The 72,089-nt window shown below is 37.4% G+C and overlaps 5 protein-coding genes and 1 pseudogene across 6 annotated transcripts; 5 read left to right on the forward strand and 1 right to left on the reverse strand.

The window, feature by feature from the left end:
* Window positions 1-2,243: 2,243 nt before the first annotated feature.
* On the forward strand, window positions 2,244-3,182 carry LOC309401501 (olfactory receptor 12D1-like; the record flags this gene model as incomplete). Its single annotated transcript, XM_081970563.1, has 1 exon — window positions 2,244-3,182. One exon carries the CDS (start codon window positions 2,244-2,246, stop codon window positions 3,180-3,182), a length of 939 nt encoding a protein of 312 aa, XP_081826689.1.
* Window positions 3,183-18,945: 15,763 nt separating this feature from the next.
* LOC309401503 (olfactory receptor 12D1-like) lies at window positions 18,946-19,878 on the forward strand (the record flags this gene model as incomplete). The annotated part of the gene is made up of 1 exon (XM_081970565.1): window positions 18,946-19,878. One exon carries the CDS (start codon window positions 18,946-18,948, stop codon window positions 19,876-19,878), a length of 933 nt encoding a protein of 310 aa, XP_081826691.1.
* Window positions 19,879-44,986: 25,108 nt separating this feature from the next.
* On the forward strand, window positions 44,987-45,904 carry LOC309401504 (olfactory receptor 14A16-like; the record flags this gene model as incomplete). Its single annotated transcript, XM_081970566.1, has 1 exon — window positions 44,987-45,904. The coding sequence occupies one exon, from the start codon at window positions 44,987-44,989 to the stop codon at window positions 45,902-45,904; it is 918 nt and encodes a 305-aa protein (XP_081826692.1).
* Window positions 45,905-49,984: 4,080 nt separating this feature from the next.
* LOC309401505 (olfactory receptor 12D1-like) lies at window positions 49,985-52,030 on the forward strand (annotated as a pseudogene). The gene is made up of 3 exons: window positions 49,985-50,025; window positions 51,081-51,682; window positions 51,944-52,030. The product of its transcript is annotated as an olfactory receptor 12D1-like (transcript).
* A 208-nt stretch (window positions 52,031-52,238) lies between these two features.
* On the reverse strand, window positions 52,239-58,736 carry LOC309401506 (olfactory receptor 5V1-like; the record flags this gene model as incomplete). Its single annotated transcript, XM_081970567.1, has 2 exons — window positions 52,239-52,961; window positions 58,719-58,736. 2 exons carry the CDS (start codon window positions 58,734-58,736, stop codon window positions 52,239-52,241), a joined length of 741 nt encoding a protein of 246 aa, XP_081826693.1.
* Window positions 58,737-63,246: 4,510 nt separating this feature from the next.
* Window positions 63,247-64,557, forward strand: LOC309401508 (olfactory receptor 5J3-like; the record flags this gene model as incomplete). The annotated part of the gene is made up of 2 exons (XM_081970569.1): window positions 63,247-63,255; window positions 63,622-64,557. 2 exons carry the CDS (start codon window positions 63,247-63,249, stop codon window positions 64,555-64,557), a joined length of 945 nt encoding a protein of 314 aa, XP_081826695.1.
* Window positions 64,558-72,089: the final 7,532 nt, after the last annotated feature.

A 72,089-nucleotide genomic window follows, 5' to 3' on the forward strand; every position in this document is an offset into this window, starting at 1 on the left:
TGACACCAGCGTGACAATGCGGGTTTGACAACCCTGTTCTAGATGCTTTTGACATATTGAGTCAAATTGATGTGTGGAATAAATCCTTCCATTCCCCACCAACCAATCAGAGCTGAAGAAGGGTGAAAAGCAAAATATATTCAAGGAAAAAAAATAGAAACTCCATCTTCCTCTTGAAAAAGCACCTTTGGGACAATAAACAGTTTACATTCTTAAATTCAGTAGATTTATTCACACAGGAGCACAGTACTCTATGGATTGCACCTTCTTTTTTCCAGCGGCAGTCAAGAATATTTTATAAACATGATGAAATTTAGAAAATCACTGAAAATTGTTCTAGGACAACAATTTATTTCTTGCAACCCATCTAAATAAATTCAATTGATCTGCTTCTCAAAGTATGCATAATTAAAATCTTTATCTTCAAATTTCATTCTTGATTGGGCAAGAAATTTTTTAAAGGAATGAACTATCAGAAAAATTAAGAGAAATAATAGATTTTTGATTTGAGTGTGCTATCCTCATGATTTATTTAATGTATTCTTTCTTTACTAATAGTGATGTATCCCTCTCTGACATAGCTTAACAATGGATAAATTGATTGCATTTAATTGTAAAGATGATGACCCCATTTAAACAATTGTACATATTCTGTAATATTGCTTTTAACCTGGGATGTTCTGACTGTACTATTATTTTTTTGAGTAATAAAAATTAATATTGCTGTTGGGGAAGTAAAGAAAAAACATCTAGACCAAAGCAAAACTAGAATCTCATACTCATCTATGTATATATGTATCTATACAGTTTATATTTTACATTATTGATTCAGAATAGAATTTCAAAAGCATCCAATGGAAGAAAAATCCCACTCAGATTTTTTGCAAAGCAAGCAAACTAGAGGTTTTCCTTCTGGAAGCAAAGGTAATCTATTTATATTGTATACTACTTAAAATGAAAAGTTTAATATTATCTAAATTATCTCTTCATGCTAAACTATATACATCATACATGCTAAAGTATATGTATTGCATATATTTATTTCTGAAGTTATCAAATTGACAGCACTTTATTTAAAATGTTTTCAGAAATCTACTTTGGATGCAGTTTGCACTTTTAATTTGGATTAAATGAAGTATTCTTTCTGAAAACTTTTGTGTTAATAAAAGATTGTATATGTATTAAGCCAAAATTTAAAATGAAAATTTCTTAATCATGACCTTCATGTACAACCTATATGGTAATATTTGAACTATCAGTGTGATAAATGTGTAACAACCAGTTCTGTTGGCGTCATTCTCCACCCCAGTGCAAATCAAGTCTCTCAACAATTGATCAGCATACTAGGTGTCATAGTTAGCTATAACTAAGAAGTCATCAGGATTGGAACTCCCAATGTCCCAGTTTCTAGCCTAGTGCTCTATCTATTACACCAAACTGGCTCTTTGTTTTTATTGTTTCGGTATCTGAATTGTGCCAGATGTGCTGTAGTTGATTGAGTGCATGGATACTTTTTGTACACATACATACATACATACATACATACATACATACATACATGTATTTGTGTTACAACCCCTGGTATGCCCAGATATACCCCTTTATTTATTTATCAGCACAAATACAGCACAAATATACATATGCATGCATGCATGCATGCATGCATGCATGCATGCATACATACATACATACATACATACATACATACATACATACATACATAGATGTTATAATTCTTACTAATAAGGACTGGATAATACCTGCATATGTTTTGCCACTGTAGACCTCTACATATTACTAGAGATATAAAAAATATTACTTTAGGAGCATCCTTGATGCTCTCCGAGCATGTTTTTTTTTCCTTAAAAACAATTCATTTTGCAAAATAAGTAATTTCATTAATGTTAGAAATCTCTAGTTCAGGTAATGAAACATCTACAAGAAAACAATCACACTCAGAAAGCACCAAGGACTCCTCAGTTTCAACCCTCAGCTACAAATAATGTCCTTTATTGATATTACTTATGCTTATGCCTAAATTTCTACCATAGAGAAAAGTGAGCTTTGCTTCAGATAAATAGCTTGTTTTCTATTCTTTATTTCTCAGACATATCATATTAGTCATGTTCCATTATTATTACACTCTTTCTCTATATATACTTCTCTGTTTCTATTCATAAGAAACATTAATCGATACTTGTTGTTTCCATCCACATTTATTACTTTATGCTTCCTTTTCAGTTATGTTGAACCAGTCCAAAGTGGAACAATTCATTTTGTTGGGACTAAAGAATGATTTAGAATTCCAGTATATAGCATTTGGTATTTTTCTTTTGTTATACTTGGCCACATTAGTGGGGAATGGAGCTATTGTAATGATAGTTTTAGCTGAGCCTCGCCTTCACAGCCCCATGTATTTTTTCCTTGGAAATCTTTCCTGCCTTGATATCATTCACTCCACAGTAACTGTTCCAAAGATGCTACAAGGATTGCTAATAGAGCTACAAACCATTTGTTTCAATTGCTGCATGGTCCAGCTTTTCTTCTTCTACTTCATGGGTGGTAGTGAAGTCATACTTCTTGGAATCATGGCCTATGACCGCTATGTTGCAATATGTAACCCCTTGCGTTATACTCTCATCATGAAAAAAGATGTCTGTATTATAATGACAATAACTGCCTGGTCTATTGCCTTTTTCCATGCCTTGATGCATGCAATCATGACTGCTCGTCTTCCTTTCTATGGATCAAACATAATTGAACACTTTATCTGTGATATCAAACCTTTGTTAAAATTGGCCTGTGGAGACACACACCTCAACCTCATGCTCCTTAGTATTGTAACCAGCTGTGTTGTTATGAGTCCCTTTATTTTCATACTCTTCTCCTACTTTTATATCATTACTTATCTTATTTTTAAAGTGCAGTCCCAGAGTGGTTGGCAAAAAGCCTTCTTCACCTGTGGATCCCACCTAATTGTGGTGGCTTTAGTCTATATTCCTGTGTTGTTTAACTACATGATTCCCAGTGCGGGTACCTCTTCTCAACAAGACATGATAATAACACTCATATATAGTGCAGTTACTCCATTTTTGAACCCACTAATTTATACTCTGAGAAACCAGGAAGTTAAAATGACATTGAAAGTAATTTTGGACAGAAAGATGTTCACTTTTTGGTGAAAGAAAATGATATCTCACTCTCTCCAGTTTTAAACTCACTTATCTCTACACTGGGAAATTAGGAGGTTAAAATATTATTGAAAAAGTTATTTGGGAAAAAGACTTAAACTTTTTGATGAAAATAAATTCTCAAAGTGTATATAGATACTGAAATATATAATCGAGTTAATGTTTTACAACACTTTTTTAAATGGCAAGTATGTTAAATGTATTTTTTCTGTTGTAGGTTCTAGTTTTTGTGTTTCCATTAAAATCCATTGAGACTTGGACAACCATATCTTTGATTTAATTATAAAAATACAACAAGGGAAAAAAAATCTCTCTATAATATTTACAATTTCATATTTTCCCATTTCAAAACAGGATGTTTCATTCATTTTTAGAGTTAAGTTCTCCTATCTGCAACCATGTTGTATCTAAAACATAAACAATAAATTCCACATTTTGCATTAACATACACTTAATGAAATAAATTTAAAAATCTATAAATATTAGGATGGTTAGTAACATTCAGTCCACCAATTTTAGATTGGACTTTATGAAGTGCATATTTAGATCAGTGTGATCTATAGATTTGATGATATCCTATATCAGAATCACCCATAGATAGACAGACTAAGACAGGTGCCTGGTATACCTGGGTTTTCTATTATAAGTCCTTATCACCCAATGAAATAAAACAAATTATAAAAGTATTTAGATTTTGCTACAGCAATCAATTTAGAAGATACATCTAAAAAGAAGCAATTGAATAATGTTGATTAGGCATGTTATTAATTGCAAGTACTCTTTTAAATATAGTTATATTTTATCAAATTGTTTTTACATATACTCCTTCCCCCACAGTTCTTATTTATATTGTTTTGGCCTATTAGCATAGCAGACTGAACTTGCTTTAATTATCACTCAAGAAGAGCTTTGTGGTAACTATTCCAGTGCCTTGGGAAATTAATCTTAGACTTTAAAAATATACTTATTTGAAAGGATAAATAGCTTATATTCTCAAATTTTTTTAAAAAAATACCCACACAGGAGCACACTACTCTGGGGACTGTACCTTCTTTTCTCCAGTGGCAGCCAAGAATGTTTTATAAAGATGATGAATTCAAGAAAATTACTGGAATACATGAAATTTAGTTGGGTTTTAAGAAATAAGTGGTCATAGTTCATCCTATGCTTCTCAAAGTATACATAATTAATGTTTTTATCTTTAAATGTCATTCTTGATTGGGCAAGAGATTTTCTAAAGAAATGAATTATCTGATTATCTAGGAGAAATGGACAGTTGATTTGGGTTTGTTATCCTCAGATTTATTTGATATATTATTTCTTTCAATCATGTGCAAGTATCTTTTCTGAAGTATTAGAAATATTAACAAGACAAATATCTGATTTTGAGTGCAGTTTCTACTAGTTTAAATGAAGTACTAAGGTATTCTTTTTGACAAATTTTTCATGAATATGTAACATTTTTAAAACTGGAAATTTCTTAACCATGAACTTCCTGTACAATACATACCAATATTTTGACTGAGTGGCAACCAGCCAGTGGTGTGCTGATAAATGTATAGCAAGCATCCTAGGATAGGATAGGGATCACAAGAACAACACAGGAAGAGGAGGAGGAGGAGGAGGAGGAGGAGGAGGAGGAGGAGGAGGAGGAAGAAGAAGAAGAAGAAGAAGAAGAAGAAGAAGAAGAAGAAGAAGAAGAAGAAGAAGAAGAAGAAGAAGAAGAAGAAGAAGAAGAAGAACAACAACAACAACAACAACAACAACAATCCACAAAAGCCTGATAGGACAATATACAAAAAACAAGCACACTCACTTCTCCATGTCAAAATACTGCTGAAATTAGTGTCCTCTTGGTGGTTTCTGTGTTAATGTAGATTGAAATTTGGTACCTTCTAGTCAGTTTTTTTTTAAATTCTGGTGACTATCTGGACAAACTCATACTGTTTTCTTGGCAAAAATAGTTTGGCATTGCTAGGGCTGAGAGAGAGAGTAACTTACCCAAGATCACCCAACTGGCTTTATGTCTAAAGGGGAGGGGGGTGTAGAAACCATGGTTTCTCAGTTTCTAACCTGGCATTTTAACTATCTCACCAAAGTGGCTCTCTCTTGTTGTTACTATGTATGAATTGTGCCATTTGTGCTATAGTTGGGTAAGTGGATAGCTATCCTTTTGAAAAAGTATGTGGGTATTCCCTGCATTGAGGTAAGCAGGACCTAGATTCTAATCACCACAAATAATCATCAAATAGTATAACAATTAAAGAAGAAACCAACACATCCTACCCAAATCCATAAAAGGATATTTGGAGAAGTAGCTTCATATAAATAGGCAACCACCCTCACTGCCCATGCCAAGTCACTGATAATAATACCTAGATTGTTAATAAAATGTTGGCAAGAAGAATGGACTTAGAAGAAGGTCAATCCAAAGCTATATTCATTCTACATTAGTGCTACCTATTTGCATGAACTCAATCTGTATGAACGAATATTATTTCACACTTGGTAAATAATGTTACATCTGTGATTACAACTACATGGACCAGCATTGAAGAAATAGGGAGCAATAATAATTTTACTTGTGCTATTATTGAATGATTCTGAAATTGTCTCCATGTGTAATTGTTGGAAGTACTTCCTAGGAATCAAGAAATCATTAAGAATAAGCTCTAAAACACACTAAATAAACATAGATTATCAATGACCACCCTGCTTTAATAAAGCAAGATGGATGCTAAATAAGATTAGCTAATTATCTTCTATTGTTGATTAATTTCTCTTATAGTATGTATGTATATATGTATGTATGTATGTATGTATATATGTATGTATGTATCATGTTCATATGTCTGCCAATCTCAAACAATAAAAACATTAAAACTTCACTTAAAAATTTAATTAAACATGAGTAAAACAATATTATGAATGGGTAAAAATTAGAATATTACACTTGTGCAGGCTCCTTGCTGTTTTGGGATCCTTGGGTCTGAAGAAATCTTTTTTTTTTTAGTTATGTATGAGCAACTGCATTTCTTTGAAATTGACAATAGTGATTTCTAAGATCATTTGAATCCATAATTTCTAGCAAATGAAAATAATAAAAGTTACATCATACCCAATGTGCAAGCAGAAAATGTTTATGAAATATTTATGTGATATTTCTATAATGAGCAGATTGAAACATGTTTTAGATTAAATAAAATTCCACAAACTTGATCTGAAGAATTATGGAAAGGTTTTCCATAAGATATATTATATACTTTATCTTTCAGATGAGGGAACCTAATTTAAACTAGCATTCTTCTTTCTCAGATATAACAAACAACATTCTGTGACCAATTTATAGTAGACTGATAGGTTATGTCTTACTAATAAGGTTTAATAATGCTTGCATAGTTTTTGCCATTGTAGAGCTTTGAGTATTTCTATTACACCATTGATCTAAATACTTAATGCCTTATCTCTTAATTTCTACCATTTCTACCCAGAGAAAAGTGGGTTTTGCTTCAGATAAGTAGCTTGTTCTATATTTATTTATTTTTCTTAGTCATATCATATTATTAATTTTTCATTATTATTCTGTTGCCAAAAATGTATATGTCCCTCTGTAGCCATAAGAAACTGGCAAAATATTATTCAACACTTTATTATTTCTATTCACATTTACAAATTTCTGGTTCCTTTTTAGTTATGGATTCCTCAGTGGAACTGGATCTACATAAAGGGAAGTATACAGTGAGGTTGGCTCTGTTTTAAGCCCAGTATTCTTCAAAATCTTCATCAATGATTTGGACAAGGGAATAGATGGGGAACTCATGAAATTTGCAGGTGACACCAAACTGGTAGGAATAGCCAACACTCCAGAAGATAGGCTTGAGATACAGAATTAACTTAACAGACTTGAACATTGGGCACTATCTAACAAAATGAAATTCAATGGTGAAAAAAGTAAGGTTCTAATTTAATCAAGAAAAACAAAATCCACAAATACAGTATAAGTGATACCTCACTCAATAGGAGTAACTGTGAGAGGGATCTTGGAGTCCTAGTAGACAATCATTTTAATAGTAGCCAGCTGTGGACTGCAGTTGCAAAAAACCAAACAGTTCTAGGCTGCATTAACAGAGGGATATAATCAACATCACATGAAGTGTTAATACCACTTTATAATGCCATGGTAGGGCCACACTTAGAATACTGCAGCCAGTTTTGGTCAACATGATGTAAAAAAAGATGTAGAGACTCTAGAACAGAGGTTCTCAACCTTCCCAATGCTGTGACCCTTTAATACAGTTCCTCATGTTGTGGTGACCACCAGCCATAAAATTGGTGTCTTGGTTCCTAAGACCATTGAAAATATGTGTTTTCCGATGGTCTTAGGTGACCCCTGTGAAAGGGTCATTTCACCCCCAAAGGGGTCCTGACCCACAGGTTGAGAACCACTGCTCTAAAAAGAGTACAGAAAAGAGCAACCATGATGATGGAGGCTAAAATATCTAAAGAATGGTTGTACAATTGTGTATATCCAGTTTAATGAAAAGAAAGACTATGGGAGACATGATAGCAATGTTTTGATATCTCAGGGATTGCCACAAAGAGGAGACAGTCAAGTATTATCCAAAGCATTTGAAGGCAAGGGAAGAAGCAATGGATCGATACTTATCAAGGAGAGAAGCAACCTACAACTAAGAATAAATTTCCTGATAGAATAATTAATCAATTGCCTCAGAAATTGTGAATGCTCCAACAATGGAATTCTCTAAGAAGAAATTGGAGAATCATTTGTCTGAAATAATATAGTATTTCCTGCCTAAGCAGGGGTTAGATTCATGGTTCCATCCAACGATATTCTGTACTATTCTAATTAAGGTGGAATAATTCATCTTGCAAGGACTAAAAAGTAATTTGGAACTTCAGTATGTAATTTTTGGATTTTTTCTTCTGTTGTACTTGACTAAATTAGTAGGCAGTGGTACTATTATGATTGTAATTTTAGCTGAACCTCGCCTTCACAGACTCATGCATTTTTTCCTTGGAAATCTTTCCTGCCTAGACATCATCTATTCCACAGTAACTGTTCCAAAGTTGCTACGAGGATTTCTGATAGAGCTACAAACCATCTTCTTCAATGGCTGCATGGTCCAACTCTTCTTTTTTTACTTTATGGGTGGTACGGAAGGCACACTTCTTGGAATCATGGCCTATAACTGCTATGTTGCAAAATGCAACTCCTTGCACTATGCTTTCATCATGAGAAAAGATGTTCATACTTTAATGGCAATAGCTTCTTGGTCTATGGCCTTTTTTTTCAGGCTTTGATGCATGCAATCATGACTGCTACCCTTCCCTTCTGTTGACCAAATATAATTGAGCACTTTATCTGTGACATCAAGCCATTGTTAAAACTGTTGCCATATTACCTTTTATCTTCATATGCCCATCTTTATATTACTACTTACCTTCTCTTTAAAATGAAGCCCAAGTATGGTTTGCAAAAAATATTTTCTTCTTGTGGATCCCACCTAACTGTAGTAGCTTTACTCTATATTACACTATTTATTTAACTACATGCTTCTACTGTGGATATCTCCTCTCAACAAGACATGATAATAACACTGATTTATAGTATAATTATCCCAGTTTTGGACCCATTTATTTATACTCTGAGAAACAAGGAAGTTAAAATGACAAAATGTTCACTTTCTGTTGAAAGGAATGATGATTTCTGTGTGTCTATGTCTATGTATAATGTATGTCTGGAAATGAATTTTTGAATTCTCCTATTTCATATATATGAACAAAATTGTAAGATATTTAATAGAAGATAATTATGTTTTATAGTATTTTTAATTTAATAATGCCTTATTGGTCATTTAGGCAAATATTTTAATATTTTTGTTTCTGCTGAAATTCATGAGAATCACACAGAAAAGGGTTACCTAGTATATAGCAGAGAAATATCTTATATTTACTCCAATTTTAATATGTGATATTTAATTCTTATTTCAAAGTAAAATCTTTCCTACTTCAACCATGCTAAATCTAAATTCAGAAACACTATCATTCTTCCCCTTCATTAAATTTAAAGAGTGTAAATGGGTGTTAGTCCTTATCTGATACGCTCATTTTCTGGTAGAGTAGAGACAGCAGCCAGACTGGGTATGCTCCATCCATTAACCAATCAGATTGAGTCTACACTTATGATGTCATCGGGCCCTTGTGGCTCCTCCCCAGTTTAAGATGAAGGAAAACTGTAAACTCAAGTGAGAATTGTGAGCAAAAAGTGAAAGTCCATAGTCACTGTATCTCTCTCTCTCTCCTCTGCACAAGGAATCCCCTTGTATGACTCATGCTAGTGCGGGGCTGGCTGCTGTCTCTACTCTACCAGAAAATGAGCGTATCAGGTAAGGACCAATGCCCATTTCTTGTTATTGTACAGACAGCAGCAAGACTGGGATGTACCAAAGATTGGGCTGTCCACTAGGGTGAGAAATTGTAAAAAAGGTCCGTTAGGGCACAAGCACTTGTTGCAGCACCCTGCACCCAAAGGCCGTGTCAGCTGACACATATTTGTCCAACTTGTAATGACGCATGAAGATTGTGGGAAATGCCCAGGGGGCTGCCTGGCAGACTTCTTCCAAGGTGGCTTGAGTGGACCAAGCCGCAGATGTCACAGCACTGCATGTAGTGCTGTAATGTTTGCAGGGACCTGTATGGATTGAGGTTCATAAGACAGTTTAATGCAGGCTTTTATCTAGCGCCCCAGACTAGACGATGAAGCCTTAGTACCCAAGGAGGCCTGGCAAAAGGAGATGAAGAGATCTTCCGAGTGGCGGAACGAGGCAGTGTGGTCGATGTAGATCTTGAAGGCACGACGTACGTCAAGAGTACGCCACTTGCACTCCCTCTAGTGACAGGGAGACAGACAGAAATCAGGTAAGGTCAACTCCTGACCTTGGTGGAAACAGCTATTGACCTTCGGGTCCAGTCTTAAGACAACTCGGTCTGGATGGAACACGCACAAATCATATCTGACTGAAAGAGCAGCCAAATCAGAAATATGTCTGGCTGAGGTTACAGCCACCAAAAACAGTGTTTTAAAGGACAACAGTTTCAAAGAAGTGGATCTCATAGGTTCAAAGGGCACAGAAGTCAAAGCCTCTAGGACACGAGGTAAGTGCCAAGTCGGATATCTATGTATGGCAGGGGGACGCGGGTTGGACGCTCCATGGAGAAATCTCCAGATCAAGAGGTGAGAAGGTAGACGTTTGGATGCCAGGCCGTCTAGAACAGAGGCCAGAGTGGCCACCTGTCAGCGTAGCATGTTAGGGGTAAGTCCCTGATCAAGGCCCCTGTGCAGGAAGTCCAATATCTGAGGAATGGATGCCCTAAGTGGGTCAACAGTCTGGTTGGAACACCACAGAGCAAAAGTATGCCACGTGGCATCATAAATGCAGTTAGTAGAGCTTATGCGTGATGCCTGAATGGTAGCAATGACGTTGAGCGAGATGTTATCGGCTGTTAAGGCTTGCCGCTCAAACCCCATGTGGTTAATTGCAGCCACTGGGGGTCGGCATGACAAACTGGCTCTTGGTGTAGAGACAGGAGAGACAGTGGGATGTGCCATGGGGTGGAGATTGACAGAGTCACTAGGTCGGCATTCCAAGGCCGGCGTGGCCAATTCGGCGCTAGCAGCAACAGTTCTGCCTCCAGCATTTTTTGAATTACCCTCTGAATGAGGGAAAGGGGAAGAAATGCGTACAGGAGACCCCTGGGCCACTGGCATCTGAGAGTGTCTATTCCTTCTGCCATGGGGTCCATGAACCTCGAGTAATACCTGGGTGCCTGGTTGTTGTCTGCCATCATGAACAGGTCTAGGACTGGGAGGCCGAACCATAGTGTCAGTTGATGGAAGAGGTTCGGATGGATGCTCCACTCTGCCTGATCTATCGCTGTCTGGCTCAGCCAGTCTGCTTGGACATTGGAGACCCCTGAGATGTGTTCTGCCCTGAGAGATGACAGGTGAGATTCCACCCACTGGCACAACAGTTTGGACTCCTGCATCAAGGACCAGGAATGAGTTCTCCTCTGTCTGTTTATGTGTGCCTTGGTCGTGTAATTGTCTGTGAAGACTAATATGTGTCGGGTCTGAACTCTGTGGTGAAAGTATCTGAGGATGAGGCAAACCACCGCAATTCTAGCCAATTTTTGCTGTTTCAGACCTGCATCCATTGTAGGTGTGAGACGGCACGACTCCCTAAACAAGGTCCCTTGCAAAATCGCTGGAAACTGCCACCATTTGAGAGAGTGTAATACCTATCTGGGAATGGGGACCCTGAGAGGAGAGCTGCTCATATCGGCCTTTTGATGTGGAAGCATGAACCATTGAAGGCTCCTGCTGTGAAAACTGGCTCATGGAACAATCCCGAAGCAGGATACCATGTTGCCCAAGACTTGGGAGAGAAGAAGGGATGCCTTGCGTAGACATAGCACATTCCTGACAAGTTCCCTCAGACTGAGAATGCGGTCATTGGATAGGAGCACCCTCTCCGCCATGGTGTCTATCAACACCCCCGAGGTGGAGAAGGCGAGAGCTGGGAATGAGGTGACTCTTTTTGAGATTCACCCCGAACCCGTGATTTTGCAAGGTGTGAATGGTGAGGGCGAGATCTCTTTCTGCCTGAACCGGAGACCTGGACAACAAGAGGATGTCATCCAGGTAACAGTACTTTTGTGAATACCCTGGGGGCAGAGGATAGACCGAACAGAAGAGTTTGGTACTGGAAATGCCTCCCCCATAGGAGAAGCAGAGATATTTTTGGTGGTCTATGAAGATGGGGATATGAAGGTAAGCTTCGGTCAAATCTACCGACATGAGGAAGTCACCTTTCCTGACCACCTGGAGGATGGTGTGCAGAGAATGCATTTTGAACCACCGATAGACAATGTAGCGGTTCAATGTTTTTAGATCTAAAATTGCTCTCTATACCCCGGAATTCTTGGGTACCACAACAATAATAATAATCATCATCATCATCATCATCATCATCATCATCATCATCATCAAACGGATAAAATACTGGCGCATAATACACCAGACATCACAGTGGTTGAGAAAAAGAAGGTTACAATCATAGACATCGCAATACCAGGTGATAGCAGAGTCGCCGAGAAGGAATATGAAAAAATCGCGAAATACCAGGACTTAAAAATCGAAATCCAACGATTATGGCACAAACCAGCAGTGGTAATTCCAGTGGTAATTGGCACACTGGGTGCTATTCCAAAAGCACTGGAATTACATTTAAAACAGTTAAAAATTGACAAAATCACCATCAGTCAAATGCAAAAGGCTGCACTGCTTGGATCTGCACACATATTACGAAAATACGTTACGACGTCCTAGGCCCCTGGGTGGGGCCCGACTAGTAATTAATGCCAAATCCGGCGAAACAACTGGCAGCTGTGATACACTTCTGTTGATGCAATAATAATAATAATAATAATAATAATAATAATAATAATAATAATAATAATAATAATTTTATTTGATTAGCCGCAACCCTCTCCCGAAGGACTCGGGGCGGCGTACAATCAAAACGGATAAAAATACACATAGGATAAACATATATACAAAAAGAACAGAGACATATACATATGTGCATGGAGGAGAGTTGACTTATAAGTGAAAGACAATTAAAACACAATTTAAAATCCCCTTAAATAAAATTACTAAATTAAAAAACCCATCAGGAGCGTTACGAAGTTATGGTTGAGCCAGGCCAGCTATTTGGAAAAGTTGGGTCTTGAGCTTGACACGGAAGGAGCAGAGGTCAGTAGTGGTCCTAATATCCGGGGGGAGGTCATTCCACAGGGCTGGGCCCGCCACAGAGAAGGCTCTGCTCCTAGGCGCCGCCCCATGACACTGTCTGGTGGACGGCACCTGGAGAAGTCCCTCTCTGTGCGAGCGGATGGGTCATAGGGATGTATGGGGCAGAATACGATCCCGCAGGTAACTAGGTCCTGAGCCATGGAGTGCTTTAAAGATCGTAATCAAGACCTTGAAACGCACTCGATAGACCACAGGAAGCCAGTGCAGCTCGCGCAGGAGAGGTGTCACATGGGAGTACTTAGTACTCCCCATAATCACCCGCGCGGCCGCATTCTGGACCAACTGCAGTCTCCGAGTGCATTTCAAGGGAAGCCCCATGTAGAGAGCGTTACAGTAGTCCAGGCGAGACGTCACCAGCGCATGGGTGACTGTGCGTAGGGCGTCCCGGTCCAATAGGGGGCGCAATTGGCGCACCAGGCAAACCTGGTGGAACGTCCCCCTGGCCACGGCTGTCACATGTTCATCCATGGACAGCCTGGCATCCAGGAGGACGCCCAAATTGCGCGCTCGCTCCACGGGGGCGAGTTGAATGCCCCCAATGGCCAGAGATGGAATTATCTGGTTGAACCGGGGAGCCGGAACCCACAGCCACTCCGTCTTGGAAGGGTTGAGCCTGAGTCGGTTGTCATCCATCCAGACCCGTACGGCTTCCACACACCGGGACATCACTTCGACGGCCTCGTTGGGGTGGTTCGGGGTGGAAATGTACAGCTGAGTATCATCAGCGTACAGATGATATCCCACCCCGAAACCACAGATGATCTCACCCAGTGGCTTCATGTATCTGTTGAACAGGAGTGGCGAGAGGACCGACCCCTGTGGCACCCCACAAGTAAGGGGGCTTAGGGTCGACCTCTGCTCCCCTGCCAACACACGTTGCGTCCGGCCGGAGAGGTAGGAGCCGAACCACCGCAAACGGTGCCCCGGACCCCCAACCCCTCCAGTCGGTGCAACAGGATACCATGGTCGATGGTATCAAAAGCCGCCGAGAGGTCTAATAGGACCAGGATAGAGGAACAACCCCTATCTCTGGCCCTCCAGAGATCATCTACCAACGCGACCAAGGCCGTCTCTGTGCTGTGCCCAGGGCGAAAGCCGGACTGGCGCGGGTCTAGATAATCATTCTCCTCCAGATGTCGTGGAAACTGAGAAGCCACCACACTCTCTACAACCTTCGCCAAAAAGGGAAGGTTGGAGACAGGACGATAATTGGCCAGCTCCGTAGGGTCCAGGGAAGGCTTCTTGAGCAAGGGTCTCACCACGGCCTCTTTCAAGGCGGCCGGGAGAGACCCCTCACCCAACGAAGTGTTCACTAGGCCCAGGAGCCAGTGGCGTGTAACCTCCCAGGATGCCAGTACAAGCCAGGAGGGACACGGGTCCAGCAAACATGTGGTAGGTCGCAATCGTCCACGCAATCTGTCCAAATCCTCGATGACAACCAAGTCAAACTCCTCCCAAAAAGGTTTCTCAAGACTCGCCACTGGCGTCTCGACTGGGCCACTGAAGGGGACCCAATCCTTCCGGATTTGAGCGACTTTATCCTGCAGATATTTCCCAAACAGGTGGGAATAAAAACCCCGCCCTTCCTGATGGGGAGGAACCAGTTGGATGGCCTGGTTCTCCAATAATATCCATGCATTTGTTTTCCAGAAGATATGAGGCATCTACCTTATTTATTTATTTCCCCCTTAACTTTAAACAGTATTGAAGGTTCAACCCTAATCAGATTCCATAACATAATTTCTAAGTTTAATGATCAATAGGAAAGTGATTCCCCCCCAAATCACTTAGAAAAATGGAGTTGCCCCTTATGTTTTAGTAGTATTAATTGATTGAACTAGTTCTTTATGTTCTTAAATTCTGTAGATGTATCCCCATATGAGCATACTGCTGTGTGTGTGTGTGTGTGTGTGTGTGTGTTTTCTTCCCATGTGCAGTAAATACTATACTTAAATCAAATACAGAAGCAAAGTTAAAAATTGTTGAAGGTATATTCTGCTGAGGGTTTAGATAGATAGATAGATAGATAGATAGATAGATAGATAGATAGATAGATAGATAGATAGATAGATAGATAGATAGATAGATGATAGATGATAGATAGATAGATAGATAGATAGATAGATAGATAGATAGATAGATAGATATTTTATAAATATCCATTCATTTCCTCTCAAACCATTCTCATCTTTATTTATCAACCTTACATAATTGAGCAAGAAGTTTCATTAAGGTATGACTTAATATTTAGTAAAAACATATATGTGTGTGTTTTATTCCAGAGATGTTTATTTTAAATATTTTTCCTTTAATCACATTTATAGTTTAAAAGTAAACTGTACAATTTACAGGTATGTGAGCATCAGATCAATCTAGATAAAATAGTGAAGGAAGGGCTGGAGGGAGAATCAAAGTTGCACACTGTGTATCTATGGAGTATACTAGTTCCTTGATTCAAACTAATGCTATCAATAAATCTAGTTGGACTGTCTTTTGGATGCTTTATTCTAGGCAGAATAAACTCTCTCCCTCTCCCTCTCCCTCTCCCTCTCTCTCCATATATGTCCTTTCAAATGTGACTCTATATGGCTAACATCAAGTTAAAAACAACAAACAACAATATCAAAACAGAACTATAAAATCATGTAACATTTGTGGCTACTCGCATATCTATCTATATATTTGTATTCATATATGTCATATAATATTTTTGTCCAATTCTGATAAGGTTTGTTATTGCCTTTATGTATTTAAATAGGTTAATATTATCAAGGTCTGCCTTTATGGGTTTATTTTTTTAAATTTATTAATGCCCAACTCTTTATGTGCTTCATGATTTTCTGTAATATTATCAACAGTTTAGCCGTTGTCAAAATTGTAGGACATTGCTTGATAGTCTGTGAAGTATTCTAATACAATATAATTGCAATCTGTTTTTATTGTGTTTCCAAATCTTAATTATACTAAATTTGATGCTTTTTCTGAAGGGTTTTGTATTATTAAATGAAGGTAATAATAACATGTGCATAATAACACATGCGTTGCAAGCAACACTTGGTTCAAAAATGTCATGATAAATCTTGGGCTAATTGGAGATTATAAATATAAGAATATATTTAATTGCTGTTTAGTTGCTGACCTAATGAAAATTTTCTGGAATACAATTAAATCTAAACCTAAATATAATTAGTTAGTAGTAACCCATTATTCCTTGGAGTTCATCGTAGTCTACATAGATTTATCATCTAGGCATTTGATATGACCAAATCTCTTTTAGAGTCAGTAATGGTGTTCTAAAAATGAAAACTTTTAAACTTTCCATTTATATTTTCTGTGCACTTTTTAAAAATATGCTGAGACATTTTCTTTATTCTCTCTGGGTTCATATTAGTATTGTCTGAAGATTATGGGGAGTATCAGTCTGACTAAGGTATCCCAGAGCCATGTTGACATAAAATATGTTCCTTGGTTCATGATATTTCACACACATACAAAACACCCAGCACTTTTGGCATGATGGGCAACACTGCTGTCATCATTTAATGAAAGCAGTAGTATCTTGGGATATCCGTGGTACAAAATTAAAGTGTATATGATTTGCTTTCAATATTGTATTCCAATTTGTTTGCTCAAACATAAAACTACAGCAAAATCAAGATAGATAGGATGGAGTGGAACTAGTAATAGCAGGAAACAATGCTCAAAAAAGCAGTCACATGCACTAAAATTTATTTGGTAAGCATATTTAGTTCAAAAATGGAGCCCAGTTTGAAAAAAAAAACTTGGTGTCATCAATCCTTTAGTATATGGTGTTTCTAGTAGCAACAGAAATAAAACAATATTAAAAATGATTCAACAATATTTTTCCAGATTAAGATTGTTCAAACATTCCCTTTAACCCTTCATATTTGCCAAATTGATTGCTGAGTCTTGGAAAAACAATGCGGGATGATGACAATAATTATATAGAAATAAATATTGCCAGAGTCTATGAACTCATCTTAATCCATTATCTTTATTATCAGGCCAATAGGCAAGATCTTTTCAATGAAATTTCTTATAAAATAAGAAGGAAAACTCTGCATTTCTCTCTTGCTCTGATGTTAGCTCTCATCTTTCCTTCAGCTAGAATTGAAACCATTCAGAAGAAATACCAAGAGCAGCTATTTTATTTATTTTTTTATTATTATTTTGACTTGGAAAAGGCAGTTGTCTTCATCTGATTAGTTAAATCAAAGATCAGACAAAGAACCAATATAATAATATTTATATTTTAAATTTGTCTGAGTCCCCAATTCCATAGTTTCAGGAAACCAAGGAACAAAATGGGCAAACCTGTCCAAAGAAAATTGGAATGCTATTGTTTAAAGACCTTCTCCTAATTTCACCATCTCAATTAACATTGACTTTTGAGGACCAGAACTGTGTACAAAAATTTAAAATTTCCAAAGTTCATTTTTCTTTGTTGTGGCAAGAAGTCTTCAAAAGTTCTGCAGTGTATCACATTTTCTGTTATAAATTCCATTGTAGCTGAACATTGTATCAGTTTCCACAATTTCTTCATTTTCAAACTTTTCGCAGTTGAAGCAAATGTAATGTTTCCTGAACTGTTTGCCTGCCAGTTTTCTGAATTAAATAATGTGCTAAATTTTTACATATTAATAAAGTTCCTTATTTTACTGTTTTCTATATTAGTTTTAAATATTGTCTATTTAATAAAAATCCTCATAAAAATAGTTTTATGAAAGAGTCACTAATAATACAAACCCCAAAAGAAAGAAGAAGACAAATGGTCAACTTCACACAAGATAATCATTTTATACCAGAACACCCAGCATAGATCAATTCTAAAATTATGCAATCCCATTTTACCTTACTCCAATATGTTTTATGGATTCGACATTACTTCACACTTGGTAGATATATAACTTCTTGGCCGGAGAGTAAGTATCAAAGTGTATCAATATGTAATATATGATATATGACCAGTGTGAGGTATTACAAAAATGAACTTTAAACTAGCTTTGAATCATTGGATAATTGTCTGAAATTATAAATGCTGTAAGCTGCCTAGAGTGGTCTCCAGGCAAGATAGGTGGCATATAAATTTAAATATTTTAAATAAATAAATAAATAAATAAATAAATACATCATACATACATACATACATACATACATACATACATACATACATACATACATACAGCTAATAGCGATAAACTAACACAAAAAAATCTTTCAAACATACAAGTAACAGATTAGATAAATATCATCAGTTACCAAGAAAGAATTGAATAAGTGCATGGATAAAATAAAGAGGCTAAATTGGATTGATTGATTCAGGTACAAATGTGTTTCTTCTTTATAACAAAGGGAAAGTGTACCTGTTCAACACCAACAACAATAGTTTCCCAGAAAGGTTAATGTCACCAATAATTTATAGCATTCATTGTGAATTAAAAAAAGAAGTTTCATCCAATTCTGGGATATATAGCCAGATATTCCATAGTTACAATATAGAGGTACATTCAGAAAATCATTCTTCTCAGAAGAGGCAAAGAATATTATACTATAACTACAGCTTGCATTTGGTAGGTTTATTCTGACTGAGAAACATGAATAGTGTCTGCTTACCCATTGCTATTGTAAATGTCTTATGTTCTTATTTCAATAAAATAATGCTCCTAATGTATCAAAAAAAATTCTGTGCTTCATATTTTTTCTTCTTTTTTTCTGTTATTTGTTACATACTTGTATCTTATTAGTTAAGTTTTATTATGTTTGACTTGTATGTATTTTTTTGTAATATTGAACAATTATTTCTGTCTATTTGTATCATCTTCTGCTTCCCTTTTAGTGATGGAAAACCAAACAGAAGTTAGAGAATTCATCTTTTTAGGCTTTAGCAAAGTTTTGGACCTTAAGAAAATACTCTTTGCAATCTTTCTGATGTTGTATTTGGCAACGTTACTTGGGAATGGAGCTATTTTTATTGTAGTTTTAATCGAACAAAACCTTCACAGCCCCATGTACTTTTTCCTTGGAAACCTTTCCTGCCTTGATATCTTCCATTCTTCAACAACAGTACCAAAGATGCTCTCTGGCTTTCTGTCAGAACTGCAGATCATTTCCTTCAATGACTGCATGATCCAAATGTTCTTCTTCTACTTCCTGGGCAGCAGTGAAGCTATTCTTCTTGGTGTCATGGCCTATGACCGCTATGTTGCTATATGCAAGCCTTTGCATTATACCATCATCATGAGAAAAGAGATTTGCATCCTGATGGCAGCAGCTTCTCTGTCCACTGGTTTTCTTCATGCTTTAATGCATGCAGTAGTGACTGCTCATCTACCTTTTTGTGGACCAAATCATATTGAACATTTTGTCTGTGATACAAAACCATTGTTAAAACTGGCTTGTGGTGGCACACAACTCAGCCTTATGCTTCTCAATACTGTGACCAGCTGCATTGCAATTGGTCCTTTTCTTATCACAGTCCTCTCCTATCTCTACATTATTACTTTCCTCCTCTTCAAATTGCAGTCACAGAGTGGGCGGCAGAAAGCTTTCTCCACTTGTGGATCTCACCTGTCTGTGGTGGCTTTACTTTATGTTCCTGTGTTGCTTAATTACATGATTCCTACAGTGGGTACATCATCTCAACGAGACATGATACTGACTCTTATGTATAGTGCAATTACCCCTGTTTTGAACCCACTAATTTATACACTGAGAAATCAGGAAGTTAAAAGAGCAATGAAAAAGTTTTGGGTTAAAACGACACTTAAGTAAAATGCTAAAAATATATTTTCCCCATTATAATTCATTGTCACTAATGGGATCCCTGCTCTCCCCAAACCTTTCATTCTCATTTGAACTAACTTTGTTCATTTTATTTCTTATATTTGTATATTGGATTTTGTCCCACAAGCAGATAAAATTTCAATTTATTCCTGGTAGAATAACCTTGAAAGTTTATTTATGCTGATAGAGATACAATGAAAACACAAAGCCACCAATATGTGTGTGTGGGGGGGTAGGGGTTAACTTAATCACTGCAGCACCATTGCACTGTTTGTGAATACTTGCCTCTTCATTTTCAATGTTGAATAAGACTAATAAGATTTTTAGTTTTACACTGTTGTTTGTACTTCAAATTATGAATGGAAGTCCACTACATGCATTGTACACTTTGTAATATAAGGTACTTAGACTTTTAAAATTATGAATTCTGGTATGCTGGTTTTTATTAGCTTCAATATGGAAAATTCACCTCTTATCAATATATCTGAGAATGTTGCAGTTTATGGAGATATGCAGTTTGTGAATCAAAGGTCATCCTTTGATACAATAATGGATATAATTCTATGGTATTACATGATGGAGAGGTCATGGCATCAGCATGGAAAGAAAGCAACTGTGGCATGAAACATTTACTTATAGATTATGCAAAGAAGAAAGACAGATATTAAGGAACTATTAATCACCTAGTATCAATGTCTAGGAGGAATATAGAACAACCAGAAATGCTTCCACATGAAGAACTCAAAATTAATCTCTTCTGAAAAAATTCTCAGAACTTTTTTTTATTTTTATTTTATTTTAATTAAACAAAAACACAAAAAAGAACCATTCTTCATTACATCTTGTAGAAAGTGTGTAGATTGGTTACAGATAACTTTCGTGCATTTCTTCCACAGTCATTACTTATAGTTCATATTAAATTATATACTTTAAATCAAAAATCTTTGTATATCTTACTATCAATGTACCACAATCTCATTTGTCTACAATTATTTAAACGTGCTTTTATCTCAAATTATTCATACTTAAAGACACAACCACATAATTGCATTCATTAGCTATTTCAAAAATACTCCAATAACATTACACTTTTATGACATATTCTAAGTAAAAGTCAATTAATAAAATTTCTAAATCTTTCCCTTTATTCCCTCAAATTCGCTGTTTAGAGTTTGTATCCAAGTTGCTTTTATCAATACCAGAGCATGTATATATTATTAAACAATATCCATTGACATTTCATTGTTGTTATTATACTTGGCTAAAAATCATTTACTATTTATATCCCACCTCCTCTCATCAAACCCAAAAAACATTACACCTTTATGACAAGACCTAAATAAACGTTTGTTAATAAAAGTTTGTTAACCCCTCGAAGACGGAGTGGCTGTGGGTTCCGGCCCCCCAGTTCAACCAGTTAATTCCATCTCTGGCCATTGGGGGCGTAAAACTGGCCCCCGTGGAGCGGGCGCGCACTTTGGGCGTCCTCCTGGATGCCCGGCTGTCCATGGATGACCATGTGACAGCCGTGGCAAGGGGGGCATTCCACCAGGTTCGCCTGGTGCGCCAATTGCGCCCCCTATTGGACCGGGATGCCTTACGCACAGTCACTCATGCGCTGGTGACGTCTCACCTCGACTACTGCAACGCTCTCTACATGGGGCTTCCCTTGAAATGCACTCGGAGACTACAGTTGGTCCAGAATGTGGTCGCGCGGGTGATTATGGGGAGTACAAGGTACTCCCATGTGACACCTCTCCTGCGTGAGCTGCACTGGCTTCCTGTGGTCTATCGGGTGCGTTTCAAGGTTTTGATAACGATCTTTAAAGCGCTCCATGGCACAGGACCTAGCTACTTGCGGGATCGTATCCTGCCCCATACATCCCTGCGACCAATTCGCTCGCACAGAGAGGGACTTCTCCAGGTGCCGTCCACCAGACAGTGTCGGGGGGCGGCGCCTATGAGCAGAGCCTTCTCTGTGGCGGGCCCAGCCCTGTGGAATGACCTCCCCCCGGATATCAGGACTACCTCTGACCTCCGCTCCTTCCGTGCAAAGCTCAAGACCCACCTTTTCCAAGTAGCTGGCCTGGCTCAACCATAGTTTGATCATATCGCTCCTGATGGGTTTTTAATCTTGTAATTTTACTTAGGGGATTTTAAATTGCAATCTTAATTCTATTTCCATTTATCTGTCTACCTCCTCCACATATACGTCTATATTTATGTGTATGTACTGTCTATATTTGTATTTTATGTGTTTTTATTGTACGCCGCCCCGAGTCCTTCTAGAGAGGGTGCGGCTAACAAATAAATAAATAAATAAATAAATAAATAAATTATTATTATTATTATTATTATTATTATTATTATTATTATTATTATTATTATTATTATTATTATTATTATTATTATTATTATTATTATTATACGAGTGTATCACAACGGCCAGTTGATTCGCCGGATTTGGCATTGATTACTAGTCGGGTCCCACCCAGGGGCCTAGGACATACGTGCAGATCCAAGCAGTGCAGCTTTTGCATTTGACTGATGGTGATTTTGTCAAGTTTTAACTGTTTTAAATGTAATTCCAGTGCTTTTGGAATAGCACCCAGTGTGCCGATTACCACTGGAATTACCACTGCTGGTTTGTGCCATAATTGTTGGATTTCAATTTTTAAGTCCTGGTATTTCGCGACTTTTTCATGTTCCTTCTCCTCAACCCTGCTATCACCTGGTATTGCGATGTCTATGATTGTAACCTTCTTTTTCTCAACCAGTGTGATGTCTGGTGTGTTATGCGCTAGTATTTTGTCTGTTTGTATACGAAAATCCCACAGGATCTTGACCATCTGATTTTCGGTGACTTTTTCAGGCTTATGTTCCCACCAGTTTGTTGTTGTTTTAATATTATAATTTTTGCACAAATTCCAGTGGATCATTTGTGCTACTGAATTGTGCCGCAATTTATAATCAGTCTGCGCGATTTTTTTACAGCAGCTGAGTATGTGGTCAACAGTTTCATCAACTTCTTTGCAGAGTCTGCATTTGGCATCGTCAGAGGATTTTTCGATTTTGGCCTTAATGGCATTTGTTCGGATAGCTTGTTCTTGCGCAGCCAGGATTAGTGACTCTGTTTCTTTCTTTAATGTACCTGTTGTTAACCATAACCAAGTTTTTTCACTGTCCACTTTATCTTTTATTTTTTCAGAAATTGACCATGTAAGGCTTTGTTCTGCCAACTCTCCATTCTTGATTTTATCACATCTTTTCTGTATTCTTGTTTCGTCTGTTGGGCCTTCAGTAGATTTTTGTTCTTTACTTCGATTAATAGATGTTCTTGACTTTCTTTTAAATAATCAGCCAGTGCATGTTTTTCTTCTTCAACTATTTGCTTCACTTGTAATAATCCTCTGCCACCTGATTTTCGGGGCAGGTATAGTCTATCAGTGTCACCGCGTGGATGTAAACTGTAGTGCATTGTCATTAGTTTCCTTGTTTTTCGGTCCAAAATGTCCAAATCAGCTTGTGTCCAGTTAACTATACCAGCTGTGTATCTTATAACTGGTATTGCCCAGGTATTTATGGCCTTGATTGTATTTCCACCATTTAATTTAGATTTCAAAATTTTCCTAACTCTGTTGGTGTACTCTCTCCTGACAATAGTTTTTACTTCTCCATGTTTGATGTTATCCAACTGCAAAATGCCTAAGTATTTGTAGGCTTCATTTTCATTGCATTTAATTAGTTGGCCATTGGGCATTTCAATTCCTTCACATGTAGTGATTTTGCCTGTTTTTATGGATACAGTGGCACATTTTTCCATGCCAAACTGCATTGAAATATCATTGCTGAATACTCGGACTGTGTTTGTCAGTGATTGGATTTCTATTTCTGACTTTCCATAGAATTTCAAATCATCCATATATAATAAATGTGAAATTTTTTCAGCTTCTTTGGCTGTTTGGTAGCCTAATTTCATTTTTTTTAAGATTACTGATAGTGGGATCATCGCGATGATGAAGAGAAGAGGTGAAAGTGAATCACCCTGGAAAATTCCTCGCTTGATATTAACCATTCGATAGTTCTCATTCCCTACTGCCAACTCAGTTCTCCATTGTTTCATCGCCTTTTCAGTGAAGGATGTAATATTTTTACTAATGCCAGTTGTTTCTAAGCATTTTATGATCCAACTATGTGGCAATGAGTCGAATGCTTTTTTATAATCAATCCAGACCATATTCAAGTTCGTTTTTCTTTTCTTACAATTTTCTAATATCATTTTATCAATGATCTTTTGTGCCCCTACTCCTTCTTTTGTTGCCTTTTTGCTCTACTGGCAAGATGTTGTTTGTTTCCAAATAATCCATAATGTTATCTGCAATAATGCCTGTGAGTAATTTAAAGGTTGTTGGCAAGCATGTTATTGGTCTGTAGTTTTCAGGTATTGTTCCTTTAGTTGCATCTTTCTGAATCAAGTATGTTTTTCCAGTTGTCAACCATTCATACATACATACATACATATACATATACATATACATATACATATACATATACATATATAAAAAGTGGAAGGAGGGGGACATAACTAAGGCAGAATATCAGCAAATAGCCCGAGCCTGTAAAGATGAAGTGAGGAAAGCTAAGGCTCACAATGAAGAAAGGCTTGCCACAAAAGTAAAAATTAACAAAAAATGCTGCTTCCAACATGTTAAAAACAAGAAAAAAGTTAAGGAAACAATTGGTCCATTGCTAGGAGAAAGTGGCAAGAAGGTGACAAGCAACAGGGAGAAAGCAGAACTATTTAACTCATGTTTTGCATCTGTCTTTACACAAAGGGATAAAACAGTCCAACCTATCAAAAGCAGCACCACAAAATTAGGAACACAAATTGAAATAGGGAAGAAAATGGTAAGTGAGCACCTGTCTACCCTAGATGAGTTCAAATCACCAGGACCGGATGGATTACACCCCAGAGTTCTGAAGGAACTAGCAGACGAGATCTCAGAACCACTGAATTATATCTTTCAGAGATCCTGGAACACCGGGGAACTACCAGAGGACTGGAAAAGAGCTGATGTGGTTCCCATCTTCAAAAAAGGGAAAAAATTAGATCCAGGAAACTACAGACCTATCAGCCTAACCTCAATACCAGGAAAAATTCTGGAAAAAATAATCAAGCAACGAATTTGCGAACACCTAGAAGCAAACAAAGTAATAGCCAAAAGCCAACATGGATTTGTCAAAAACAGATCATGCCAGACTAATCTTATTGCATTCTTTGATAATGTGACAAAATTAGTGGACCAGAGGAATGCCGTTGATATAGTTTACTTGGACTTCAGTAAGGCTTTTGATAAGGTAGACCATAACCTACTACTAGATAAAGTAGAAGAATGTGGGTTAGACAGCATCACCACCAGATGGATTGGTAACTGGCTGACCAACCGCACTCAACGTGTAGTTCTCAATGGAACTGCATCTACATGGAGGGAAGTATGCAGTGGAGTACCCCAAGGCTCTGTTTTAGGCCCAGTACTCTTCAACATCTTCATCAATGATTTGGATGAGGGAATAAATGGGGAACTCATCAAATTTGCAGATGATACCAAGCTGGCAGGAATAGCCAACACTCCAGAAGATAGGCTTAAGATACAGAAGGATCTTGACAAACTTGAACATTGGGCACTATCTAATAAAATGAAATTCAATGGTGAAAAGAGTAAGGTTCTACATTTAGGCAACAAAAACGGAATGCACAGGTACAGTATAGGTGATACCTTACTCAGTAGTAGTAACTGTGAAAGGGATCTTGGAGTCCTAGTGGACAACCATTTAAATATGAGCCAGCAGTATGCAGCAGCTGCCAAAAAAGCCAACACAGTTCTAGGCTGCATCAACAGAGGGATAGAATCAAGATCACGTGAAGTGTTAATACCACTTTATAATGCCTTGGTAAGGCCACACTTGGAATACTGCATTCAGTTCTGGTCGCCACGATGTAAAAAAGATGTGGAGACTCTAGAAAGAGTGCAGAGAAGAGCAACAAAGATGATTAGGGGACTGGAGACTAAAACATATGAAGAACGGTTGCAGGAACTGGGTATGTTTAGCTTAAGAGAAAGAAGGACTAGGGGAGACATGATAGCATTATTCCAATATCTCAGAGGTTGCCACAAAGAAGAGGGAGTCAAACTATTCTCCAAAGCACCTGAGGGTAGAACAAGAAGCAATGGGTGGAAACTAATCAAGGAGAGAAGCAACTTAGAACTGAGGAGAAATTTCCTGACAGTGAGAACAATTAATCAGTGGAACAGCTTGCCTCCAGAAGTTGTGAATGCCCCAACACTGGAAGTCTTTAAGAAGATGTTGGATAGCTATTTGTCTGAAACGGTATAGGGTTTCCTGCCTAGGCAGGGGGTTGGACTAGAAGACCTCCAAGGTCCCTTCCAACTCTACTATTGTATTATTGTATATACATATACATATACATATACATATACATATACATATACATATACATATACATATACATATACATATACATATACATATACATATACATATACATATACATATACATATACATATACATATATATATATATATATATATATATATATATAATTAAGCTGTATCCATTATCATTTCATTATTGTTATTATAGTTAATTATTTGATGACAAATAAACATTTAATAACAATCTAAAACAATCTAAAATTACTAAATTCCTACTTATTGATCAACCAAAAATTAACTTATTTTTTATTATCAACTTTCATTGTCAACCTGTATTTTTCCAGTAACAAAACAGTCTTCTCTCTTGCCAATTGTGATGTCAGTCTTCTTTTTATCTCCTTTATAAGGTTTTTAAAGACTTCTCTCCACACTTCGTTGCTTGAAGTATCTCTCAGGTAATCTCGTTGCCCACCAGTTGTTATTAAAATTAGCTTGTCTTTGGTTGTCAATCATGCTTCTGAAAAAAATTATCTTCTTAAATCCATCATCATTATCCTTTTTTCTTCTTCTGTATCTTGGAATCTGGGGTAGAGCTCCAATTCATCAAATTCTCTCTTCCATATGCCCTTCGTTCCACTTTCACCCACATTTGCTCTATTAATAAATTCATCTGTTGTCTTGTTTTTATCTTCTATATCTTCAGTCTCCCCTTTAATTTTCGGAGCTCCAACCCCTTCATCTTTTGCTGTGAGGAGCACTAGTTTTAGCAACTTCTTCTCAATTCTCCCATATACTTCCAATAGGTTTTGAATTCCAGCCAAGATATTTTGGAATTTTAAGGTTTCCTCATCTGAATATTGATCCATGTTTCCAAAAAAGAAGAAGGAAAAGAAAAAAAACTAGTAGCCACTACCACTCTAGCCTTCCAGGCCTCTTTTATTTTTTAATTTTAGGTTGACTTAAGCAGAAGTTCTTTTGTGCTCTTCAAAAGAGAAGGATTCTATTTTTTTTCCCTTTCTCTCCCCTGCCAAAATAGTTCTCAAAAGCATCTGCAAAAACAATTCTTGCCCTTGGCTCTTTATCAGTTTCTGTAAACAAATTGCAAATATTTCAGCTACAAAGTCAGTAAGATCAAAGAGGAAAAAAGAAGAGATACATTGTTTCAAAAACTCCAGCCTCTGATCTCCAAGTGGCAGTGTTGCTAGTTTTCACTTTCTAATATTTATCTCTGGCTTATAGGAAACAAAGTTCTTTAATGAAATTTAATAACAAGTAATAGGAAGAATTGTTAAAATAAAAAAGGAAGGTTTTAGTCCAGAAGTCAAAAAATAATGTAACAAAAAGCAGCTGAAAAAAATTACTCCTTTCACTTTAGGAGGAGAAACGAAAAACGTTGCAAGCACTCCAATCCACAAAGTATAGTTACAAAGAAAAAAAACTTTCCAAAGCAATCTAATAAAAGTTAATTTTGCCGCTTAATTTTTTTGCTTAAGGATCTAATTTGGCTTTTAAAAAAAGTTTCTTTGGGCAGTCTTTCCCAAAATGGAAAAAAAAAGCCTCACCAGATGGACTCACTTTCTCTTTTCGCTTCCTTCCTTCCGGAGCCGTCCCAACTTCATTAGCCTGGGGCTGCCTGTTTACCACCGACTTGAAGAGCTTCCCTTGGGTTATTCAGGGAGTTTGCGATGTCCCTGAGACCAGCAAGGCTTCGTCTTCCTAATCACTGTCTCTATGGGACAGTTTAGGTCCAAATGCATTGTCCAGCAGCAAAAGTGTCAACGGTGGCCTTGGAGTGTCGAGACCGCATGTTGTATCATCACAATGTTGGCTCCTCCTCAGAACTCTTTTGAGGTTTCCATAAAAGGATGATTTCCTTGAGTGAAATCTAAAAATTTGCTTTAAATAAAAATCCCTGTAAATGTTTATTACCACCTACTTTCTCCCTTCACATACACATCTTCTTTCCTCTTCAAAAACATTAGGTCAGTATTGGAATTCAGAAAACAAAGAGTAAAGGCTATGCTTTAGAATGTATCTTGTTCCATTACAATATCACAAATAACACATTTTTAGGGTATCACAACTTATTTTAAAATAATTTTGTTTATAATTTGAAGTAATACCTTTTTAATACAACAATGCCAGATCAAGGTCCAAAAAACATTTTTCTGCCTTTGCACTGAAACTTTGTACAGCTATTTTTTACATAGTAAACATACTTGTCACCTACATGCCTGGGAATGAATTGATTTTTTTAAAGCTTCTCAATGACCTATTATTATTATTACTATACGATTGTATCACAGTGGCCAGTTGATTCGCCGGATTTGGCATTGATTACTAGTCGGGCCCCACCCAGGGGCCTAGGATGTCGTAACATATTTTCTTAATATACGTGCAGATCCAAGCAGTGCAGATTTTGCATTTGACTGATGGTGATTTTGTCAAGTTTTAACTGTTTTAAATGTAATTCCAGTGCTTTTGGAATAGCACCCAGTGTGCCGATGACCACTGGAATTACCACTGCTGGTTTGTGCCATAATCGTTGGATTTCAATTTTTAAGTCCTGGTATTTCGCGACTTTTTCATGTTCCTTCTCCTCAACCCTGCTATCACCTGGTATTGCGATGTCTATGATTGTAACCTTCTTTTTCTCAACCAGTGTGATGTCTGGTGTGTTATGCGCTAGTATTTTGTCTGTTTGTATACGAAAATCCCACAGGATCTTGACCATCTGATTTTCGGTGACTTTTTCAGGCTTATGTTCCCACCAGTTTGTTGTTGTTTTAATATTATAATTTTTGCACAAATTCCAGTGGATCATTTGTGCTACTGAATTGTGCCGCAATTTATAATCAGTCTGCGTGATTTTTTTACAGCAGCTGAGTATGTGGTCAACAGTTTCATCAACTTCTTTGCAGAGTCTGCATTTGGCATCGTCAGAGGATTTTTCGATTTTGGCCTTAATGGCATTTGTTCGGATAGCTTGTTCTTGCGCAGCCAGGATTAGTGACTCTGTTTTTTTCTTTAATGTACCTGTTGTTAACCATAACCAAGTTTTTTCACTGTCCACTTTATCTTTTATTTTTTCCAGAAATTGACCATGTAAGGCTTTGTTCTGCCAACTCTCCATTCTTGATTTTATCACATCTTTTCTGTATTCTTGTTTCGTCTGTTGGGCCTTCAGTAGATTTTTGTTCTTTACTTCGATTAATAGATGTTCTTGACTTTCTTTTAAATAATCAGCTAGTGCATGTTTTTCTTCTTCAACTATTTGCTTCACTTGTAATAATCCTCTGCCACCTGATTTTCGGGGCAGGTATAGTCTATCAGTGTCACCATGTGGATGTAAACTGTAGTGCATTGTCATTAGTTTTCTGGTTTTTCGGTCCAAAATGTCCAAATCAGCTTGTGTCCAGTTAACTATACCAGCTGTGTATCTTATAACTGGTATTGCCCAGGTATTTATGGCCTTGATTGTATTTCCACCATTTAATTTAGATTTCAAAATTTTCCTAACTCTGTTGGTGTACTCTCTCCTGACAATAGTTTTTACTTCTCCATGTTTGATGTTATCCAACTGCAAAATGCCTAAGTATTTGTAGGCTTCATTTTCATTGCATTTAATTAGTTGGCCATTGGGCATTTCAATTCCTTCACATGTAGTGATTTTGCCCCTTTTTATGGATACAGTGGCACATTTTTCCATGCCAAACTGCATTGAAATATCGGTGCTGAATACTCGGACTGTGTTTGTCAGTGATTGGATTTCTATTTCTGACTTTCCATAGAGTTTCCAATCATCCATATATAATGAATGTGAAATTTTTTCAGCTTCTTTGGCTGTTTGGTAGCCTAATTTCATTTTTTTAAAGATTACTGATAGTGGGATCATCGCGATGATGAAGAGAAGAGGTGAAAGTGAATCACCCTGGAAAATTCTTCGCTTGATATTAACCATTCCATAGTTCTCATTCCCTACTGCCAACTCAGTTCTCCATTGTTTCATCACCTTTTCAGTGAAGGATGTAATATTTTTACTAATGCCAGTTGTTTCTAAGCATTTTATGATCCAACTATGTGGCAATGCTTTTTTATAATCAATCCAGACCATATTCAAGTTCGTTTTTCTTTTCTTACAATTTTCTAATATCATTTTATTAATTAGGAGCTGATCTTTTGTGCCCCTACTCCTTCTTTTGTTGCCTTTTTGCTCTACTGGCAAGATGTTGTTTGTTTCCAAATAATCCATAATGTTATCTGCAATAATGCCTGTGAGTAATTTAAAGGTTGTTGGCAAGCATGTTATTGGTCTGTAGTTTTCAGGTATTGTTCCTTTAGTTGCATCTTTCTGAATCAAGTATGTTTTTCCAGTTGTCAACCATTCATCAATTTGACCATTTTGTAAAATTTCATTCAGTTGCCTGGCCAACATTGCATGTAAACTGGTCAGATATTTGAGCCAGAAACCATGTAATTGGTCCTTTCCAGGTGATGTCCAATTCTTTACTTTTTTTACTCGATTTTTTACCATCTCAGTTGTTATTTCTAATACTTGCATTTGTTTGTTGCCAATGCTTTCCTCAAAGTCATGTATCCACTTTGCTTCCTTATTGTAGTCCTTTGCATTTCCCCACAATTCTTTCCAGAATTCAGCTGTGGCCTGCTTTTCTGGTTTTTGACTTTTGGTGCCACCATTCACATTAAGACTTTGATAAAAACGCCGTTGGTCTGATCGAAATTGTTGATTTTGTTTATACTGGATGATTCGTGCCTCATATCTTTCAATTTTTCTAGCTGTTGCTGTTATCTGCTGTTTTACAATCTCTACAGCTTCATTGATGTTTCTTGTATCCAATCTATATCTTCTGATTAGCTGATCTATGATTTTTCTGTTTTTAAGCCGTTGCTCATGCATGTTCTTTAAGTTGCTAGCATCTGCTCTTAATTTTTTGACTTTTTGTTCTAATCGGATTTTCCACTTTGGCTTTGATGCTTTTTCCATTGTGTGATTAGGTACTTTGATTTTAATGCCTAGTTCATTAGTGACTATTACAGCTGCACTGTACATTAACTGATTTGTTTCCAAGATGGATCCTGATTCCATTGTTGAAAGCACTGCATTAACCATTTTCATGATAGGACCCAAAATTTTCTTAGGGACAGTTTTTAATGATGGTAAACGTTGCCTTTCCTCCCTAGCCAGAAAATGCTCCATGATCTTGTCCTTCAGTTCATTTTGTTTTTGAGTTGGTTCATCAGTTGGTTCAATGGTAACTAGTTCTGGTGGTAGTGTTTTTATTTCCCCTCCAGCAGCTTCCTCTGAGAGTTCTCCTATGATTTCTTTAGTTGTGTCATGAGTATCACTTATTTCCTCTTGTGATGTTGTTGTTTTTTTGCAATTTGCCTGAATTCCTCAAGTTCAACTTCGCTAAACACTTTATTTCGTATAATAAATCGCCTTTGATCTGCTAGTCGTTGTCCACTAACATTTGAATCTGGATATTGTTGTTTCCATAAATCATACATTCGCTTTAAATAGCCTCTTTTTTTTGGCTCTGAGTTGTAATAACAGGCCATTATGGCACGATTTTCATCTGCACTATATTTCTGTCGTTTTGTTGGCTGGTCCACTTGTAACCCACTTGGACCAGCCAACAAAACGACAGAAATATACTGCAGATGAAAATCGTGCCATAATGGCCTGCTATTACAACTCAGAGCCAAAAAAAAAGAGGCTATTTAAAGCGAATGTATGATTTGTGGAAACAACAATATCCAGATTATTATTATTATTATTATTATTATTATTATTATTATTATTATTATTATTATTATTATTATTTCTACTACTACTATTATTAAAATGATCTCCTCTATAGACTAAGAAATTAGAAGAATAAAATAGCAATTAAAATTATTAGTATTATTAAATTATTTTCATATATGTAAATATGCATTTCTTCTACATGTCTATTTTTGCTAGATGAACACAAGGTTTTATAAACTGAAATTAGATGGAACTCCTCAAGCTGTTTTGAGAAGTCAAGGAAACACCAGGGAACACAGATATTTTATTAACATATTAAAAGATTACTTGCATGTTCTGATAGTTAGCCTTGTTTCTATTGACAACTGTGAGATGAAAAGTTCATATATTTGGGTAAAATATTATATGTCTGAAATTTCACCAATAAACTCTATTAAAGTTTGAATATGAATTTCTTAAAAAGGAAATGCTTAGAAATGCTTGATGTACTTTTTGTTTTTGTTTTTCAGTTGAACTATAAGTGATATAATAATTCAGAGAAGAATTGTCAGTCTTTTACATCTTGGGTTACAGAGTATAGAAGTGTGTGTGTGTGTGTTTGTATTAAAGTACTAACAAATTTTAAAATGTAATCATATTTCAGATTTGTTGGTTATCTTCCCGGATTGTACTGTCTATACTATCTATTATACATACTTTTAATTTTTTCTTTAAAATGCATAACAATAACAAAAAACAAATATAAATTTGTTTCTCTGTTAGCTCCTAAATCCATATTTCTATTGAGCCACAATCTATCTATAAAACAAATAATGGAATTGTACCAATTAAACAAAAATTCACTGCCTGGTTCCAGAATGATATCCATGAAAAAAAATATTCCTATATTTAACAGATTACTGTATATAATATTGTTTCCCACATTTGACTACGGAAGAAGATAAGGTATCAATTTGTTTCAATCTTATAATTGCTATGAAATTAGCAATTGTGATTATATATCCCTCAATCTTTTCATACAAGGACATTTGATAAAATTATAATTATTCTATATGTTATGCATTACTGTTGGATGGTGCCATCTTGTTTCAGCTTTATATAAATTATTTATTCTCTGGTGAAATTCTCAATCCCATTCCTACAGAACAGGAGGGACCCGAATTCACTGAATACACAAAGGAAGAGGAGAAAAGGGAAATTATTCTCCATGTTTTTGTTAATTAATATTTCCCTATCCAACAGTTTGCAAATGAAAATAAAGACTGTTACATGTAGTTGCAAGCCTTATTAATTTATCTCAGCCACAATAATGAAGCATCCTAGAGTTTTGCAGATTCATTGATTGAGTAAAATAAGTTTATCACATTAGTAGATTTGTACCTTCCATTGGCAAATATGCATGGATTTGACTATCAACACAGGAATGCAAAAAGTAAATAATCCTACTTTCCACCTTTATCATTTCCTTCATGTTCACTTCTTCTGTCCCGAGACTGGCAATCTTACTTCGAGCTTTAGACTTTATGGATTAGTCATTTGGCCTAATTTTTGGACTTTCTTCCTTTTTCCTACACCCAGTTTGTTCTAATATCAACTGCCATTTTTGCTTATATAAGGCAAATAGTGCATTGTTTGTTTGTTTTCTTTGGCCCTTGGACTCTAAATTCTAAGTAACTAGTCAAAAGCAATCTAAAGGTTTCTCAACAATTTTTGTTTGCCTTGGATTTCCTTTTCCAATTTTGTATTTTCTCCTGGGATCCTTTGTCATGATCCCATTATCAGATACATGGAATTGGTGTGTTGTTTTCTTATTTCAGGAAGACAGTATTTTAAATATTTTTTTTCTTTTCTTTGGTCCTCTTGGCATATGCCATGTCCCCTGTTTTAAATTTCTTTGGAAACCCGTGACCTAGGGGTCATGGGAGCAGAATGGGACAACTAACTGCAGCCAACTCATCATGGTCAACTTGCCACCATCAACCTGCCACCACCAACTTGCTGCCATCTGCAGGGCAACTCCACATGTTCAACTTGATGTGAGGAAAAGTCACCATGTGCAGTCAGAGGAAGAACCACATGGGTGGGTGAGTAAGTGGATGGGCAGAGCACGGACTCCAGAATGTGTCAGAGTGAATGGTGGGAAGGTGGAGACAGCCAGATGCTTCTCATTTTCAGAGCCATGGCCATACCTAGCTTAGCTGCAGCAACCATGCCAAGCTCAGGCTTCCATCACCACACCAGGCTCAGAATTCCATGCCAAGCTTGGAGTTATCATCTCTGCACTTGGTTCAGAATTAATGCTGCTGCTGCACTGGGCTCAGAACTGCCATCATGCTAGGCTCAGAGCTGTTGCCACTGCCATGCTAAGGTCATAACTGCCTCCAGTGCCACTGCCATGCTGGGCTTAGAGTCGCCACTCTCACCACATCTACCCAACCTAGTAGAGCAGGGAGACAAGGAATGTTGTGGCTCCCTTTTTAGCAAGGTACAACTGTACAAAAAAACAATATTAAAAACTATCCAACAATCACTTTTATAAGTCAAGACTGTGCAAACATTCGCCTCAACCTTCAAATCTGCCAGACGGATTGCTGAAAAATATAACTTTGCCAGAGTCTATAAACTCATCTTAGTCCATTCTCTTTGTTATCAGGACAATAGACAGATTCTTTTCAGTGGAATTTATTATAATATAAGAAGGATAATTCCACCTATCCCTCTTGCTCTGAGGTGAGCTCTAATCTTTCCTCCAAGTATAATCAGAATCATTCAGAAGAACCCTCTTGAAGGAAAAGCCAGAGAAAAATGTGTTGAAACGTCTGAAATGAAAGTCCTTTGTCTAATATTGAACTTTAGGATATACAATTTGGCTTCCAATTAGGCAAAGGAAGGTCTGTTATGGTCCTCCACTGAGTTGGACTTACATTGAGTCCAAGAAGATTGATCCTCACAAAAGTTGAACCAACTCTCTAGGATTTGCCTGCCTTCCTAAACCTTGGAATCACAATCTTCCTGTTACTTGAAAAAGTCTTGACATTCTATTCCTTCAAAAAGCCAGTTGTCTTCATCTGATTAGCTAAATTTAAGATTAGATAAAGAAGAAATATGACAATGCTCATATTTTGAATTTGTCTGATTTCCCCAGTTCCATATTTTCAGGAAGCCAAGGAACACAATGAACAAGCCTGTCCAAACAAAATTGGCAATACTATTGCTTAAGGACCTTATCCTGTGGTTTACCATCTCAGTTAACATTGTCTTTTGAAATCCAGAGCTCTGCACAAAAAAATATAATTTAGAAATGTATTTTTCTTTGCAGGAAGTCTTCAAAAGCTTTGCAGTAGAGGCCTCACTTTTTCTGCTTTGCATTCCACTATAGCTGAATATTATGTCAGTTTCCACATTTCCTTCATTTTCAATTTTTTTCTCAGTTGAAACAAATGTGGTGTTGCCTGAACTCTTCACCTTTCTCTTTCTGATCCGAATAATGTGCTAAATTTTCACTTGTCATTAATACAGTTCCTTATTTTACTGTTTTCTATATTAGTTGTAAGTATTTTTCTGCCTATTTAATAAAGGTCCCCACAAAAGAAGTTTTATAAGATAACCCAATCACTACAAGAAGAGGGAGTCAAACTATTCTCCAAGGCATCTGAGTATAGAACAAGAAGCAATGGGTGGAAACTAATCAAGGGGAGAAGCAACTTAGAACTGAGGAGAAATTTCCTGACAGTTAGAATAATTAATCAGTGGAACAGCTTGCCTCCAGAAGTTGTGAATGCTCCAACACTGGAAGTCTTTAAGAAGATGTTGGATAGCCATTTGTCTGAAATGGTATAGGGTTTCCTGCCTAGGCAGGGGGTTGGATTAGAAGATCTCCAAGGTCCCTTCCAACTCTGCTATTGTATTGTAATACCACCAACAATATTTTCACAGAAAGGTCATGACACCAATAATTAATAGTAATAGTCAGAAATTCCATAGAATCCAGAAATTTCATAGCTCCATAGGTGTACATTTAGGAAAGCATCTTTCTAAGAGGTGACAAACAATATTATACTATAACTATGTGCCATATTGATTTATTCTATTTAAGAAACAAGAATAGTGTCTGCTTAGTTTTGCTATGGCAAATGTCTTATGTTCTTACTTCAGTAAAATGGTCTTAATGTATACAAAAGTGTCCATGCCTCATCTTTCTTTTCTTTTTATTTGCTATTTGTTATAGATGTATATCTTATTAGTTAAGTTTTATTATGTTTGACTTGCCAAATATATATTTTTGTTACAATTATTTCTGTCTACTTGTATCACCTTTTGATTTCTTTTTAGTGATGGAAAACCAAACAAAAGTTAGTGAATTCAAATTATTAGGCTTTAGCAAAGTCTTGGAACTTACTCTTTGCAATCTTTTTGAAGTTGTATTTGGCAACTTCACTTGGGAATGGCACTAAACATAAAAGCAATGTAATTATATTCCACTTTTTTCAAACAAAGAAAATTATTGATAAAAGATACACAAACATTGCAATCTCATGTATAAGAATCAAATTGCAAGAAATATTGTACTACTATGTAACTTTATTTCTGAATGGAAATATTTCCAGTCAATTCAATTCTTGTACAAATATCATAAACTCAGTTTAAAATATTAAGAAAAGAATTGAACAATCCTTAAATCATTTCTCTTAACAACAAATATTTTAATAAAAGATTATTACAATATAAGGACATTTTTCAGAGGTATACTATACATATCTTCCCATATTCTATTACTATAGATTTTACATACTTTTGAAATTGCATTTGCTTTATCTATTTTCTTTAAATTGCATATAATACATTTGCTTCTATGTTAGCACCTGCATTCATATTTATATTGAGCCACAAAATATCTATAAAACAAATAGTGGAAATGTATCAGTAAAGCAAAAATTCACATCTTTGTTCCAGAGGGATATCCATGAAATATATATATAAGTATATAACATTCCAATATATACATAGGATTATTGTTTTCCATATTTGACTAGAGAAGGAAATAGGGGATCCAGTTATTTCAGTCTTATAATTTCTAGGCAAATGAGCTTTAGTTTCTATTCAGTCTCAGTAATCTCTAAAGTGCTTCTTTTACTTCTTTGTTCCATAGAATACTGGGATAAAAGGATTGAGAGCAGGAGTGACCATAGTACATATTATAGCTGCAATTTTGGAAGGAGGCGTAAAATAGGTTTAAATTATTGAACTGGTAGAACAATGTTACTACCATCATATGGGAGGAACATGTGGAGAAAGCTTTCTTTTTTCCTTGCGCTGGATGGATTTTCAGAATGGAAGAAACAATATAGATATAGAACACTAGAGTCAGCAGGAAGCAGCCAGCTCCCCAAAAAAGATAAGTTACTAACATCAGATATTGGTTGAAGGTTTTGTTAGTGCTAGATAGCTGAATTAATCAGGGTATCTCACAAAAAAGTGATTGATGGCATTACATGCACAGAAGGAAAAATGGAGAACAGAGAGAATATGGACCCTGCTATTTAGAATACAAAACTTCCATGTCCCAATCATTAGATAGCCGCAAACCTTACAATTCATAATTACAGTATAGTGTAAAGGATGATATATGGCCACAGAGAGATCAAAATCCAGTATAGACAATAGCAGCAAATCAGTGACCAAGAGCATGACACATAAATACGGCTGTGTTAAGAAACCTTAATAGGATATGGATTTTTTTTCTCAATTATATGTCTCAGAATTTGGGGAACAACTGTTGTGATGGAACAAATATCCAACAGGGAAGAGTTCACCCAAAAGTAATGCATATGAGTGGGAATTATAGGACAGAGTTTGATCAGGAAAACTGCCCCTTTCTCTCTTGTTTTCAGATTAGCTCTCATTTTTACTTCAGGTTGAATCAAAATCATTCAGAATGTATTGAGAGCAGAAGCCATCACTGAGTTTTTCTTCTTCTTGGAAAGATTTTTTTTTCAAACATATAAGTAACCAGGTAACAAAGAATGAATAAGTGCATGGATAAAATGAAGAGGCTAAATGTGATTGATGTGACATTGAGGTACAAAATTGTTTCTCCTTTATCACTAAGTTAAGGTGTACCTGTTCAACACCACCAACAATAGTAAACCCGGGAAACCTGAATCTTACAACATTGTCCGTACCATTGACTGTAATGACTGTCCTCTCCGTTCCACAAATGCATTATGTTATGGTCTATACGGGGTGGCACGTTTATGCTCAATTCCAGTTTGCTTAAGCATAGTTTGAAAACTCTGGTTTACAAATTCAGTTCTATTATCAATTACAATGGTAACTACTTTAAGTTTTGTTTTCCTCTCAGCAAATTTTATCCAGTTACAAAATTGCTGGAACGTTTCTGTTTTGTCTTTTAATAAATAACAAAAACCATATCTGGAATAGTACTTAATACTTAATACATAATGAGCACCCCCGATAGTTGGTTTCATAGGACCAATCAAATCAGCAAATACAACTTCTAGAGGTTTCTTAGTTTTAAAGCCATTTAGCATTCTTCTCAGAGCTAGCAAAGAATATTATACTATAATTACATCTTGCATTGGGTAGGTTTATTCTGATTGAGAAACATGAGTAGTGGAGATCGCTTCCGGTTTCCGAAGGTGACAGACGTTGGTCTGCTATTCGCTTCTCTGGTGGGCTCCTTTTAGGAGCACAGGCAGTCTTAGAGGGACCACCTGCCATAGGGCAGCTTGCTGGAATCCCCCGGATAGGTGGCAGGCATGGGGGTGGTGGTTCCAGTTTCGCCTCAGGAGCTGGAGAGGGTAGGGGGTGCATAGCAGCACCTTTGCTGAATGGATTCCAGAAGGAAAGAGTTAACTACATGCAGTGGCTGAAGTGCTGGAGGTGAGAAGTTCGCTCCAATCAGTTAAGGAGATTAAAAGCAGTTAGCTTTTAATTGATGAGCAGCGGCTTTTTTGTAAGTTGTGGATTCAATCTGTTTGAAGTAGGAAGATTGGGGGGGGTTGCTTTTTTCTTCTACCCCTCTCAGGCAAAGCAGCATTTGGACTATCTCTCAATCTCAGAATGAAGAGAGAGCGCAAAAAGTTGAATTAGCCACTTGAACTAACTATGTGAAAAGATTTATAGCATAACTGCAAGAGCTGATTGTTTTGAAAGCTTTATGGAAGTTTTTAATGTTCTGCTCCTGATTCCAAAGTGGAGCTAAGATGGCCTGCTTCCGTCTTCTTCTTCGCACTTATAAATGAAGTCTGCCTTTTGAAACTACCTTTGAAGAAAGTCTGGCTTTATATTATCCCCCCTGAAGGACTCTTGGAGCCTCTCCTGTTACATGGTCTTTCTGGATTTGGATTATTTGATTTCTTTTTTTTTTTTTTTTTGAGTGACTTCTTGGCTTGGAACTGTGACAGAGGGTTAATTTTAACTTTTGGATTTGCCTGTCTTCTCGGACTCGCTCAACTGTGCGCTTCACAGATGCCATTTCTTTTGCAAAAGATTTATACTCTTTCTGAACTTAGACAATGTAGCCCAGAAAACCACCTACAGGCAAAGCAGCCTCAGCACCAACTTCTTCTACATCCAGTCCAACGATTCAACAGACAAAAATTTCATCATTTTCACAAGAAAGGACTGGAGAGTTCAAAAGATTTATCTGTTACTCAAATGTTTCAAGCTCTTATGCAGGGACAAAATGAGTTGAAAAAGGAGGTAGCAGATTTTAGAGAAGAGCTTAAAAGTGTGCAGCAGCAAATAACAGAAAATAAACAGAGAATTGGTGTGCTGGAGGGCTGGGGGAGGAGGCTAAGGCAATCCAGAAAGGGAATATAGAATTGGAAAATTTTATACTAAAGATAGAACTTGAAAGACTGTCCTTCTTTCTCAGATTCCAGAATCTATCGGAGACAGAAGATGAATATCTTAAGGATATCATGAGTACAATTTTAGCAGAATATATTAAAAGAGATAAAGAACAGTTGTGGTGGGATATGGATCTGTTTTATAGGATTAATTCAGCATATGCCAGAACACATAATGTTCCAAGGGAAGTACATGTTAAATTTCTTAGGAAGACCATGAGGGATGAGATTCTAGGGGCTCAAAGGTGGGGACCACTAAAATATAAAGATAAAGAAATTGCCATTCTTAAGCAAATTCCCCCCCCCCCAAAAAAAAAGAGAGATAAGAGGAGGAAGTATTCCTCCTTATCAAAGAAATTATATAACAAAGGAATTTGGTTTGCCAGAAGGAATGCTGATCTTCTGGGAGGGAAACAGAATTATAATTAATTCAGTTGTGGAGGCAGAGGCCTTCATGAAAAAACACAGTAGGCTCCTAGAGGACGAAACCATTAGAGGTAGTGAAAAAGGTGACAATACACAGGATATAAGGGAGGGAGGGGATGTGGCTCCCCCAGAGGACAGGGGGGAGGGAGCAATATTGAAAAAACTCAGATCACAAAAATAAATATATTTGAAATATTGCAATTGTTGAGATATTAGAAAATGACAAAAGAGATGATTGAACATATGGCTGACACAATGTATAATAAGATACTGTTTTTGCTTATCTGTTACTTTTTGTATTTCTTTCTGTAAAAGTTATGAGATCTGGAGAAGTTTCTACTTTCGGCATGATGTAGCTGCAAAACTTTTTGTATATCCACCTACTATTAAGGTTTTTGCCTAATGCTTTTGGTACACTTACATTAAATTTTATTTGATTTAGAATGAAAATATAATTAATGTATTTTTATTACAAATTTGTAACTGAGTCAGAAATGCTCCATTAGAGATAAAATTATGTAAGCAAATATAATCTCTGCACAAATTATAAATATACAACATTAAACAATAGTTTCATATTGTATCATTTCATCAATGATTTTCTAAGCATTTTAATAAGGAAATTCTCTTACCTTGAAGCTTATTTTTTGAAAATATAACTCTTCCAATCTGTATAAATATAAATGTTTTGTAGCCTTTTTTGTTTTGCAGAAAACTTTTGCCATCTTACTGTTCATTCCTTTGGGATCGCCACAATTTATGTCAAGGGCTTCTTGGTTCATGGAGTATTACTGTTTTTTATTGTGAATACTAAAGTGCTACCCAGACAAACCCAGGGTGTAATCTGAGGGTTGTCTTCGACTTGATTGAGGAGCAAGTGGCAGTCATGGTCAAAATGGCTTTTACACAAATGTTATGTGCCTATAAGACTTTCACAGTCACCCTCACCCTGATCACCTCTCATTTGGATTCATGTGCTCTACACGGGGCTACACTTGAACAGTATCTAGAAGCAGCCCACATGATTTTGTGTAAGTTCCATTTTTGCATATCTTTTGCAGGAGCAGTATTGGTTACTGATTTCCTTCTGGTTGCAATTCAGGTGCTGGTTATTATATTAAAAACCTATTTGGATTGAGATCAGGTTATTTGACAGACTGTTTCTTCCCAAATACATCTACTGGTCCATCAAAGCAGGAAGGCAAGGCATTTTTTAGATTCAAACTAGCAAGAAATTAGTTCCTGTGGAACCTAGGAAAAGAGGCTTCTCTTTGGTGATTCTCACCCTTTGAACACCATTTCCCTAGATTTAAAATTGACCCCCACCTTGTTGCTTTTTTGCAAGGCCTTGAAGACATGGTTTTGTCAGTGGGTTTGGGGACCCCCATTTGGAGCCAATTAAATGACTTCTCTGATTCTGTTGTTACTGTCACAGGATGGGGTGAGGTTAAACAGTGGGTTTTCTATGATGTGCATTACCCAGAATCGCTATCTATGTTTTGGGTGGCTATATAAATTTGTTTATTAAATGAACCAGTGGGTGCCAATTGGATCATTATATAGCTACACAGAATAAATAGTATTTAAATTAGAGATTTAATAAATAAATAAATTAGTATTATCTAAGGCACAGGATCTTAATCCAGTATAAAGGATTGATATGTTCCTTAATTAGGGATGTCTGGTACATACCGCATTAAGGAACACTATGTGACTACATGGAATAAATATTATTTAAGTTAGAGGTTTATAGAAGAAAAAAGACCAAACACTGCAAGTGTCAAGCAACCATTCTGTAAGGTAGAATATCTTGTTACTAGTAGCTTGTCTCTAAATTCAAAAATAAATGTCACTATGTTTCTTTTTGAAATAGTGCAGGTATATGAAACACACAAGGAATAAAACTTACCCACCTCTACACATGTAGTATCAGAAAATAACTTACAAGATCAAATTAATAAGTCATATTGCAGAGCTTTATTTGTAATGAACACTCACAAACAATTCCTAGATATTTTGATGCAATATCTATTTCTCCAAATGCAAAATAACAATAAAAGAAATGGGTATAAGATATCTGCACCTTTTCTTCTTTGTTTTAAATCAACATGAAAATTGGACTTAGTCTCCAAGGAATTATATTGAAACACAATAGAAAACAAAGGGTGACATAACTGCTGTTTTTTTTTTTTCATTCTTCATAGCACATGAAAAGAGGCAACATATAGCAGGTTGTCATCCAGATATAAATTAGGACCACAAACACAGTGGTAAGTAAAGACAATCATAACTATGTATTTAAGATTTCAGTTTTGAAATAATTGAGAAATGCTACATATAGGAATAACGTAATGCATAGCATGATAGAAATAAATCTTTGCTCTCTATCACTGTAATGCATACTGTGATAGAAATAAGTCTTTGCTCTGTATCACTGATTTTTAGGTAAGTTTATAATACTGCTTTTTTTTCAAGATCTTATTATTAGTCTTAAGGTCTGAAATATGGCAAAAGTAAGCTAATGCTTCAGCTGTTGGAAATATATGACTTGACATGTATGTATTTGTTTTGAAATATTCATATAGGGAAAAATAACTGAATTTTACACCAATAGTATATCATGTAAGCAGTTTTCATAAATCAGATTATTATAAGAAATATGTCTCGAATGTTGATTCTTAATGATATCACAATAAGAGAAAAGAACCCTTTTAAACATTCAAAGGTATTATTTATTTATTTACAACTTAGCATAAAGGGAATATAATTTTGCTTTCCTCACATAATAAATAATGATTTGATTATATTGTTTAATGTTTATTTAATTTAACACAGATCTTAAATAGACATAAAGTCATTATGGTTAATTTACAATTAGAATTACATATGTGAAGCATTGGATGATAATTTTATATCCAGTTTAAATCAAAATAAGTTATTGTCGAACAGGAATGTTTAACATTATACTGTTTCTCTCTGTCTCTATCTCTGCCTGTCCCTAACCCAATTTCCATTTCCATCTCATCTCTCCTATCTTTAAGTGTGGTTGTATATATTTATTATGGTAGTCAAATAATTATTTTAGGAAAACAGAAATAATTAGAAAAAATGTATTGCTACTTATGATTCAGATGTGTATTTGATTCCCTACGAAGTTAGTACCCCTTTTTTTCAATTTTTCAACATTATGGCATCATTCTCCAAAATGACTTTTTGTCAATGGAACCCACTGCAATGTAAGTTGCCCAATATAATATAGAAAAAAAAGTTTGTATACATGTCTTACATGTGTGAAGTGCATTTTGCATTTTGAGAATGGATAGTATATATTTATATATGTATTCTGTTATGTCCTTAACAGAGCATAACAGAATGACAGAGTTGGAAGGGACCTTGGAGGTTTTCTAGACCAACATCTTGTTTAGGCAGGAAACCATATACCATTTCAAACAAGTAGTTGTCCAATCTCTTCTTAAAAATCTTAAGGTGTTGGAGCATTCACAAATTTTGGTGGCAAGTTGTTCCATTGATTCATTCCTCTAATTAATTTCTCCTTAGTTCTAGGTTCGTTCTCTCCTTGATTAGATTGCACCCATTGCTTCTTGTCCTGTCCTCAGATGCTTTGGAGAATAGGTTGACTCCCTGTTCTTTGTGGCAACCTTAGATATTGGAACACTACTATCATGTAGTCCTTCTTTTAATTAAACTAGACATACCCAATTCCAGCAACTCTTCTTTATATGTTTTAGCCTCCAGTCCCTTAATCATCCTTGTTGCTCTTCTCTGCACTCTTTCTAGGCTCTCAACATATCTTTTTGCATTATTGTGACCCAAACTGGATGCAAAATTCTAAGTGTGGACATTATAAAGTGGTATTAACATTTCGCCTGATCTTGATTGTATCCCTCTGTTAATGCAGCCTAGAACTGTGTTGGCTTTTTTGGCATAACTTATGAACCTCAAAGGTAACTGGTAAATAACAAAATATTAGACATAAAGCTATGTTAGTACATTTAGTAGTAAACTTTATAATCTTATAAAAGTTAATGTCAACTACTTTCTATGAATAGTTTTCTGGGTGATAATTAGCATCTTTAACTGTATCTGCTAAATAATGCAGCTTCATGGAAAATGTGAACTTAATTGGATCCATTCACCATTGACTGCACCACAATGTTTAGTGTCTAAGTCTTCTTACAAATTATCTATGAAGAGTCAAGTATATAGTATATGCCAGATTTCTATACCTTGTTTACTTTATTCAATACTATATTGTTATTTTTTAAAAGGTCTTTTAGGCAGGAGAATCACAAAATGGGTTTATTATAAATTGGCTTGTATAATGCAGAAGGAAAATAATATCATTTTTGTTTTGTATTTTTAAATGTATGAACTCCCTTTTACATTTTGCAAACAGATAATATATTTTGTTTCAAACATGATAATTATAACATATTGGTTTTCATATGTTACTATTGCAAAGAATAATTGCATACCTATTATTTATTTCCAAGACAGACAAATTTCCTAGGATACCCTCTTTCTCTCCAGAAGGAATCAGAGAAAATAAATGGCCAACCAATCCCTTGTGACAGAATTCCTTCTGATGGGATTTACTGATGATCGTGATATGCAAATTATGTATTTTGTGATGTTCCTTGTCATCTACTTACTAGCTTTAATTGGGAATTTACTTCTTAGTGTTGCTGTGATTTTGAATCCCCATCTTCATGCTCCCATGTATTTCTTTTTGGTCAATTTGTCATTCTCTGATGTTTGCTTCATCTCAACTATAGTTCCTAAAGCCATGGCTGCTTCTTTGACAAATAACAAGCAGATCTCCTATGGTGGATGTGCTGCTCAGGTCTTTTCAGTTCTCACCTTTGGAGGTTTTGAACTTGCCTTGCTGACTGTCATGGCTTATGATCGTTATGTGGCCATCTGCCAACCTCTGCAATATATGCTAATGATGAACTGGGGTGCCTGTTTACAAATGGTGGCTACTTCCTGGATAAGCACTTTGATCGATGCTTTGCTGCACACCATTCTCACATTCAGGTTACATTTCTGCAAATTCAGTAAAATTGAGCAATTTTTCTGTGATGTTCCTCACCTATTAATGATTTCTTGTACTGATACAAGAATTAGCCAAATTCTGATTTTTGTTGTAGGGATTATCGTAGACTCATTATGTAGTGGGTTCATTTTTATTTCCTATGGCTACATCTTTTCTGCTGTTTTGAAAATTCCTTCAGTTCAAGGCAGATATAAAGCTTTCTCTACATGTACTCCCCACCTGACTGTCTTTTCTTTATTTTTGATATCTGCTGTGTTTGCTTATATGCGGCCCAAAAGTCTTTCCTCCCGTACTTTGGACTTACTCTCTGCTGTTCTCTACATAGTTTTGCCTCCACTCCTCAATCCTCTCATTTATAGCTTCAGGAATAAGGACATCCAAAAGGCTGTGTGGAAAATGCTTAAAAAATAAATTAGAACTTGTATTTTCTTCAAACACTTTTGGTTGCAGAAATTTGGTTTAAATTTGTTATATTAGATGTAAATAAAATAAAGAAAATATTGACATTTTTTTCATCTGTGAAGGATTTTGAATTTTTCATTTTAAAGTCTGTTCTTCGTGTTATTTTTTAACCACCAACTCTTGGAATTTATACAGAATGGAACAGTCTATACCAGTTGTCTCTTGGAATGGAAGAGGAGGTAGAAAAGATGTTTGGAAGCCCGCTTCATAGATATTACCCTACACACATGAAAGTAACCCAGCATAAAATAATAAAACAACTGTTGCTTTGAGCTCCAAATATATTTTAAGCCTGAATCAGGTTTCTGAATTTCAGGAGAATAGGGAATATCAAGATGGTTCATGAGCAAAATAAATGTAATAAAATGTACTGAAACTACCTTTATGGATGTTTTGATATTCTATGTCATTTAGAAAAAAAAATATTTCAGGTGGTAAGAACCTGATTAACTTAATTCTATGTTTGAATGGCCCTAGGTGGAAAAGTAACAGACTGTCCTTTAGATCAATTCACCAGGCATCTATGTCTAAATGAAGTCAAAATTATTGAATCATATTTTGAAAAAAGGTTATGATTTATTCCAGTTATAATAATATTTTCCCAGTTCCTTGAACTTGAAGGTGATACAAAGATTCTTATCAGACTGACCTTTTTGTCTGCATTCCAGATTTTAAGAACAGTTCTATGTGGTATATTCTTCTATAAATCTAAAACACAGAGTGTGTTATGTCTCACATAGGATGGGTGCACTCATTATTCAAAATCAAGAGAATATTATGCAATTTTAAATGATGGTCTTGGAAATTATCTGGGCTATGTAAACAACAGTTTAAACAACTTGGCTCTATATTCTGTGAGAGATTCTTGTTATTAGGACGAATTATAGCAGTCGAAGAATTGGGTCATGTTTTTAGACTGTAAGTGATAGAAATCCCGATCCAAATTAAATTAACACAACTGAGAATTCATTGTGTCCAATAACAACACTCTTTCTCTTCTTTTTTGACAAACTGTACCTAATTTTTTGGAATGTGTTTATTAAAACTTGTGTAAATGAGTGAAAACTCATTTTCAATTTGTAATCTCTTGCATATGTGGCTGTTGTAGAAACTAATGTATTTATCACAGAATACACTTGATGAAGATGGATCACAATTTGAACGTGTTTTTTAAAGTGGTGACTAAGATCTTAGAGAATTGAAATAAAACTAGATTCTTTTTTATTTCAAAGACAATAAAGAGTTCTAGGAGGCAGGAAATAAATTGTTCTGGTTATTTTGATTTGTTTCAATTAGTATTGAATCCTATACTATGATTAAACACTGGGAAACAGGTAATGGAAATGGAATCCAAATAGTACTTCTGAACTTTCATGTATTTCTTATATGTTACAAGCAACTTTGTATTCTACAGTTGGTTATAATAATAGCCACTACAATTCTTTGACTTTAATTGGGTTGTTTAATGCTGAAAGTATTTGAAGACTAATTATCTGGAAATCTAGAAGCTGCTTGCACTTCCCTCTTTCTAGATCACATTGTTTTTGGTGAGGCACCACTCCAAAAAGAACACAAATAGCAAACCATTGGATTCAGGAAACACTAAAAAGCAGTGCAATTCAGTTGATGCTATCTGTTAGATCGGGTAATGAGAAGGCAGACACAGGCTTAATGTAACAATAGCTCTTTATTGTAGTGGAACAAGTCTGTACAATCCAGCAACTGTTTGGTCTGACAGCAGCCCTTTTATAGGGAGCTGTCAGAGCTCTTAACCAATGGGATTCAATCTCTGTTCCCGCCTGAACAGAGGACCTTGTTGGAAACCACAGCAGACCAGTGACGTGCGGTGAGGTTTATGACTGGTGAGGCTGGTGACGTCACCAAACCGTGTGGTTGCTCCGATCGCACAGGCGCAGCCCAAACGGAGAAGTTTCTCTTATCAGAAATGTCAGAAAGGGACAGACAGGCTGCTGCAGCTCCACTGAGAAGACATTTCTGAGAAGAGAAACTTCTCCTTTCTCTTCCTCCTCCCCCTTCTAGCACTGGTGATGTTACCTAGGCATTTTTTGCATCAGGCGAGCCCGGGATCCTTGCAAGGGAAATGTTAGAAAGGGGCAGGCAGGCTGCCGCAGCTCCACTAAGAAGACATTTCTGAGAATAGAAACTTCTCCTTTCTCCTCCTTCTCCCTGCCCATTCCCTTCTAGCACTGATGATGTTACCTAGGCATTTTTTGCATCGGGCGAGCCCGGGATCCTTGCAAAGGGAATGGGACCACATGTGCAGGGGAAGGGGATCGCGGCTGTGCTAATCTGAGGCTCTGTGCTGCTGAGGAGCCACCTGCACACGTGGTCCCATTCCCCTTGCAAGGATTCCAGGCTCGCCCGATGCAAAAAATGCCTAGGTAACATCATCAGTGCTAGAGGGGGGGGGAGGAGGAGAAAGGAGAAGTTTCTATTCTCAGAAATGTCAGAAAGGGACAGACAGGCTGCCGCAGCTCCACTGAAAAGACATTTCTGAGAAGAGAAACTTCTCCTTTCTCCTCCTCCCCCCCCCCTTCTAGCACTGATGATGTTACCTAGGCATTTTTTGTATCGGGCGAGCCCGGGATCCTTGCAAGGGGAATGGGACCATGTGTGCAGGTGGCTCCTCAGCGCACAGCCTCAGATTAGCACAGCCTTGATCCCCTTCCCCTGCACACATGGTCCCATTCCCCTCCTTCCTGAGCCAACATGAAGGGGACCGTGGCTGCGCTGATTGAGGCTGGAGCTGAGGAGCCTCCTGCACACATGGTCCCATTCCCCTTGCAAGGATCCCGGGCTTGCCTGATGCAAAAAATGGCGAGATCGGCACACTTGGGGCTGCTGCTGAGATGTCCAGGGAGGCTAAACCAAACCGCGTGCCACTCCCAGCCACTTTCACGGCTTCCCGGAGTATTTTTTTTTTATTTTCATGATGAGAGCTTTGAGGCTCTGCCTCCCCTGCCTCCCCTGACTGCACGTCACTGCAGCAGACAGAGTTAATATCTAACACCCCTCCCCTCTTAGTTAGGATGTTTCTATTAGTCACGTAATCAAGCAGGTAGGTGGATTTTTGTTTAGTCTTACCAGACCTGTGCAGTTCATTTGGAACCGGTTCTTTGGGCAGGTCGGATGGGCCTGTCTGCTCTCCAGCTCCGCTCGGTGGAACCTAGTGGAACTTTTCCCAGGCCACGGCTGGAGCTTCTAGGATCTGCCCGTTTGGAGCTCACTGTGTGCCTGCAACAAATTCAGATAATTCCCCGGTACCCTCGGGTTTGAGCTGGCTATAGAGGGAGGGAGTGCTTGCTCCTTTCGGGTAGGGCCTTGGCTGATTTGTTCAGGAGTTGCATCTGGTGATCTGAGATTGGAGTGGGAGAGGCGACCACAGAGTTGTTCAACATGCCTCCTCCAATTTCTACCATTCTCTAGCTCTAACAGATAAGAGCGAGACCCAGTGATACCTATCATCAGGGCAGGGATCCACAGAGTCCCACCAGCGTAGTTGTGGGCTTATACTGAGTCCCCTACGCTAAAGTTTCGAATTTTGCTTGTGGAGTCATGGGGCGATGTGGCAGAGTAGTTTGGGTGTGGCCGTTCTAATTGGGACCTTAGCCGGCGACCCATGAGAAGCCCGGAAGGGCTTGTCCCGGTAGTGGCACTTGGCGTGATGTGTTGGATTAACAAATTGTGATCAACCCGTGTTTCCCAATCCCCCGGGCCCATCCTAGTGAGGGCCTCTTTTGCAGATCACACCATTCTCTCTGCCTGACCATTGGAAGCCAGATGGAATGGAGCAACCAGGGCATGCCTAATTCCCTGACTTGCTAAGTAGGTCTCGAATTGAATGGCCGTGAATTGGGGCCTGTTGTCAGAGACCAAGACATCGGGCAGGCCATGCATGGAGAAAAGTCTCTGTAGCACCTTGATGACCACCTCTGCAGTGGTGGACGTCATCAGGACTACCTCTAACAACTTCGAGTACGCGTCCGCAACTACAAGGAAAGTTTGGCCATGAACCTGGCCAGCGAAGTCTATGTGCACCCTAAGCCAAGGTGCTTGAGGGCGCTCCCACTCCTTAGCGGGTGCCTCTGGGGGAGTTGGTCTGGACTCCTGGTACAGTGTGAAGGTAGCCACCCATTCTTAGTGCCCTCCTAGAGGACGGAAGTTTAAGAAGTAGTGAAAAAGGTGACAATACACAAGACATGAAGGAGGGAAGGGCTGCGGCTCCACCTGGGGACAGAGGGGAGGGAACAATAATGGAAAGACTCAGGTCACAAAAATAAATATATCTGGAATATCATTGTAATTGTTGATATATTAGAAAGTTGCAAAAGAGATGATTGAACACATGGTTGGTACAATGTATAATAAGATGCTGTTTCTGCTTATCTTTTATCTTTTGGGGTTTTTTTCTTTCTATAAAAGTTGTGAGAATTGGAGAGATTCCTACCACTAGCACGATGGAGCTGCCAAAAATTTTTTTGTATATCCACCTACCCTTTTCCCATAAATTTTAAAAACCAATGAAATTCTTTAAAACGAGAAACATGAGTAGTGTTTGTTTACTTTTTGCTATTGTAAATGTCTTATGTTGTTATTTCAATAAAATAATAGTCCTAATATATTTAAAAAATGTCTATGCCTCATCATTTTTTTCTTTTTATCTGTTATTTGTGACAGAATTGTACCTTATTAGGCTTAGCAAAGTTTTGGAACTTAAGAAAATATTCTCTGCAATCTTTTCTATGTTATGTTTGGCAATGTTACTTGGGAATGGAGCTATTTGTATTGCATTTTTAACCAGTGGTGGAATTCAAATAATTTAATAACTGGTTCACTGCCCTAATGATTTCTTCCAAAAACTAGTTCACTTAACTGCTCAGAAAATTAACTTCAGTTCTGCCAAAGTGGTGCGAACTGGCTGAATCCCACACTGGTTTTAACTGAACAGACTTATATATTTTTTCTTATAAATCTTTCCTGCCTTGATATCTTCCAGTATTCAACAACAGTACCAAAAATGTTCTCTGGCTTTCTGTCAGAACTGACAGAAAGCCAATTTCATTCAATGACTGCATTATCCAACTGTTGTTCTATTCCTGGACAGCAGCGAAGCCATTCTTCTTGATGTCATGGCCTACGACTGTTATGTTGTTATGTGCAAGCCTTTGCACTATACCGTCATCATGAGAAAATAGATTTGCATCCTGATGGCAACTGTTTCTGTCCACTAGCTTTCTTCATGCTTTGATGCATGTAGTAGTGACTGCTCATCTACCTTTTTGTTGACCAAATCACATAGAACATTTTGTATGTGATACAAAACCATTGTTAAAACTGGCTTGTGATGGCACACAACTTATGCTTTTCAATACTGTGACCAGCTGCATTGCAATTGGCCCTTTTCTTATCACAGTCCTCTCCTATCTCTACATTATTACTTTCCTCCTCTTCAAATTGCAGTCACAGAGTGGGCGGCAGAAAGCTTTCTCCACTTGTGGATCTCACCTGTCTGTGGTGGCTTTACTTTATGTTCCTGTGTTGCTTAATTACATGATTCCTACAGTGGGTACATCATCTCAACGAGACATGATACTGACTCTTATGTATAGTGCAATTACCCCTGTTTTGAACCCACTAATTTATACACTGAGAAATCAGGAAGTTAAAAGAGCAGTGAAAAAGTTTTGGGTTAAAACAACACTTAGAGTAAATTTGAATGTTAAAAATATGGTACTTGATTACTCTCTTCATTCCTCCCTTGGGACATGCAGTGCAAATTATTATATGATTTTCTACTGTCCCATTTCAAAATATAAAATGTCCTTCATATTTGAACTTCATTGTTAATAGAACCTTTTAAATTTCAAAGCTGAAGCAGTATTTGTCTGCCTTTAAATTTAATTTCTTTATGTGTACATTTTTTCATGTATCTAATTAAATATTTCTCATACATGCTTATTTTTCTAGATGAATACAAGAGGATATAAACTGAAGTTTGATGGAAGTCCTCAAGTTGCTTTGAAAAGGTCAAAGAAACACCAAGGGCATGTCTAATTAACCTTTTATTTTATTAACATATTACAAGATTACATTCTTGCATGTTCTGATGGTTAGCTTTGCTTTCATTGACATCTGTGGGATGAAAAGTTGATATATTTGGATAAAATATTATATATCTGAAATTTCATCAATAAACTTTTATGAAAGTTTGACTTTCTTAAAAGGAATTCCTTAAAATCCTATAATTGCTAGGCAAATGGATTTAGTTTGTGTTCAGTTCCAGTAATGTCTTTAGTGCATCTTTTACTTCTTTGTTCCATAGGGTATAGATAAAGGGTTTGAGAACAGGAGTGATCACAGTGCATATTATAGCTGCAATTTTGTCTGAGTCTGTATATATGGAAGTAAGTCTAAAATAGGTGTAAATTACTGAATCATAGAACAATGTCACTACCATCACATTGGAAGAACACGTGGAAAAAGCTTTCTTTTTTCCTTGCACTGAATGGATTTTCAGAATGGAAGAAACAATATAAATATAGGAAGCTAGAGACAGCAGAAAGCAGCCAACTCCCCAAAGATCAGTTACTAACATCAGATATTGGTTGACGGTTGTATCAGCACAAGATAGCTGAATCAATAGGGGTATTTCACAAAAGAAGTGATTGATGGCACTTGGTCCACAGAATGACAAATGGAGAACAGGGAGAATATGGCTACTGCTATTTAGAATACCAACTAGCCATGATCCAGTCATTAAATAGTTGCAAACTTTCCAGTTCATTATTACAGTATAGTGCAGAGGATGACATATGGCCACATAGCAATCAAAAGTTATTATAGCCAGTAGTAGCAATTCAGTGGTCAAGAAGATGAGATAGAAATAAGCCTGTATTAAGCAACCTTTAAAGGATATAGACTTCTTTTCATCCATTAAATTCCTCCCGCCGCCCGCTCCTTCGGCAGAACGTCTCTCCGGGGCGTCCTGTGCCCCCCAAGGGGTGGGGAGCCCACCGGGGATGCGCGGGGCGGGCAGTCTCTGCCCGTTGCCATCAGCCGCCGGAACCGGAAGCCGGGGAACAACTGTTGTGATGCAACAAATATCTAACAGAAAGAGGTTCACCAAAAAGTAGTACATGGGAGTGTGAAGTATAGGGCAGAGTTTGATCATGCAAGTATGCAAGTGTTTCCCACTAAAACTACCACATAAGCTGATATAAAGACAACAAACAGAATAAGCTACACATGAGAGATGTTAGAGAAACCTAGCAGGAAAAACTCTGTCACAGAAGTTTAATTAATTCCTTCCATTTTCATAAGTAGCTTTGATCGCAGCGAAGAAATATATTCTAATTGAGAAGCCTTGATTATCAGTGCATAATTTTCTTTGAAAGAAGAGCCCTGGGAAATAACACAAATCTTCTCCTTTAAGATAAATAAGGAATATTATTAAACTGATTTATTTAAACACTCTTCTAAACAACTAAGGAAGGGAAGATGCTGAATGTCTTATGCTTTCTTGGCCAAGATTATAGGAAAGGCTCAAATAGAAGGTCTTAAGTTTTTTAAAAGAATTGTTGAAACAATAATAGCTAAAGCAATAGGACTTAGACTCACTTTATTTTTTGGAGAATAAGACACACCCTTTTTCCTCAAAAAAGAGGCTGAAAATCTGTGGGAGTCTTATACACCGAATACAGTAATTTTTGCCTCCCAAAGCCCCGCCCCTTCACCAAAATGGCCATGCATACCCTTATGGAGGCTTTCAGAGAGCTCCCGGGGGCTGGGGAGGGCAGAAATGAGCAAAAAATGGGCCATTTACTTGCCTCCCCCCGCAGCACTCTATAAGCCTCCATAAGGCTATGCATGCAATATTTTTTTTTACAAAAACCGGGCCCGTTTTTGCAAAAAAATGGGCCTTGTTTGTTTTTGGCACCCCCACCCCCCTGGGAGCATTGTGCAAGCCCCCCCCCCAAGGCTATTCATGCCTTTTTGAGGGAAAAAATTTTTCCCCTTTGGAAAGCTCTTTAACTGATTGATGAGAATTACATTGATCAAGTGCTGTGCCAGCAGAAACACCTACCTATCTACTGTATTTCTCTCTCTCTCTCTCTCTCTCTCTCTCTCTCTCTCTCTCTCTCTCTCTCTCTCTCTCTCTCTCTCTCTCTCTCTCCCTTTACCTACCTACCTACCTACCTACCTACCTACCTACCTACCTACCTACCTACCTACCTACTCTCTCTCTATCTATCTACTGTATTTGTCTTTCTCTATCCCTCTACCTACCAACCTACCTACTCTCTCTCTCCCTACTTACCCACTGTATTTCTCTCTTTCTCTGCCTCTCCCCCCCCCCTCTCCCTCTATCTACCTACCTACTTTTTAAAAAAAATCCCTCTTCAAAACCTTGGTGTGTCTTATACTCCGGTGTGTCTTATACTCTGAAAAATATGGTATATACTGCTTCACAGTGCTTGTACAGCCCTATCTAAGCTGTGCACAGAGTCAGCGTATTGCCCCCAACAATTTGGGTCCTCATTTTCCCCTCCTCAGAAGGATGAAAGGCTAAGTCAACCTTGAGCCTGGTGAGATTTGAACTGCCAAATTGCAGGCAGCCTGCAGTCAGCAGAATGTAGCCTGCAGTACTGCACTCTAACTACTGTGCCACCGCAGCTCATGATCCAAACATTTATTTAATTAGGTAAAATATATGCAGGTGAATTCTGAAGTAAAGACAAAATACTTTAAAATACCAAATCTTCTGCTATTCTGTTATGTCCCAACTCTCATTCCCTAGGCAGAGAATGAATAAATGGTCAGAACATGTCCTCCCTTCTAATAGAAGGTGAATAAATTCTATCCCTTCTCAGGAATTATTTATATTTAATGGTATTTCTGTCAAATTTTGGGGTATTGTAAACAATAATCTGATGTACATCATCTAGCAATTAATACAGTTTTTATATGATAGCAATAGCAATTGCAATAGCAGTTAGACATTTATGAGTTGTGGTGGCACAATGGTTAGAATGCAGTACTACAGACCAGTTCTGCTGACTGCTGGGTGCCTGTAATTTGGAAGTTCAAATCTCACAAGGCTCAATAGCAATAGCCCTTAAATTTATATACCACTTCACAGTACTTTACAATGGAAGACTGAGTCAACCTTGAACCTGGTGGGATTTTAACTGTCAAATTACAGTCAGCTGGCAGTCAGCAGAAGTAGCCTGAACTACTGCACTCTAATCACTGTGCCATCAAGACTCAAGGTTAACTTAGCCTTCCATCCTTCTGAGGTTAGTAAAATGAGGACCCAGATTGTTGGAGGCAAAATGCTGACTCTAAACTACTTAGAGAGGATTGTGAAGCACTGTGAGGAGGTATATAAGTCTAAGTGCTATTGCTGTACACACCATAGTGCTTTATGGCACTCTCTGAGTAATTTACAATGTCAGCATATTGTCAACAATATACATTTGTGAGAACATATACAAATAGTTTACATAAATAGTAAACATTGCTTTTCAATATGACCTCCTGAACATAGATACTAGAAATTCAGAAAGATCTATGCTTGCATTTTTAAACTAATTAATTCAGTTTCCTTTTTAAAAATATAATGTAAGGAAATATGCTTAAAGTCCTAATAGGCATTTTTTCCAAATTTGATGTGATTGCTTAATAACAGACAATACGGTATCATTTGATTTTTCCAAAACAATCATCTGTATATAATTAAGAATCAGCAATCCATGCTGAATTTTAGACATGCCATCAGCAACATCTGATCACTGTTCCAAAAACCAATGCATTGTAAATTAAATGCTTATATTTTAAATAAAAATATAATGAATATATACATTTAAAATATACGCATTGTATGGAACATCATAAACAAGCCAAAAGAAAACAAAATAGTGATATATTTATAACACTTCCCGCAAAACATCTATTATCTATCTATATCCATCCAAATACCCATTCATTTATCCATCAATCCATCATCTATATAGGAATCATTCTCCACTATAATGATTCTTTTCTTTTGCAGACAACATAACGATTACACCACATACACAATATTTTTTACTTATTTGTTTCTAGTTTTTCTCCACCCTGACAAATTTTAACAGCCTCAGAATTAATTCTGTACTGTTCATTTTTATTCTTTTTTCTTAGTTATAATCTTTATTCCAGTCAATTTTCACCTAGTTTTATAATACATATTTAATGTCATACATTTATATTTCTTATATTTAAGCACATTTAATATTATATGCATGGAATATAATGCAAATGTATGTAATTTTTTTTCATTTCTACACAATATTGCTAATAATTTATATATTTATTGGTCTATTTTTTCCGTTCCAAATAAGTTTTTATGACAAGTAACTATGATTATAGGTGAGACAGAGCTGCAATCTGGGATTATGTTGACATTAATCCCTTTCCTACAGTGAATAGAATATGACTGATTAAATAAGTGATAGAAAAAAGATCTAAGTGCACATTATATTTATATTGTGATTACATACTCTCAATCATTTCATGCAGGAACACTTTGATAAAATTGCAACTATCCTATCACATTATGCACCACTGTCTGACTTCTGCCATCTAGTTTCAGCTTTATATAAATTATTTATTATCTGGTAAAATTCTCAGTTCCATTCCCACAGAACAGGAGGGACCAGAATTGACTGAATACACACAAGAGGAAGAGGGGGGAAACAGGAAATTATTCGCCATGTAGTTAATTAATATCTCCCTTTTCAACAGTTTCTGGATGAAGATAAAGTCTGTTTCATGTACAATAGATACATGCCTTATTAATTTATCTCAGCCACAATAAGGAAGCATGCTAGATAGTTGTACAGAATCATTTACAGATAGTCCTCAACTTCCTACTATAATTGAACCCAAACTTTCTATTGTTAAGTGAGACATTTGTTAAGTCAGATTTGCCCCATTTTATGACCTTTCTTGGCACAATTGGTAAGTGAATCACTGCAGCTGCTAAGGTAGTAACACAGTTGTTCAATAAATCTGGCTTCTCCATTGATTTTGATTGCCAAAATATTGCAAAAGTTTATCACACAACCTTGGGAAACAGCAACAGTAATAAGTATGAACCAGCTGCTAAAGATCTGAATTTTGATCACATGATTATGGGGCTGCTACAAAGATTATAAATGTGAAAAATAATAATCAGTCACTTTTTTTAGTGCTGTTATAATTTTTAATGGTCACAAAATGAACTGTTGTATGTTGAGGACTATGTGTATTGACTAAGATAATTTCAGTACATTAATAGACTGTCATCTTCCACTAGCAAATATGTATGCATTTGGCTATCAAAACAGAAATGATAATGTAAAAATTAAATAATCCTGCTTCATATCTTAATCATTCCGTATTATGTTTACTTCTTCTCTCCCAAGACTGGCAACTATCCTTTGAGCTATAGCCTTTATGGATTAAGTATTTGGCGTACTCTTTGGATTTTCTTGCTTCCTCCTATCCCCAATTTGTGCTAATATCATGCCATTTTGGTTTATATAAGGGCAAAAATAGTGCATTATTTGTTTGTTTCCTTTGGCCCTTGGACTCTGTATTCTAAGTAACTGGTCTAAAGCAGTCTAAAGGTTTCCCAACATCTAAGTATCTAAAAATCTAAGTAAGCTTGTGACAGGACAAGGAAGCTTCATCTAAGTAAGCTCCACACAGTCCACATGGTGCAGGGAAAACTCGCTGCAGTATATAATCTAGCAGAATTTCAAACTTTTAAATAATATTGGTGTAAATGGAAAAGTTTGACTGAGTTCCTTATCTATCCCCCATGATTTGGTTCAATTTCTTGCCTAAATTCCCCCCGGCCTTATATGGTAAATAATGAGTTTTCTAAGTAGTTCATGATGTTTGAAAAAAGACCAAGTACGCCAAGCTACTCATTCCTATTGCAAACAAATCTATGTCGTACATAAACCTATCAATTAATTAATTTTCATTTCACAAAGATACATGCTATTCCTTCCCATGTCAGGCAAGTACATATAAATTTCTGCATAAAATACATGCTATACAACTGTGGATAGAACTTGTGAGTTGTGCAATCTACAAGTTAATCATTGCAAATGGCCTGTGATTGTCTTGGTAATTTTTTTTTCATTTTCATAACATATAATCACATGTATATTATTGCATAGCCAGCATCGTTTTGTATTTTTAAATGTTTACATCAATTCATCTTACCATCAAGTCCCAAAACACAATTATTAGCTCTTCTGATCTCCATACATCATATTTGTCCTTATCCATCACTTTCTTCTCCCTCTCTCTCCTCCCCCTCTCTACTTCCTTTCTTTCCTCTGTCATCCTTCCCTACTCTACTTCTCCTTCCTCTCTCCTCCTCTCCCCCCTTTCCACTTCTCCTCTTCCCCCCTCCTTGTCCTCTCTCCTATTACTCTCTTCTCCCCTTGCCTCTCTCCTTTTCTTCTCACTCTTAATTTCATTTACTTGGTGTATTTCAGTTTCTGAGGAAGCACCATTTTATGTTGCTGATATTATAATTCCTTTTTGATATACATATTTAGTTTTAACATTCTTTCTTAAAAAAACAAAATAGAACAAAAAAGTATAGATATATAATCATTGTACTTTTAATCCACCCTCCCCCCCCCCGCCTAATTTTGGTCGAGATATAGACCTAGTTACAATTCCCAGCTATTCTCATCATTACCTTTATATAATTATACATCCTTAAGTGTCCCCAGTTTGTGAATCTCAGTAATTTCCCATTGTAGATATATTCTATGTTCCCTCTCCATTTTCCATATCTTGGATTAAATTACCCTTAAATTGTCTATAAATGACAAATCATGCTGTTCAATGTTCATTACAATTTCCTTAATCTATTATGTAAAATAACAAGCAGTAAACATCTCACTTTATTCATCATCTTAAAAGTTCTATATATATCCATGTTTCATATATTTAAACCCATTTGAGTTATCCTTCTGTTGTCATGTTCAGTTAATTCACAACTCAGTTTAATTATCATGTATAAAAGTGAAAAACAAACTTCTGCTTTACAACCTCCCCAATCAGTTTCATATTTATCCATATTCCACATATTTTGGCCTTTTAAAGTTATTTTTCCATTATTGTGTTCAACCAGTAAACAACTCCATTTTATTGTCATATGCAGGAATAAAATCCTTATCTTGCTTTATATTTTCCCATATCTAGTTATGATTTTTTTCCCTAGTAAGTCTTTTGTCCTACTTCTCTGTTCCTGCCTTCTCCCTTTTCTTTGTTTTGACATGTTTAGTCCTCTTCAATTTTCCCCAAGCCAATTTCAAAAAGATCTTTTATATTTCCCTTTGTTGAGGCATAACCTCCTATTTTAATTTTCTTTATGCCACTAACAACCTCCAAAACCATTTTTGTTTGCTTTTCCCCCCCTTTTGTTAGGACACCTCCTCTTTTTACAGTTTTCCCTATATCACTGCCAAGACTGATGGAGTTTTTGTCTGCTTTTTATTTCCCTCCATTTCTCCCCCTTTGTTTTGTCTCCCCACTTCTTCTTCTTTAGATTCTTCTTTAGAACTCTGCTTCCCTGGGTCCAGAATTCTATTTAGGCTTGATTTTAATGATTTATGCATATTTTTTGTAATTTCATGTAGCTTTTCTAGTTCCCAGTTTTCCATGATGTCCAATTCCAAAGTTATAGTTAGTTATAGAATCCTTGTTTCAGAGTTCTAATCCACCTTAAATTTATCTACTTCAACTGCTATGGAAAAAAGCAATAGGAGCCATTTTAGTCTTTTGTTCTTCCTTAATATCCAGTTCCACGATTGCAGTTAGTTGTAGAAATCTTATTTCAAAATTCTGGTCTACCTTAAATTTAGTTGATCCAACTACTTTGAAACTGGAAGAGAAGCTAATGCCATCTTAATATTTTGCAGCAGAGAGGAAAAAAAGAAGAAAGAAGAGAAGAGGAAAAAAACCTTTGTGTTCCCCAGGTCCAATATTTATTCTTTCTTTTAATAACTGCTCAAAATAAATCACTTGTAATGAGCTTGAAATCAGCTAAAAGTTTTTCTTTGCCTCTTGCTTTTCCAAATTCTGATTTATGGCAGTTGGTTAATTAAAACTTCCCGCACAGTCAAGGTTAAGTTATCCATTATCAGTAAGAAGACATGCTTTTTTCTTGATTATATTAGCTGGAAGGAATTCAAACAAAGTAAAAGTAAACCCTCTGGAGTATTGGTTTCTGTTTAAGATCCAAAATCAAATTTAGGCTTTATAATTGAGTGGGTTTGTCACTTCTGTGCTTTCTATTCTTCTGTTCAAAAGCATTTCAAACAGAGGTTTGGGGGGGGGGGGTGTTGCAACCCTCCACCTTCTTTTCTTCTTTTTCTTTTGGAAAAAAAAATCCTGATCTGAGCATCAATGTTATTTATGTTCTCAAGATTTCTTTGCATTTTCCAGGTTTAATTTATAGTTGTGGGTTAGATAAATTATTTTACCAGGTCTTTCATCTCTTCCACTCCCCTCCTGTTCCATTTGCTTGACAAAAAGCCAGCATTTTGTCAGCCATGTTGATGGCTGCCACCCCGACTCTGATTCATAGGAAAATCTCTAACCCATGAGGGATCTGTTGCTTCCCTCAGTCTGATGAGATGCTGCCCTTCTCCACCCCCGTCTCCAGTGGGGGTTCTGATTCAAAAGAATCTCGGAGATAGTTTGTCAGACAGGGTTCATGTGAGACTCTTAAGAGCCCACATCCCACATCTGTCCAGCTGGAGAACTTCCTGTCGGTCATAATTGTTTTCCTTAAAACATTCGGTTTGCTTTTTTTTAACTACTTGGCACGGAAAGCATTGATTTGTTCAAGGGTGAGCTGTGTGCAGCCAATAAATTATGTTCATATCCTTGCATATTTTCGTTAGCTTTCAATATCTTCTGGAATCCAGTAGCAAATATCTATATTAGAAGAGAAATATATCTTCTGATTGCTTGATAAATCTAACCATTTTATTTATTTGTTTTAAAGAAATGGGAGAGACAACAGTGAATTTCTCATCTACTGATATCACTTGAATGACTTCGACTACCCTTAATGAAATTGAGAAATTCCACACCAGGGATGTAATAAGATTTGCAGTTTTGGTGGTGCTTAAAAGTGTATTACCCCTTTTAATTTTTTTAATATTTCTGGATAAATATGATCCAAATTATTACCTGCCCCCCCCCACAAGTCTTTGAGATATTCAGTTAGAATAGCAATGTGGCAAAGAACAAGCCAGACAATTAATTAAATCAGTTAATGCCTTTAACAAAAGTAAAAAGATAAAATAATCAATGTAACTATATTTCTTTTCTTTCTATTACAAAATTCCGTTCCAATTTTAATTATGATAGTTCTATAGAAATACAAAAAAAGAGAAATATATGAAAAACAAGATAAAACAATTTAAGTATATTCCACTTTTTTCAAACAAAGAAAACGATTAATAAAAGAAACCCAAACATGACAATCTCATGTATCAGAAATAAATTGCAAGAAATACTTTGCTACAACATAATTTTATTTCTGAATGCAATTCTGTATATGTTTACTTGGAAGTGAATGTTCCAGATTTCAAAAGGTTAGATCCCAATAAATGCATTATCCATTGTAACCTTTATCTAATAAGGTTATGATATTTTTATTTCTTAAATGAAGAAAATAGCAATTAATATAATGCATGCAAAAAAACCAGATCAAATTTCATTATGTATTTTATTACTAATCTGGAAATTTTGGATAAACCTTTGAAATTATAATTCTTGTGTTCTAATCCCCATTGCATCAATCCATTTCAAAGATAATAAGTAGAAAGTAGAAAAATAAATTGAATATGAAGATATATGTAAATTTCCTAATACAAGTTTATGAAAACTTAGTATGATTGCTCTTGGTTATATCGACTTTTCATTGTGGCTTCATTTATTTTCTTAATTGTATATGATCTCCAGTTCATTGGGATGAATGTTTATACATTCCTGCTCTCCATCTGTGTCCTTTGTTTTAAATGAATAGAACAATCATTAATTCATCACATTTCTGCTATTACATAGATAAGATCTTATGTTTGAAGAAGAAAAAGTGCCAGGGAGGAAGGCAGAGAGAGAGGGGGAGGGAGGGAGGGAGGGAGGGAGAGACAGAGACAGAGAGACAGAGAGACAGAGAGAGACAGAGACAGAGACAGAGAGTGAGTGATTGAGTTCAGGTCTGAGATTAGAGCTAACCAGAAGCTCATGTTGGTTTACAAGTTGTCATAATGGAATGATTAATCCATATAATACTGCAGACAACTACATCGCTGCCCTAAAGTCTGTATTTTTGACCTTTGTTCGCCAAAGAAAACTTGGAATGCATACATTTCATACTAATGATTGGAAGTGAAGGAATACAGGGGGGGTGGGATTCTATAATTGATTCCTCTTTTCACTACTCAACCAATTTTTTCATGCTGATATCAACATAGATATGAGAAAGCCAGCATATTTAAAATGGCATTTAAGTCAGCAATGAGTTTTTAAAATACTTTTCTTATTAGCTTAGAAACATGTTATCTGACTCACTTGCATCTATGGAACTCAGGCTTGAAGATGCAAGTGCATCTATGAAAATCAGGCTTGAATTGATTATACTTCAGAATTTCTGCTAAATTAAGCTAGTCAGTTTTTGTGCTTTATTTTCTTTAAAAATCACACATATTTTTAATAAAATGAGAGTTGCTAGATTTGAAATTCTTGATGCATTATAACTCAGAATCTCATACAATAAACCACTCATTTTTGTGGCAAAACTGGGAAAGAGGGGGGGGGGGAGGGAGAGAGGAGGTTTGTAACATTCTTTCAAAATGTCATTTTCTTTGATGTGCTGTTCCAAGATTTTATGTGGAAATGTAGTTAAATTTCTTTCTTTCTCAAGAAAATAACAGATCAACTCAAATAGAAGAAACTATGTTTATTTCATTATTCAATTTCTACCAAATATTTTCCAGAATAATGATATGGAAATATTGAACAAGTAAAGGTTCAAAGAAATCCCTATAACTTATTAAAAGAATACCCATAAGAATATTGGCTAATGAGCCTACAATTGTCTTTGGAGAAAATAAAAGTAATCAGTTATGAACAAATTAGATATATTGCATATTTCTGAGGGAACCAAGCAACTTTATTGCTCAGATACATACTGAACTACCTTATCAATGAATTTGGTAAGAATTCATAAACTTAGGTCAATGATATGACCACATTATTATAAAATTACCCATAGCTTTGGGAAGATTAGATACAGTAATGTTAGCATTATATTTGCAGCTATTCCTATATTTTGTACGGCTGTACAATTTAGATAGAGGCAGTATTGTTCTGTATATCTACAATAGCAAGGAGTCAAAAAGATATTTTCTTATCCAACTCCAACTGATGAAATGTTACATGTGCATGTGCATATTTAAGATTATGTAAATTATATAATTTATGAAACTAATTTTATGTAAAAAAAATCCTCATACATGCATTGCAATTTTACATTTTGATATGACTTTTTAGTATTTACATAAAAACTTTTTTTCCATTAGGAAAACAAAACCGTCATTGCAGGCTTCATCTTGCTGGGATTTGGAGATCAGCCTGAACTACAGATTGTATTTTTCTTACTGTTTCTTATCATTTATTTTATGACCATGACTGGGAATCTTCTTCTTGTTATTTTGGTAGCGGCTGATAGACACCTTCATAATCCCATGTATTTTTTCCTGGGAAACTTATCTTGTCTGGAGATTTGTTATACCTCAACTATCTTGCCTAGAATGCTGTCCAGCTTTGTAACAGGGAATAGAAATATAACATTTTCTGGTTGTTTTACTCAGTTGTATTTATTTGGGTTCCTGGTGACTACAGAAACATGTCTTCTCTCTGTGATGTCTTATGATAGGTATTTAGCGATTTGCCAACCACTACACTATCATATCTATATGAATAAGGAGGTTTGTATCTCTTTAGCAACTGGCTCTTGGGTAGGTGGTGGCTTTTCTGTCTCAATAGTGGTCACATGGATGGCACAGTTAGCATATTGTGACTTCAATTATATTGATCATTTTTATTGTGATTTTGTCCCTCTGAGTAAGTTAATTTGTGGTGATACTTCACTGTTTATTGAAATAGCCTTTCTGTTATCTTCTATATTTACATTTCCTTTGTTTATGTTTACAATTGCATCTTACATTTTCATCATCTTGGCCATTTGGAGGATCCCTTCAACATTTGGGAGGCAAAAGGCATTTTCCACTTGTTCTTCTCATCTAATTGTTGTCACCATTTTCTATGGATCATTAATGATTGTTTACCTCCTGCCAGATGACTTACTAATAAGAGGTTCAACTAAACTTTTCTCTCTATTCTATACCATTCTCATCCCTATGGTCAATCCCCTCATATATAGTTTGAGGAACAAGGAAGTGAAAGAGGCTTTGAAAAAACTACCCCAGATATTACTGCTAGACCTCTGTTTCTAAAGTTGAATGCATTTGCATATTAATGGTAATCTCTTATTCAATGGTAAGAGATTAGTGTAGATCCATTGATATGAAGTATCTAATTTCTAAATATTTAAATTATGTATATTGTATTTCAGATATAAAAGTGTATCCCCTGTTTTGCAGAAAAATTGAAATTACTAAAAATAAATGTTTTTGAAGAAATGATTCTTATGATTCTTATTCAACTATTGTTAGATAAATTCATAGTTCAACAACATATATCTCACTGTTTTGTCTCACAACCTTTATATTTTACCTATATTCCATTAATCCGCTCTTCTTGAATATTTAAAAGCTTATTTGTACTATTATTGTACTGCTAGAATATGGCAACAAATGTTATTGATGGGTAGAAATCGAAAAGATCACTCTGTTTCTATCTCTATTCACCTTCAAAATGACTTCTGGTTATGTTTTCCTGGTGAGCTTTTAAAGTCCTTTTTTCTCTTTGCTTTGACTTATTGTAGAGGTTATTCATTTAAAATCAGCATAGATGATGATGATGATGATGATGATGATGATGATGATGATGATGATGATGATATGATGATGATGATGATAACTGTTATTACTGAGATTACCCTTTTTGAATTAGATTTTTTTTATCCTTCAGAATTTTTAAAATAAGTCCAGTGATACAGTATATAACCTTTTCAAGGTGAGTGATGGGTTCCCCTCCCCCCAATTTTCTTCGTTGCAAAGGTGGCACTTCCTATGTGTCTTTGTCTTCTCAAGACTTCCCATACCTGTTGTCTCTTCTACAAGAATGGCCTTTCTTGTAGGCCATTTCAATCTCTCCAGTACTCAGGAAGCCTTTCTGGTATACTAATTTCAGTGCATCTTCTTCAGTGTACTTCAGATAATGCTTTTTTTCTTCTTCAATTGTCTGGTGTACTTGTAACATTATTATTAGTGGTAGTAGCATTAGTAATTATAAACTTTAAGAGATATTAATAAAAATACTTTCTAAAACAGTACAATATTAATAAAATACAGAGCTCATTCACCAAAAGATAATATAGATCTTAAAATATTGTATGAATGAGAGTCTTTGCAGGATTACGTGTAAGATAATAATAATTTTGCAATTTCTTTTGTGGTAAAAAAAAAGTTGGAGCCACAATAACTTTAAGTTTAGTCAAACATTACAGACATTATTCTATTTTAGCATTGCTGTAAAAATATTATTAAAGTATACAACTAACAATGAAAAGTCCAGTTGCCAAAATTTAAATTCCAGACATTCTACTTGGATGATTGAGAATCTTGACAACCTCAGTGAATGCTTGGTGTAAAATTAGAGAAATTGGCTACAACAAAATATAGCATTTTAGAGAGATAATATAGCACTGATTGGGCTTATAGAAGCCAGAAAACACCACTTTTGATCCAGAGCTGTGGAGCATGGGTGAAATTTGATCGGTTCTATCTGGTTTGGGCGAACAGGGAGTGGCAGTGGCAGGAATAGTGCGTACACTCACATTTGCGAGCCGGTTGTGAAGGTAAGTTGATTTCACCCCTGCTGTGGAGGCTATATGACTGATGAATGGTTAAGGATGACATTGTGGGTACATGTTTTCAGCAAATTGCTTTGGTTTTTTTTAATATCAGGATAAGCAAGACCCATTTGATTAAGATCCTAGAAGTCCTAAGAATAGTTTCAAAAAGAGTATCTTTGAATACTGGATTTCCTAGGCAGTAAATAACTGAACTAAGAAATGTTGTTAGAACAGTATAAATGACAAATACTAACTTGTTGGAATCAAAAGATATGAAGACCTTTGGATCAGAGATGGGTTCCTACCTATTCGGTCTGGTACAGGCGAATAGGTAGTAACTCCAGTAGTCATATGGCCATACTGGTATGGTGTCATCTTGGTTTTCTGTTCTGCATATGCGCAGAACAATTTTGATGGAAAATGTTGTGTATATAGTTTTCCCTTTGGTCCGCTACGCTAGGGGGCGCTGTGCTAAGCACTGATTGGCTGACTGCTCTGACAGCGGCATATATAAAGGCTGTCAGAGCAGAGCTCAGCTGTTGCCTGTTAGCGAAGCGCGTGTATTGTGAATTGCCGCGTTGGCAACCTGTTAGCAATAAACTGTTAGCATTCTGTTAAGTCCTGGCTCGCCTCCATTTGTCCACCTGTGTTCTCCGCAAGCTAGAACATTGGCGACGAAGGATGGGATGCTCTGGAGGAGCCCAGGCAGAGCTGTGAATCACTAACCACGAGCTGAAGTCACTGAGAGCTGATTTCCCTCAGGGAATTACTCGACGAGTATAAAGTATACTATTTTGGCTGATAATCAACAGAAGAAGTTACCTCAGAGATGGCATCCATGAATACTTTTGCCGCCTTCAACGCGGCCACAGAGACTTGGGTCTCATATATTTCACGTTTTGAATGCTACTTAGAAGCCAACGGCTTCACAGACTTAACTGAGCAGCGAAAAAAGGCTTGTTTTTTAAATTTGTGTAGTACAGAGATGTTTAATTTGGCTGAAACCTTAGTTGCCCCACTCTCTGTCCACGATATAACCTGGGACGCGTTAATGACTAAATTAAAGAATCATTACGCCCCATCGCTCTCCCGCACCACACGAAGATTTGCCTTTTACCGTAGGGTGCAGCGAGAGGGCGAATCTATTAATGATTACGTGGCTGCGTTACGAGCCGCAGCTGTCCATTGTAGGTTTAGAGACCTAGATGAAGTGTTAACAGATCAGATTGTGGGGGATGTTAGGGACCTCCGTATACAACGCCATCTACTGGCCAAACCTGAACTCGATTTGCAAACAGCCCTTGACGAAGCCAGGGCTGTAGAAATGTCAAACAAATCCATAGACGAACTCCAGAGGTTCTCAAAGCCTCTGTCTGCAGAAAAGACTACCGAGGTTCACCATGAAGACACCCTAGAGGACACCGGAGTCGTCGGAAATGATGAAGTGCATCGTCTGCGTGGTGAGCAACAAAAAGGGCGTCAGGGTAAGGCTGTATTCCGTGCAAATTGCCCTGGGTGTGGGGGAAAGCATGATAGGCAGACTGCCGTTTTAAAAACGTTGCCTGCCTCCGTTGCGGGAGAAGGGGCCATTTGGCGAGAGTTTGTAGGGCAGTAGCTCCGCGTGCGAACGCGTTAGAAGGGAACTCTCCCAGCCCTAACCAAAGCTTCAGGAAGCCTGCTAACTCAGGCAGGAACGCTGGTTCTAGGAAACAAGATTCTTGTTTCACAGTAAATGATGACAAGGATGAGTATGCAGTGGATCAGATCATCCATGCACCTAGGGGAAAAATATTCCTCAATGTCAGGCTAGAGGGTAAGCCCTGTCAGATGGAGATAGATACTGGCTCAGCCGTGTCTATCATATCATGGGCAGGAATCAGGAGAATTGTGCCAGGTATTTCACAGGCACGTCTATCCCCGTGCCCATTGAAACTAAGGGATTTCCAAGGAAATTCCATTCCTGTACTGGGGAAGTTTTACTGTAAGGTGTCATTTAAACAGTTTCAAAAAAGGCTTCCTCTTATCGTTGTCAAGGGCCCCAGGCCAAGTTTATTAGGGCTGGAGTGGTTTGAAGCGTTAGGTCTAGCCATAACTGGTATTGATCAGATCCAGACCACTCCACACCTTGATACTCTGATTAAGGAGTTTCCCGAAGTTTTCGGGGAAGGATTAGGGAAATATACTGGCACACCCATTGCCTTCAATTTAGACCCCCAAGTACCACCACGGCGGCTAAAGCCACGCCGAGTGCCGTTCGCGTTGAAATCTAAAGTAGACGCTGAATTGGATAAGTTAATAGCTCAGGGGGTGTTAGAACCTATTGATCATGCCCGTTGGGAGACTCCCATCGTCATACCAGTGAAGCATGATGGGTCTGTGCGTATCTGTGAGGACTTTAAGTGCACCCTTAATCGCGCATTACAGCAGAGTGCATACCCCGTACCAGTGGTGCAGCATTTGTTGCACTCTCTGGGACAGGGAACAATTTTTGCTAAACTCGATCTGGCTCAGGCATATCAGCAGTTGCCTGTGGATGAGGCAACTGCTGAAGCCCAGACTATAGTTACACATAGAGGCGCTTTTAAGTGCCACCGATTACAGTTTGGGGTCAGCGTAGCGCCAGGGTTATTTCAGAACTTAATGGAAAGGCTTTTGCAAGGGATACCAGGCGTCGTGCCTTATTTTGACGACGTCCTGGTATCAGCCCGTTCCATGGCGCACCTTATGACCCGTCTACGAACCGTACTTCAGCGTTTCCGCGGTGCTGGTTTAAAACTAAAAACAACCAAGTGCCAAATTGCTGTTCCACAAGTTGAGTTCTTAGGGTTCTTAATCGATAAGAATGGAATCCGTCCTACGCCTGCTAAGGTGCAGGAGATCACCCAAGCCCCCTCACCAACAAACAAAGCCGAGCTTCAAGCGTTTTTAGGGCTGCTCAATTTTTACAATATTTTTCTGCCGCATAAAGCATCTGTTGTGGAGCCTCTCCATCGATTGCTAGACCGTTCCGCAAAATGGTTTTGGGGAAAGAAAGAGGCCGCTGCTTTTGCCAATATAAAAAAGTTTTTAACCTCTGAGACTGTTTTGCACCAATACAGCGAATCCCTTCCAGTGACTCTGACTTGTGACGCATCTCCCTACGGGGTCGGAGCAGTTTTAAGCCACCGTCTACAGTCTGGCTTAGAGGTACCGGTCGCATTCTTCTCCCGCACCCTGTCTTCACCCGAAAGAAACTATAGCCAGCTCGACCGGGAAGCTTTGGCTATAGTCGCCGGGGTGAAGCGGTTTCATTCCTATCTGTATGGCCGTCATTTCCATATTGTGACAGATCACAAGCCGCTGTTGGGCATCATCGCTGGGGACAAGCAAACACCACAGATCTTGTCTCCCCGGTTCACGAGATGGACGGTGTTCCTGGCAGCCTATAACTATACCCTGCTCCATCGCCCCGGGAAGCACATCTCACATGCTGACGCGTTAAGCAGATGCCCCCTGCCCATTGCCATCCAGGATCCTGCTCCTGCCTCCAACGTCCTCTTAATCAACGAGATGCAGTCGCCCATCACGGCAGCAGACGTGACCACACACACACGGCGAGACAAACTCCTCTCCAGGGTGCTGGCTTGGACTGAATGCGGCTGGCCAGCCAAACCTCTGGGCACCAAATGGCAACCTTTTGCAACCAGACAACATGAACTCTCTACCTAGCAAGGTTGCCTCCTGTGGGGAAGCCGAGTCGTCGTTCCTGCCTCCCTCCAGGAAGCGGTGCTGAATACGCTGCATGAAGGCCACCCCGGCATCGTCAGAATGAAATCACTCGGTCGCAGCTACGCGTGGTGGCCGGGCATGGACCAGGACATTGCACGGTAGGTCTCTGGCTGTGAAAAGTGCCAGGAGTCCCGACCTGCGGGTCCCAGAGCTCCCATCCAAAACTGGGAGCAACCCAGAGCTCCATGGTCCAGGATCCACATGGACTTGGCAGGCCCTGTAAAGGGCCAGGTTTTTATTGTAATTGTTGATGCTTATTCTAAGTGGGTGGAAATTGCCTTATTGTCTAGTACTACTGCCCCTGCCATCATTAAGGTACTTAGAAGGGTCTTCGCTACTCATGGGTTGCCTGATCTAGTGGTATCGGATAACTGTCCCCAATTTACTGCTGCCCTGCTCGGCAAATTCCTTACTCAATTGGGAATCCGACAGGCATTTGTAGCACCCTTCAATCCGGCGGCCAATGGCCTAGCGGAACGCGCGGTCAGATCAGCTAAAGAAGCGCTGGCTAGGTTTGGTCCAACTAACTGGCAGGAGGACATAGATACATATCTATTTTGGCAACATGCCACCCCATGCGCCACAACTAATAAAAGCCCTTCTGAATTGTTGATGGGTCACCGAATTAGGACAACACTTTGCAGGCTTCACCCCGAATATGCCCCATCTAAGCCTCTTGACTCACACAGTCAGATAAAAGGTTTCTCTATAGACGCTACAGTGTATGCACGAAATTATGCCGGCCACCCACTTTGGGTAAAGGGAATTATTAGAAAAATTACTGGCCCCTGCTCTTATTTGGTCGAAATAGAGGATGGCCGAATATGGAAACGCCATATAAATCAGTTGCGAAACCGGCAAGGGGAGGCAAACACCACAAGGGAGCAACAGGGTATTGATTCTGAAAACACACAAACAGCAAATTCCAGGCCTACCATCCCAGAGCCATGGGAGCAACAAGGCCTAGACTCCGAATTCGCACAAACACCAAATTCCAGGCCTACCTCCCCAGAGCCACCCCAAGATAGGATTAGTAAACCTAGGAACCTACCTTGTGTTCACTGTAAAACTCCAGCGGTGGAAAAGCCTGGTAGACAAAATCCCGGGCCGTTAGAAACCACGGCCACTAACTCGGAAGCAGACGTCACTCTGCGAAGATCAGGGCGGGTCCGTCACCGCCCGAGGTACTTGCAAGATTACGCATGCGCTCTCTAGGTGTAAAGGAGTGTTGTGTATATAGTTTTCCCTCTGGTCCGCTACGCTATGGGGCGCTGTGCTAAGCGCTGATTGGCTGACTGCTCTGACAGCGGCATATATAAAGGCTGTCAGAGCAGAGCTCAGCTGTTGCCTGTTAGCGAAGCGCGTGTATTGTGAATTGCCGCGTTGGCAACCTGTTAGCAATAAACTGTTAGCATTCTGTTAAGTCCTGGCTCGCCTCCATTTGTCCACCTGTGTTCTCCGCAAGCTAGAACAGAAAAATGTAATTTTTTTCCATTTTTTACTCTGGTGCACATGTGCAGACTAGTTTAAGTGCAAATGCCACACCTACCCGCCCCACCCAGTCACACCTTACCTCCCGGTGGCTTCCCTGCCTAAGCTGCCCCATGGTGCCTGCCCTGCGCCACATCTAAGCTGCCTCCTCCTCCTGCCTACAGGTACAGTTTTCTAGTCCACCACATGGAGCTTGCTGCAACCCCCCCCCCAGGCTCACAACCTTACCTTCCCCCACACCTTCCAGGTTCCCCACCAGCCCCATTTTGGCTCCCAGCAGGCTCAAAATAGAGTGTGGGAGGAATGGGAGGAGCAGCCATTTTGGCTCCCAGCAGGCTTTGTGGAGGCCTGCTAGGCCCAAAATAGAGCAGGTGGGCAGGGTGTGTGGGCCAATTTTGGCTCTCAGCAGGCTTTAGGGAGGTCTGCTAGGCCCAAAATAAAGGGGGGGGCTTTAGGGCGACCTGCTAGGCCCAAAATAGAGTGGGGGGGGGGCTAAAAAGCCTCCCTGCAGCCCCCTGGGAATAAAAGAAGGGGGAGGGGTTTCAAGAGAGAAAGAAACAAATCCTTACCATTTGGGGATCTCCAAGTGCATGGATCAGAGGTCTACAAACTAGGCAACTTTAAGACTTGTGGACTTCAACTTCCAGAATTCAGTTCTGCTGGCTGAAGAATTCTGGGAGTTGAAGTCCACAAGTCTTAAAGTTGCCAAGTTTGAAGACCTCTGGCATGGAGTTGAGAGCTTATTGAAAG

This window comes from Natrix helvetica (genome assembly GCF_964273705.1).
Source record: "Natrix helvetica genome assembly, chromosome: Z".
Taxonomy (NCBI): Eukaryota; Metazoa; Chordata; class Lepidosauria; order Squamata; family Natricidae; genus Natrix; species Natrix helvetica.